General features: G+C 41.3%; 2 protein-coding genes across 6 annotated transcripts in view; one reads left to right on the top strand and one right to left on the bottom strand.

Moving 5' to 3' along the window:
* Positions 1-9923: 9923 nt before the first annotated feature.
* Positions 9924-47854, bottom strand: UBE3D (ubiquitin protein ligase E3D). Its single transcript, XM_024193204.3, has 9 exons — positions 47705-47854; positions 45963-46159; positions 44498-44588; positions 34723-34954; positions 30183-30252; positions 22680-22749; positions 21415-21523; positions 11734-11903; positions 9924-10335 (listed from the first exon to the last, which is right to left on the bottom strand). The coding sequence occupies exons 1-9, from the start codon at positions 47764-47766 to the stop codon at positions 10326-10328; spliced, it is 1011 nt and encodes a 336-aa protein (XP_024048972.2). The 5' UTR covers positions 47767-47854; the 3' UTR covers positions 9924-10325.
* Positions 47855-52539: 4685 nt separating this feature from the next.
* The window catches only part of DOP1A (DOP1 leucine zipper like protein A), a 101500-nt gene continuing 83877 nt past the window's right edge, over positions 52540-70162 (top strand). For 4 of the 5 annotated variants that reach the window (XM_026654453.2, XM_026654449.2, XM_026654457.1 and 1 more), the window contains exon 1: positions 52589-52615. The gene's annotated coding sequence lies outside the window, so the exon portion shown is untranslated. Of the gene's footprint in view, positions 52616-70162 lie in introns of all 5 variants that reach the window. The other variant, XM_026654451.2, reaches the window with a different exon arrangement.

Below are 70162 nucleotides of genomic sequence, written 5' to 3'. Positions count from 1 at the left end.
AAAAACAGACTCCAACGAGAGACTGCTGAGCTGGAATTGATATGCAAACTAGATACAATCAATTTAGGATTGAATAAGGACTGGGAATGGCTGACCCATTACAAACATTGAATCTATCTCCCCTTGTAAGTATTCTCACACTTCTTATCAAACTGTCTGTACTGGGCTATCTTGATTATCACTTCAAAAGTTTTTTTTCCTCTTACTTAATTGGCCTCTCAGAGTTGGTAAGACAACTCCCACCTGTTCATGCTCTCTGTATGTGTGTATATATATCTCCTCAATATATGTTTCACTCTATATGCATCCAATGAAGTGGGCTGTAGCCCACGAAAGCTTATGCTCTAATAAATTTGTTAGTCTCTAAGGTGCCACAAGTACTCCTGTTCATTTTTCACTCTGAGTCTTTAGTATGATGTTGCAACTGCTTTAGACAATAGATTTTAAATTAACTTCCTAGCAGTGACCAATGGTTATCTAGTTTTTTCTTCACTGTCTTTTCCATCCTACTTTATACTTTCTCCTATCCCAAATTCTGATGTTAATGAAAAAAAAGTCATTACAGTACTAAACTTAGTGACATAAAGGGCGATCAAACTGTGCTTATTTAAATTAAGATGTTTCATTTAGAATACAATAATCTCTAAACTATATGTATTAGTAAGGAAGAATGATAAGGGATATTATAAAGAAGAATGAATTGCATTTTTGTTCTGCCATACATAGGGAGATAAAATCTTGCTTTGATAGGAAATCTTGATAGCATATCTTTTTTCTAGTAAGATTAGCATATAATAAATGATTCAGCAAGGTAGCAGTCACATTATTATTTTTAGAATAATAATTAAAATGTATATAGCCTTTTATATGTTCAAAGTCCAGTCCAAACAGTTAGTCACAGTATCTAGTGAGAGGAGTAACAATGTACTGTATTAACATCCCCTATTATACAGATTTGGATATAGGCATACAGAGGTAAAATTTTCAAGAACATCTAAGTGACTTAGGAGTCTAAGTCCTATTTTCAAAATAGCCTAGGAACTTAGGAGTCTAAGTCCCATTGACTTTCAATGAGTTTAAATGCTTACGTCACTTTTGAAAACAGGACTTAGGGCTGGTCCACACTAACCCCCCAGTTCGAACTAAGATACGCAACTTCAGCTACGTGAATAATGTAGCTGAAGTCGAAGTATCTTAGTTTGAACTACAACGTACTTACCGCGGGTCCACACGCGGCAGGTAGGCTCCCCCGTTGACTCCGCGTACTCCTCTCGCGGAGCAGGAGTACCGGTGTCGACGGCGAGCACTTCTGGGATCGATTTATCACGTCTAGACAAGACGCGATAAATCGATCCCAGAAGATCGATTGCTTACCGCCGAACCCGGAGGTAAGTGTAGACATACCCTTAGCTGCCTTTGAAAATCTCACCCTAAGAGACTGTCCTAATGCCACACAGCAAAACAGTACCAGAGCTGACATTACAATATGAGTTCCTAGCTCCTAGCCTAGTAATCACCAGCCACACTCCCTCTCTAAGGGGCTGGTCTACACTAATGCTTAAGTCAACCTAAGTTACGTTACTTCAGTTATGTAAGTAAGTTAAGTAATTGAAGTCGACGTAACTTAGGTTGAGTTGCAGCAGTGTCTACACCGTGCTGTTGACAGGAGATACTCTCCTGCCAACTTACTTTCCACCTCTTGGGTAGATGAAGTACAGATGTCGACGGGAGAGCACTCAGCCATCAATTTAGCTTGTCTTCACCAGACCTGCTAAATCGACACCACTGCATCGATCACAGCAGTGCCAATTTAGCCGGAAGTATAGACAAGCCCAGACCTGACACAGTGGACATGGAAATGCCACTCACTACAAATGGTCCTCAAGGTTTTATCCCAACAGTCTTCTTCCCTTTCATTTGTGATACTAACATTACTGAACCTAGTTAAAATTTGACAGAAAGAAATCAAAGCAACAAAATAATAATACCTAGCTTTTCTACAGCACTTTTCATCTGAAGATCTCAAAGCGCTTTACAAGGAAGTCAGTAAAAAGATAGTTATCCTAATTTCAAGGGTGGAAATGCACTCTGTAACTAATGTCTGGTTCCAAAAAGAAAAAAGAATGAAGATCCTTGCTCAATTGTCAGTCTACCTCATTTTCTGCAAGTAGAGCTCTGAAGGAATGCAGATGGACATTCTACTCCTGGTGCTCAAAAGGAAAAGCTCATGCAATATTATAGAATTTAAATAACAGGACTCAAATTGAATTAGAATTCACTTTAGAACCTTCAAAGAGATGAGTTACTGTACAGTGATTTCTGAAAGCTATTAGAGTAAATAAGAAAACTGCTTCAGAGATAACTATACCCCAGTTGATGAAGACTAATTGGAAGTGAAGTGAGAAAACTGAGCAAATTTCTGGTTTCTCATTATCAAGATATCCAGATGGAGGTGGCCTCAGAATAAATAAAAGAAAGAAATCAACATCCTGAAACCCAGCAGTTACAATACAAATTTTAAATTACAGCACATGAATATTGATCCAATCATAACATTGTAGTGATAGTATTCGAATTCAGGAGTTCCTGGCTTTCAGCCACAAACTCCGTCTTCTAGCTCACTCTGCTCCTCTGAAGCTAATAAAAGCACATGCATTAGTACAATTTCGGGAAGTCACAGTTAGAATCTGAAGAGAGAAACAGACAATAACGCTAAAAGAACACAATAAAAAGGCGGATACAGCATCAGTGCCAGAGCCGTAAACAATTCAAAGATATTTTAAATATATGCCGGAAACAGAAAGTAAAATTATCAACAACTTTTTGACCATGAAACTTTTTCCAGCACACATCTGTAAATGGAAAGTTGTAATTTTCTCTAACTGTACCCTTTCATTCAAAAACCATTGTCTAAGACCAGCTCATGGTCAAACTGCCATCGCTAACTTCATTTTTTCAATTTTCTTCATTTATTTTTGATAGCCCTTTAACTTCAACAGTGTTTAACATTACTACTCTCAGCAGTCAGGCAGTTTGTATAAGATGTTATTTGCCAACAACCTATTACTCCACAGGAAAACCTCTTCCATTTTCACAGCAGATATTTATGAGAAAGAGCCTTGCTGAGAGGAAGGTGAAGAACATCCACATAATAACATACCCTTCATCAATAAATACCTGAATAAGAAAGGATCAGAGTGAAGGTACAAAACATGCTTCTCCAACAAGACTCAATAGCATTTTCTAATACTCTTTTCGTAGGTGGTAGGAAGAAATGATGGCACATCTTTCCTGTGTAAGTAATTTCAACAGACTTATTATCTGTGTAACAGTAGCTCATATAGGCCCCAGTAAAGACAGTCAGTGCTCAGAAGAGCTCACAATCTGAATAGATAAGACAGAAAGGAAGTCTCTATGCTGATTTTACAGGTGGAGGACTGAGACACAAAGATTAAGTGGTTTGGCCAGAGACATGAACTGCATCCCAGTCCAGTACCTTAACAAGATCTTTCTTCTCTCTTACTCGTCTTCCTCTGCTTCTTTTTCTTAAGACAAAGGAGGCTTTTAGTGAATCCTTTCACATAATGAATTAGTTAATGAATGTTTTTCTTTCCTCCCTACCAACCATTAGAGATACAATATACTATTATTCTGGTTAACTTTCATTAGCAAAGTACATGCAATGAAAATTAAAATTAATTTAATTTTCGGCAACTGTTCTACTGTTAACTTACAGGGATTTATTCTCCCATTGATACACAAGAGATTTCCTTGCCTAACTGCTACTAATGATGGAAGAATATTCCCTGAAAAATGTAACATGGGATTTAGATACTTGACAGTATTGTCTGCAAAAAAAATGCACCATTAGATGAATGTGTTGAAAAAGACACAATAAAAGTATTACAATACCCACTGGTATTTGGGCATCTAACTGTGTCTTTGGAACAAGTACTGTTCTAGAAGACCAGTAAGTTCTTGGACTGGATTAGCGAATTAATTATTTGAAACCCTAAATTCAAATCCAGAGTATTAAATAATAATACAAACTTGACAAAGCTCTTCAGGGCAGGAGTTATGTCTTCCGATGTGTTCGTACAGTACCATGTAGCGGGGCGGAACCCGCTCCAGCTCGGAAAGGGTTAAAAGCCAGCCCTTGGAGAGGGCTGGGGCTGAAAGCAGCTGAGGGAGGCTAATTGGGTAGGCAGCCGCAGGTGTGGCCACACCCAATTAGGGTCCAGCTGGCCCTGATAAAAGGACTGGGAACTAGGCAGGGGGAGTCTCACTCCACTGGTGGCGTGGGAAGGACCTGGCTACTGGCGGGAATCCCAAACTGAGCAGTGTTGGGCAAGGACAGGCAGAGCTGGGGCACTCTGGCCAGGCAAGTCCCCAGGCTGAGGCCAAGCTAAAAGGGCCTGTGGGGGTACTGAGGCTGCAGCAGTGCAGCCAGGCCAGGAAGAGGCAGCAGGTCCAAACCCCTTTGCCAATGATGAGTGGCCATTTCAGACTACAGTTTGCCCCTGAGAAAAGGGGCTAGATGAAGACTGGCAGTTGGTCACTGAGGCAAGGTGGGCTTTGGGGAATTGGGGTTCCCCAGGGAGGGGAGGACCCCTGATTGTGGGTACTGCCGGGGGCAGTGCCTGGGCGAAGGGGCACCGCAGGCCTGGAGGGATGTGGGGCCTGAACTAAAGTGTGGTGGAGAAGAGAAAGAAGCAGGAGGCAGCAAGGCAGCAAGCTGGAAGAGCTAATTCCCAGACCAACCAGCAGGAGGCGCTGCAGCGGTGAGTGCTCCGCCTTGCTACATACCAATACAAGGAGACCTCATCCCTATCAGCACTACAAATTAGAAGGAAAATATTACGTTTTCTGTTGCCACACTGTTTTTCCCTTTCTCTTTAATTGTCTGCCTAGGGTACATTGAAAAGCATTCTAAACCAGCACAGAAACAAGCTCCTTGAGAGAAGGCAGACCAGAGCATAGGTGCTGGAACTAACGGGTCTGGGGGGTGCAGCCACCCCCCTGGCTTGACGTGGTTTCCATTACATACAGGGTTTACAATTTGGTTCAATGGCTCTCAGCACCCCCGCTATAAAAATTGTTTCAGCACCTCTGGACCAGAGCAATTATTTTGGCTTCTAAACTTTAATAGGAAGAGCTATGAGGTTACAAATCAACAAGGAGCAAAATTCAGTTCAATTCCATCCCTGAGGGCTTATGTGCTGTAATCACACCGCTCACCTCCAGAGGGCCACCTAACATCCAGGTTTGGCGTTGCCAGGGTTCTCTCAGTCTAGCACCCCCCTTAGTTGATTCTGGTGCTACAACAGTCTGCTGTCTGTGGCCTAGCCCTCCAACCATGCCACTGCTCAGTCCATTCCCGTTCCTGCAGGTTACCCAAAAAGTCCAAAAAATAGTAAACAAGATCTAATGGCCTTCAATTCCAGCTTCTATCAGGTCTTTGCTTCTTTTATTCTTGACATCCACGATTCCCCTCTTGGTCCGGGGAAGAGCTAGGGGAATCCAGTGTTCTTAGGCTGGAACAGAGAGCAGGCTTGTTTAGGTGGCTAAGGACCGTTTCTTCAGCTCCACTGTTTTTCCTGGGTTGCTCCTACTTTTACCTGGCTCATCAGCAACGTCACAAGATCTGCAGTTTCTGTGGTCTTCACCTTGACTTTGTGGTTCATTGTGGCTTCTCCTGAGGCCAGGTATGGAAGTGTTTCCTAAAAGCCAGTCTCAGGTTCTTCTCTGCAGCAGCAGGATTGTAATTGCTACCAGTTTTCTCTGCCCTTTGCCTTAAGATAGTCAGTCTCTCTCTCCTCTCAACAGGAGTTCCCCCTTGCCCCTCTTTCTGGGACTGGGGTTGTGGCTTGGGCCTCTTTGCCTTAAGCCTGGTCTACACTTAAAAATTAGATCCATCTAGCTACGTCGCTCAAGGTTGTAAAAAATCTTGCACCCTGAGCACCATACTTAGGTCAACTTAAGCCCCACGGTAGATGTGGATAGGTCAACGGTAACATTCTTCTGTCATCCTAGCTATTGCCTCTTGGAGTGACATTAACTGCAGCAATGGAAAACCCCTTTCCGTTGATGTACAAAGTGTCTACACTATTGCGCTAGAGCTGCAGCAATATAGCTGTGCCACTTTAACAGGTGTAGTGTAGACCTGGCCTTAGAATAATCTGTCTTTCCATTCTTCAAGCAGGAGTTTCCCCTCAGTCCTCTTTCTGGAGCTGGAGTTTGTCTCTCAGGCCAACTGCCTTAGGTTAATCAGCTGCAAGACTTTTGCCCTCTTCCTTCAGCTAAACACCCTTCCCATCTAGCCTTCCAATCTCAAAGGTTCATCAGGCCAGCCTTCTCCTGTCAATGTCTGCCCTGCTATGAGGGAGGAGGTAGCTTTATGCTGTTCCACTTTCTCCCAACTCCTTCCCAATTCGTAGGGTGAGAGGGGAGGCTTGCCCCATCCTCTGTGCAAGGTTCCTGACACTGGGCCCTTAAACATACATGAACAAGCACTATTCAGTCCTAAAGCTGCTTCCTCACTATCCCTATCTCCCTTAGGTCTCTCTACATCTTCCTATAGGATCTTTCAAACCCTCCGACAGCCATGACAGGTGGTGGGATGGGCAGACAACTAGGCACTATTGCTGTGGATGGCAGACTACCCCATCACACATGTATAAATGTTTTTGCTTAGGATTTCTGTATAAGGTAACTGGAAAGCATGTAGTGAATGGAACGGATAAGCATACATCTATAAAGTCACTCAAACTAGTGAAAAGTGGAGGGGTGCTTTGTTTTTTATTTTGTTATTTTTCTTGCAAAGTATCCTGTACGGATTTCAATGGGATTATAATTGGGCTACAAGATTGCCTCATACAAAACAGCCCAAGAACTAAAATGGTGATTACCTTTTAAGGAAAGAAAAACATTTCTAGGCTCTGTATTTTAGTTAAAACTAAAAAGAATCCTCTTATGAAGGCACTACGCCGGCAAGCGAGCCTTTTTTCCCCTCACTTTTTTATTTTATATATAAAGTAGGCAGCCCTCCCAACCACCAGCAAATCTCACTCACTCAACAATCCCCCTCCATTATGTATTCCATATTATTTATTTTCAGACTATAGCCTCAATGGCTACTTTAATCGGATCAGCAGAAACCAAAAACAATGCTGAGCAAATAAAAATATACTGCTGTTTAACTCATACATCCCAATGCTGTTCATCTCCGTATTCATTGAGTTCTCCCGCGGTATACTCTTTCTAGTCAACGTTTTAAGAAATAAACCATAAGTGAACCACTAATGTCTAATTTAGATGAGTTTGTGCACTGTGCTTAAACACAAAAGCTGTAGATCTGACAAAGTGGGCATTCACCCACGAAAGCTTATGCTCCAATACGTCTGTTAGTCTATAAGGTGCCACAGGACTCTTTGTAGCTTTTTACATGAGTAGAAAAGTAAGAGAAGATTGTCTTCCCCCCACCGTTCATTTTATTTTCCAAGAAGATTTGTGCCAAACTCTTTTTAAAAGCAAAAAACCAAAACAAATGTTATGCAAAGGAGTTTGAGTACAACGTGTTCAGGGGACATTTTTCTTCATCTTATCTGCAAATCACTGAAGAAAACATTTGGGGATGACTGATTCCCGAGTACATAGCAGTCCACAAATGCATAGAATAAGTCCTACAGCCAATTACCAGGACACATATAGCATTGTAAAAGCAGGTAACTAAGTGCAAATTATTATTAACCTGCCAGTAAAATACTAGTCAACTTAGAACAAAACCACAGGTCTCCAGACACAATTGAATGACTGGGAGTACTAATATTATAACAAGTACCTCTTATGTAGTGCTTGTCATCAGTAGATGTCAAAGCACTAGCTAAGTCATTGCAGTTTGTTTCTCATATTTATATATAGCCAGTTTTCATGCCTATCCTGGAAGCTCCAAGTAGGGAGATGTAGCAAAAAATGACTGGATAGGGAACGTGTCAAAGTGCCCCTAAAAGGCTCAGACAGCACCACATTCTAACAGCTGAGCAGGGGGTAGTCCCTAAGCCACACGTTCCAAGCTTCAGAACTAGAGTTAATTCATAACGGATGTGTAATTCACTGCTCTGGAGAACACTCTGGGATACAACATACATGAAAAGGGCTACAGCATACAAGAACAATCCTGGTCTACATCATGCAACAGGCCTTTTGCACCAGTGAGAGATGTTAAGTATGAGACTGAAACAAAGAGTATTTCATAATTCCTGGTTTATGGACTTAGGAAAACAGACATGTTTTTCTTTTGTCTGTTTAAAAATATTTTAATTGGAGCAGTTAGCACAAAAGATGGCATAAGCAGAGGGAATCTGAAGTCTTCAGTCAAGAAAAAGACAAGCAATAAGGTCATAGTAATATCCACTGAAAATCTGAATAAGGAGAGATGTTGAGAAGGTAGTTAAGTTTGTACGTTTTGTTTTTCTGCATGGTTTCCTGAAGGGCAATTAGTCACATGCTCAGATAAGCCAAGTTCTTCTGATTTCAACTCATGCTAAGAGGAGGAAAATGATAGTAAAAAGGTAACATTCCTAAGTATTGAGCAGCTCAAAAAATAAAATAAAATAAAATAAAATACAGGGAGATCTTCAGACACCAGACCCATAAATGGACTGTGCTATTTAAAGTTACTGATAACACACATATTTAAAAAAATAACTAAAGCAAATGTCCTAATAGGGAAGATAAATTGGAACAATTGTTACTGTTGTCACCCCTCATCTTCTTTCTGCTCTTGATGTTTCTGCGAGCTGAGTCAGAGTGTGCTTTCCAAGATCTCAGTCATGACTATCTGGCAGCCACTGAAGGTAAAACAAAAACCCTATGGCAGCAGGTCTCAGAGCCAGGGAAAACTGATTTTGGTCCACACTGTGGGACCAAAAATAGAAGTGTAGACGTTTGGGCTTGGGCTGGAGCCTGGGCTCTGAGACGCTCACTGCGTTTCAGCACTCCAGCTTGAGCCTGAATGTCTACACTGCTATTTTTAGCCCTGCAATGCAAGCCCGCATCAGTTGACCCTGGCTCTCAAACTTGCTGCCACAAGTGGTTGTGTTTTATTCTGTTTTGCTGTGTAGATGTACCCTGAATAACCCCAAAGATAAATTCTAATTAATCTTTGGAAATAGACTTCCTACACCCAATCCACTAGAGAAAGAGAGACACCTACTCCTGGCAGTAAGGCCTCAAATAAAGTTCTGTGATGGATCCTTTGACAGAAAAGAACCTCCCTCTTTTCTAAATTGACATTTTTTTTTGCCTCTGCATCCCTAAATGAAGTGCATTCTTGTTTTTGTAAACAATCCACAATAGGATTTGGATATCAATGTATCCAAACTGCAAGTGATTAAGTATATATGGCTGTTATCTATGCATTATGCCAAGGTAGACAGAATTCAGAATAAAAAATTAAAACCTGCTGAAAATGCAAATATTTACTACTTCAAGTTTTCAAGTCGTTGATATACAATTTCTTCTGTTTTGAGAAATTGCACTGATTCCAGCAGTATTCCTCATTTGAAGTTTAAGCAGTATACATGAGACTACTATAATAGAGATTTAGAGCCACTAAATAACCTCTATATCACACACAGCAATATGTTTTCCAATACCTTCTGCATTAATAATTTTAATTATCACATCACTCTGTAGGAAAAAGATCTCTCCTCCACAAATAGGCACTGCTCACAGTATCTGAGCATTCTATGAATTAGACAGAAGAGTATGTTCAAAATATTCAGTATTTGAATTGTTTTTATGTATATTGGGGATGCAGTCACTATACAATCAGTGGAAACACCATGATAGATATCACAAATTCTCACAAGTTTTTGAGAGGTTCATATTTTTCTTTTATAAAATAGGATCACAAGATATGATATTTTCTGGTAAGTTTTATAATACCTATTTAATCCAACACTTTTTTTCTCAAGAGTTTAAGGGGAAAAAAACAAACCCAAACCACTATTCATATATGCTTTCTGCTCTACCGTAATAGAGCTAATAGATGAAATACAAATTACCCAACGAATACTATATCGTCAGCTGTGCAAACACTGAAGTAATTGGTAAATGTAATATTCTAGCAACTTTATCCACCACTAGTTACAAGCTTAAATATAAAATGCTATTAAATGCGTGATTGCAACTTTAACTAAATATTACACTGGCAGTGTTTTTCTTCCATAATTGACACTTCAGAGCCTGCAGAAGTCAAATGTTTTCTTTATGAAAACTCTAGTAGACTTGGACATATTCAAGAAAAACCAAGTGTACAGCATTCAGTTGGAACTTAAAAAAAAAAAAAGAATCTTACCATTAGATTCAAAGCAAGTTACAATTACACACACACACACACACACACACACACACACACACACACACACACACAGAGAGAACCTGTAAAATCATATTTGAAAAGCACTTAATTGTAAAACTCTTTCACATTACTAAATAATCTACTACTAATTTACTATTTAGCAAGAATATGAAGTGGTATCTTTACACATTTATATTTTTACATATGAACTATGAAAAATAGAGCGTATTATACTTTGTCAAGGCAAAACAATTAGCTACCTGTTTTGTAATACTAATGTAGCTCAATTAATAATGCAATTCTGGCCCCTACATTTTCAAAGTGGGGTGCAGGAATTTAGCCACCAGATTCTCATTGGCTTAACACAGGGGTGGGGAACCTACAGACTGTGGGCCAGATCCGGCCCGCTCCTTCATTTCATCCAGCCCGCAGCAAGTCTCCGCGCTGCCGGGCCTCAGTGCTCCCCCTGGCAGGGCTGGAGCCGCAAGCGCCAGCTCGCCCGACTGCGGGGCGAAGCTAGGGTTGCCAGGCTGTAAAAAGTCCAGTTGGCTCTGCGCAGCTCCCCGGAAGTGACCGGTATGTCCAGCCCCTAGGCGCAGGGGTGATCAGGGAAGCTCTGCGCGCTGCCCCCGCCCCCAGCACCGGCTACGCAGCTCCCATTGGCTGGGAACCATGGCCAATAGGAGCTGTGGGGGCGGCACCTGTGGGCGCTGGCAGTGCATACTGCGCAGAGCCACGTGGCCCCCCTCCACTTTGGGGCCAGACATGGCGGCCACTTCTGGGAGCAGCGTGGAGCCAGGGCAGGCAGGGAGTCTGCCTTAGCCCCGCTGCGCCGCTGACCAGGATCCACCTGAGGTAAGCGCCGCCCAGCTGGAGCCCGCACCCCGAACCCCCTGCCCCAGGTCAGAACCCCCTCTCGCACTCTAATTCCCTCCCAGACCCCGCACTCCCACGTGCACCCCAACCTCCTGCCCCAGCCCTGAGCCTGCTTCCGCACTCCAAACCCCTTGGCTCAAGCCCAGAGCCCCCTCCTACACCCCGAGCCCACACCCCCAGCTGGAGCCCTCACCCCCTTCCCATGCCCCAACCCCCTGCACCAGCCCAGAGCCCCCTCCCATGCCCTGAACCCCTCATTTCTAATCCCACCCCAGAGCCTAGGGGAAGCCCCAAGCCTCCTCCTCCCTCCCCACTGCGGGGCTGTGTGTGGCCAGCGACTGATTTTTTCTGTGGGTCAGTAGCCCCTGATAGAAAAAAGGTTCCCCACCCCTGGTCTAAAGTATACCTAGAAGGCTCATTAGAGAAACACTGTTGTAATGGACTGTGAACCCAAACAAAGAACGGCACTTAATAAAAGAAGAGCTGATACTTACTCCTTATTCCTGTTTTTAATGCAGGGATGATAAAGAACTTTGACTGCATTCCATGTGCCTGAAGACCTGGAATCAGGCCTCAAATTATCTTCAAACAAGGTAAAAACACTGCTGGATGCTGAATTTCCCATAGATTCCACCAATAAAGTGTCAGAATTTAAAAGCCACATCTGTGGATAGAGAATAGTTTATTTATAGAATACACCAGCAGCTTGAACTTGTTCTGTTACTCCGGATTTAAACCTGACCTGCTATGAGTAGGTGACATTAGGCCACATAAATCATGAAGCTTGATGTTTACTAGAGTATGACAATTTAAAAGTAGATTCTAACAAATCTTTAATGGATGTGAACTAACATTTTATGTTAAATAATCTTAAGTGTTCAAAGTGCTGTAAACTCCAGTGGAGATAAATCAAGGGTTCTATAAATGATGCAGAATTTCTTGTGATCCGTGTTAGGAGCAACAGAACTGTGAATCTGCATTTCCTTTGTGGTAGTAGCATGTTCCCTCTGCTAGAAAAAGAAGAAACAGACAAAAACTATTGTTCCAGTAGCTAATAGATGATTTTTCTAATTTTATATTTCAGTGATGTATCAAGCAAATTGTGTTGAAACAGTCAAGAACTGAAGACAGGATGGCAGTTGAGAGATTTCCCACTGGAAAAGCCAAGAAACAAGAGAAAGAGAGAGTATTTAAAAAAGATTGGATAGAGCTAAAACAAACAGAGAGGGAATGGGTAGCACATTAGAGTTTACTAAAGATGAGACAGGCCCAATTACCAAGAGCGGCAAAGGCTCTTGATACTAGTCAGCTCTGTGTTCTTGGGGAACCAGGGGCAGTATCCAGCCTGACTCATGAAAGACACCCCCACCCCCCTTCCTTCCCCAGCCTCTGCTTAAACCAAAACCCATCAGAGGAAAAAATTTGCAGAGAGCAGTGAAGGGCGTTGGGAGACACACTTAGACCCCTCCTGACAAGGGTGACAAGATTAAGACATCTCCATTTGCATACAGAATGAAGAACAGAGACAACTCCCCCAGCCTCATCTGCATGAAAGATGGGACAGGGAGACATCTCAATTTGTATACAGAATGGAGAACAGAGAACTACACTGAACTCTGGGACCAGAAAAAGCAGGGAAGCACTGCATCATGGGAATCTCTGCTCCAGATGTTAATAAACCTACGCCTGCCCACATGCTGCTCAGCAGTTATCAGACCAATTATAGTAATGAATCCTTGATTGATATCCAAAATACTGAAGCAGCCCAGTTGCATTGTGAGCTCCCTGGAAGAAAACACCACTCATAGCCAAGAGTGATCAGCTCCTATTGTCTAGCCTAAAGAAAACCCTTGAGTCATCAGTTTACCTATAAACAAATCTAGTGTTCTCCCTTGAACCATTGTATTTTCTCTACAAAAATCCCTACTCACTCTCCAGTGTTCTGATGCTTAGATCCAAACTATGCATCAGTTCCACTGGGACTCCATCTTCTCCTGACTGACTGTGCTGGGGGCTCTGCCTGTCTCCAGCCCTCAGGACCCTGAGCTACCAACATCACCTGAGAACCCCGACCAGTTCAAGCCTCATGGAGTGGGTGAGATCCCCCTTCTTTCTCTTTCTCTGTTTTCCTTTCTACCTTAGGTATTAACCTTTAATAATGTAGGTTATGTTGGTTTAGGCTCTCCTTGTGTAGTTATCACTACTATTCAATAAATAACTTTTATGGTTAAGCTGGTTGCTTCTCTCTCTCTTGCTGAACTTTACTCTTTTGTGTTTTTAGCTTCCCCCATTCACTCTACAGCAACTCTTCTTTTACCTAAGCTAAAGATCCCTGCAGCATCCAAAATACTGTGGGGTTTGCTCATCAAGTAGGTTACTGCCAGGACAATTGTGATGTGAGAGTGGGGATAGGGACGTGCTGAATCTGGGACGCATAAGGATAACAGTTTGAAAGTGCTGCTTGACCCAGTCCATGGAGCCCAGGGGCATATAAGGAGAGGCAGCTTGAAAGTGCTGCTTCATCCAGCCCAGTGAGTCCAGAGACATATAATGGGTCAGCTTGACAGTGCTGATTGACCCAGTCCGTTCAGACAGGCTCTGTTAATGTATGTGTAGGTGTTCATCTGGTTCTGGGGCTGGAGAAACCCAGTCCTAGGGAACCTAGGTCCTGCAGGATAGCTCCATTGGGAGAGGACTTGCAGAAGGGGGAAGTAGAGCTCCATATGAAAACACAAGTGACAGAAGCAGTACATTGATAGAATTACAGAACTCTCCCCTCCCCCCAGAAGAGTAACCCGAATAAATGAGCATACCCCAAAGTAACGGGCAAATCTGGTAACACTCTAGCCAACACTTATTTGGAAAATAAAACTAATAAAAAGATCTGATAATGGGAATTAGGTTTCTCCATACTAATTGCTGGCACAAAAGTGCTGGAAATCTATATTAAAGGAAAGTTTTGAGAAATCTCAATTCTTTTCACTCTATTATTATTACCCCAAGGCCCCAAACAAGATAAGGCACTGTTGTGCTAGGAACAGTACAAAAACCATTCAGGTCCCTCCCCTTTTCATTTATTCACTTGGCCATGGCAGTAGAGACATGAGTTGCCAAAATGAAATTAACTTTCACAAGTGAGCTAAAAGAATTTTTTCACTCTCTTTGAGTATATTATTTCAGTTTGCTTTGTATGTCGCTCATTAAACATATTACTTTGTACTGTCCTCCAAGGAATTCCAATTGTTTTTCCCCAAAGACCTAGTTGCTCTTTGAACTGGCAGTCAAGTTTAATAGGATTCTTTTCTTAGCTGCTTTTAACATTCACGTTGATGTATCTTTGGACTCTTATACACAGTATCTAATGCACTTATAGAAGTAGGAATTAAGTGCTGCTATTGGTTAGTAGTTCGTGCTAGCCTTTCGCTTCTGGAGACCTGGGTGACCTTAAGTTAAGACAACAAGTTAAATTAAGTTGGGTGATAGACTTACTGCAGCCCCTGCTAACAGGTTTGTTCACATCAGATAACACTTACTATTTGATATAACTGAGCACAACTATTGCAGTTTGTCAGAGGCCCAGTATTAGAAAACTGTAGCAAGGCTTTTGCAAAGAAGGAATGAGACACACTCTCAAAGATGTCTGGGAGGAGACAGGGAAAGACACTAGCTAATTGTACTAAGCCTAGCTCTAGGATGTGGACAAATAGAAGAGAATCCAGAGAAGAGCAACAAAAAATGACTAAAGGTCTAGAAAACATGACCCATGAGGGAAGATTGAAAAAATTGGGTTTGTTTAGTCTGGAAAAGAGAAGACTGAGAGGGGACATGATAACAGTTTTCAAGTACATAAAAGGTTGTTACAAGGAGGAGGAAGAAAAATTGCTTTTCTTAACTTCTGAGGATAGGACAAGAAGCAATGGGCTTAAATTGCAGCAAGGGAGATTTAGGTTGGACGTTAGGAAAAACTTTCTAACTGTCAAGGTGGTTAAGCACTGGAATAAATTGCCTAGGCAGGTTGTGGAATCTCCATCTTTGGAGATTTTTAAGAGCAGGTTAGACAAACACCTATTAGGGATGGTCTAGATAATACTTAGTCCTGCTATGAGTAAAGGGGACTGGACTAGATGACCTCTCGAGGTCCCTTCCAGTCCTATGATTCAATGATAATACAAGTCCCTTACTCGCAAACACTCACCACATATGTTCTCCCTTCCCCTTTCAGAGTACTTCTAGAATCTTCAGAAAATTACACCTGGGGGAATTCTGTGCCACTGCGCAAGCACAGAATTAATGTCTCCCGCAGATTTTTTTTCTCCGCAGAAAATACATTCTACCAGAGAGGTGCTGCAGTTACACCTTTTGCCCATCAGGGGCTGTTGTGGCACCAGAACAGAGAGCAGCAGGCTCACTGGCAGTAGCAGCCAGCAGCTGGCTGCGTTCCTCACAGTGGCCGGGGATGGGGAGGGGGGTACAGACAGGGCTGCTGGGGGGGTCACATAGATTGGGGTTCAGAAGGGCTAGTGGGGGGGACAGACTGGGGGAGGGGCTGAATGGGAATAGGGGGGCAGGGCCACATGGGGACAGGGTGGCTGAACGGGGGTCCAGGGATACATGGGGACGGGAGCAGATGTTTCTGACTGAATGGGAGAGGCTAGGGGTCAGCGAGGGTCTGCCTGGGGAAGGATCCCCAACAATTCCTCTCCCCCAAAATAACCTGTTCCATACTTCTCTCACCCACACCAACAACCCTCCAGGTTTACTCCCAGGCTCCTTCCCAGCATTTACTTCCCTCTCCCTCAGCTCCTCAATTACCTCTGATTCCCCCACGCCTTTGCACTGCTTCTGAGGGGTGCGGGAAATAAGTTTTGTTAAGTTCTGTATTAATATGCCTAGCAAGAAATCTGTCAAAAAATATTTCCTGAAACTTTGTTGTTATCTGTATTGTTACAGACATACTTGCTGACAGGCATTTTGAAATAAATTACCAAAATAATTGAAACTGGCATGATTATATTGTGTTATTTTGACAAATAAAATATGCAGAATTTTGCAAAATGTTAAAAGATTGTGCACAGGTTTTTTAATTTTTTGGCACAGAATTACCCCAGGAGTAGAAAGCGAATAGCATCCTTCACTCTAATCTAGAGGATATACCGTCAACATATGTCTACTCCTTTCACAGTTTCTTTTGCACCCTATTTTAAAGATTATTAATCAGTTTCACTTGGCAGCTGGATCCAGCTGAAAAGTGCTTCTGTTTACACATTATAATACTGTGGGACAAAAGCCACAGATTACTACCACTTTGTCAAAGCATGTCTTATGTTAGCAAAGATCAAACAGATTTGTATTGATGTTTGAATATGCATTATATAGCAGAAATCTGAGTCTGTTGGAGGAAAGGCACTATTTCTGCATCTTCTAAGCTGTCAGTTTCTGACTTGTTTCTAACTTGTTTATTTTCTTTCAGCATTTTCCTTTTCCCCAGCATTAATTATTTTATTTCTGACCTGGTTGTTGACCTATACGAACAGTCCCAAATTCAGTTTCTGTGTTCTGATTCTAAGCATTTATGCATGTTACTTCTGGCTAGTATGTTTGTATATTTTGATCTGAGCTGTCAGCTATTTTATGGATACTACATAGATTTTTCTCTTCCCCGTGCAGTGTCTGGATTCCCAAATTTCCTTGAATTTAACCATTGGTAAGAAAAAAAAACTGCTACAGCAATACTTAAAAATAAAGTATATTTAGAATTTATCAACAGTGTCCATTTGACAGCCCTGGAAAGCGACATACTCTGTACTAACAGAACAGTTACAGCTTGCGTAATGAAAACCTAAGAAAAAACAGTGCTAGCTTCCCCATATAGTCCTGCTACTATGCCACAAGCATGACACAGAGGGAACATCATTCGGGTCGGTAAGGTAAGTCAACTTCGGTACCCATTCAGTCTCACTACTCGGCTCAAAATGACAGCAAGGATGCAAATTAGAGCCAATTATGATGGTGATTTGTATAACAGAGACATTTATCCTGTAGGAATTGGATTGACTCACTTCACATAGACCGATGGACTTAGATATGAAAGAAATAGGTGCCTCAGAAATATGTAACATAAAGAGAAGTGCTACAAGAACTTTCAGTGACTCTTAGACTGTGACAAGCTATATAGAATATGTGAGACACTTTATGATATTGATACCAATATTGTAAAATTGTAATGAGTCTTACCAGATATGTAAGGCCCTGCCAAATTCACACTCCATTTGGTCAATTTCATGGTCTTAGGATTTTAAAACTTATAAATTTCATGATTTCAGCTATTTAAATCTGAAATTTCATGGTGGTGTAATTGTAGGGATCTTGACCCAAAAAGGAGTTGGGGGGGGGGGGGTCGCAAGGCTATTGTAGTGGGGATTGCGGTACTGCTACTCTTACTTCTATGCTGATGCTGGTGGCAGCACTGCCTTCAGATTTGGGCAGCTGGAGAGCCGCGGCTGCTGGCCAGGAGCCCAGCTCTGAAGGCAGAGCTACCGCCAGCAGCAGTGCAGAAGTAAGCATGGTATGGTATTGCCACCCTTAGTTCTGTGCTGCTGCCTGCAGAGCTGGACCCTCAGTCAGCAGACACCACTCTCTGGCCGTCCAGGTCGAAAGGCAGCAGCGCAGAAGTAAGGGAGGCACGATATGGTATTGCCACCCTTACTTCTGCGCTGCTGCTGGAGGCGCTGCCTTCAGAGCTGGGCATCTGACCAACAGCTGCCACTCTCCACCCACCCAGCTCTGAAGGCAGCACAGAAGTAAGGGTGGCAATACCCCCCCACCCCCGCAACTCCCTACTGGGTCAGGACCCCCAATTTGAGAAACGCTGGCGTCCCCCGTGAAATCTGTATAGTATAGGGTAAAAGCACACAAAAGACCAGATTTCATGGGAGGAGACCAGATTTCACGGTCCGTGATGCATTTTTCACAGCCGTGAATTTGGTAGAGCCCTACAGATATGCCATGTAAGGTTTCAGTGGAAAAGTTATAACTCGCTAAATATGATAATCACATTTATATGTAAGTATCATCCTTGTATTGTGAGTTATAAATATGTATGGTATATTTGCATTTCAAACTTGTGCTGTGCTTCTGGGTGACACCTCTCCCAAGACAGATCGGCATCAGCACTATCCAGCCTACTTGATCGTCTATCAAAGGCAATCAGATATACAATGAACCCATTGAGAGAAGGCAGGGGTTACACCTACGAGTCAGCAGGACATGTAGGGACATGCTGGTGGACAGGGGACTCTGCTTTTCCATGCCCACGTGTGCTGTATGTTTGTGTTTGGGGCAAAGGAAGTACAAGCCACATAGCAAAGGATATAAAAAGGCAGATGCATCTTCTCCATTTTGTTTTCAATCCTGCTTCCTACCTCTGGAATAACTTTTCTATAAACTGAAGCTCTGAACAAAGGACTGAATGGCCCATCCAAGTTGTGCATGTGTTCCAGAGGGACTTTCCAGCCAGCAAACTCACCAATACTAAGAACTTGAGATCTGGACTTTGAAGTCTTATGTATGTATCTGACCATTTTGTTTTTTTGTTATCCCAAAATGTATTCATAACCTTCACTCGTGTGTGATATTTATTTGCCAATTCAGTCAAAGACAGTGAAACTTTAAATGCTTGGGGGCTCCACTATCACTGCTTTAAAGTCAAAGTGTCTCACCTTGCTGAGCTAGCGTTTTATGCTTAGTTAGAATCTGTCTATGTTAACTGCTGTAATGATGTTAATTGGCAATTTGTTTTTATTTGTAACTAACTTGCAATGCAGCACACATACTGACACCGTATAAATAGCCTTCTGTGCACAAAATTCTTTTGTGCAAAGAAACTGCAAAAATCTGTTGGACCTCTACTAGTGATTAAAGCCCACCCACCCTCCAAAGATTGAGCACTTGAAGTTGAGATATCTCACATCAGGCAAACCTTAAATGTTCAATATTTTCTTGGTGTAGACAGCTGTGTGGCATATCTATGGTACTCTTCCTAAAAATAAATCTTTTTTAAAGAAAGGTTTCTGCATTTAAAAGTAATTGTGTCAATTAATGGGGAAAATATTGTTACCCAGTGATTTCTTGTCTAGGACTGAACTCTTCCCCAGTGTGAAGCACTGGCCCCCTTCCTGCAAATACTAGAGACAGTTCAGACTTCTCCACAAGGCTCCAAAGTCTGACTATGCATCTTGCATGAGAGGAATGCTTATAAAACTATATTGAAACATTTAATTCTTATTGCTCAATAAATGTAAATTCGGAATAGCAATGTGTTATTCAGTTGTGTTCATTAGGTAAATGGACCTTGGTTGGGTGTAGTAGAAAAAGAGGCTGGTCCTAGGAAGACAATTAGGTAAACAAGTATCCTTTGGATCCTCAGCTTATCCACAATCCAAGATATTTGGGACACAGTGAGCAAGAAGCGAAAATCAGTAGGGAAGGAGAGAGAAGCAGAACAGAACCTGTTTGGCTAAAGGCACAATGTCATGGGTCCAAAAAGCTTAGATCTCTAATACTATGACAAATTAAAGTTGGTAATGAAGATATGCCTGGTTAGCCTGAACATACCAGAAGGATCTGATTCAGTGTATAAGTATCTACATGGGAAACAAATATTTAATAACAGGCTCTTCAATCTAGCAGAGAAAGATATAATAAGATCCAATGTCTGGAAGTTGAAGCTAGACAAATTCAGACTGGAAATAAGATGTGAATTTTTAACAGTGAGAGTAATTAACCATTTGAACAATATACCAACAGTCGTGGTGGATTCTCCATCAATGACCATTTTTAAATCAAGATTGAATGTTTTTCTAAAAGATCTACTCTAGGAATAATTTTGGGGAAGTTCTATGGCCTGCATCATTCAGGAGGTCAGACTGGTCAAGCCCATTGGTCCCTTCTGGTCTTGTAATCTATGATCCACGTATTCCACAAGGCTGGCACAAAATCAGCAGGGGCAAGGAGTTGAGTTCCTCGTACTCTATTATCCAAACATTTCTGAAATACAAGGATGCATCCCTGAGGGAGCCCAGATCCTCTTTTTCTGAAAAAGAAGGTAAAGGAAAGAATGCCATACTTCTTGCCAATGTACCATCAGTCATTTAAGGACATGGGAGAGGACCCTGGACTTTCTGCCTTTTGAAGTGGTTTTAGGGCAATTTTTGGGCTTAGCCCTGGAAAATCCCCAATTGGTGAAGTTGGTTTGGCCCAAGTTGAGTCCCAAGTGTTGAAGAGAACTGAACAGCTCTTGTAAAGGTGTCACCAGAGAAGTCTTGATTAGTGTTGGAGGATACAGAGATCCCAAAGCACTACCTATTTCCCTGAGAAGCTGAGGGTCAGCTGTGGCAGACCTCCCCACCTGTGGCTTTTAAGAGGGCCTCCTCACAATGGGAGCACCTCCTGGCTTTCTGTCTTCTATTAACGTGGCCTGCTGCACCATAACGGGGATAGGGAGAGTGGAGGTAAGATGCTCAGCAGCTGGTTCTGTTCAGGGGTCATAGCCCCATAAATTTGGGCCCCCATGGGGAAAAGAAATGTAAGGAAATGATTCTGGCAGTGCTAGTTGAAGTTAAGAGTTAAAAGATAGGACGGTAGTGGATAAGGCAGAACACTGAATTGCTACTCTGTTTGCTCTTCCAGAGACAGAATTAATTGGGATGAGGACAGAAGGGATGTGCCCACACCCCAGAGGCTCCTGGACAAGTCTGAGCTATTTCAAACATTTCCAGGAAGAGGGGTGCAGCCCAAGTGTATCAGATATAAGGCTCCACAATATTTTTTATTTCCTCAGTCATAAAAATATTATAAACAGACAAGACTACATACTTCTATGTAAACAGCACAGCTGTGTACAGTACTTTGGACTAACTGCTTGAGATTTCAATGAGCTTTTAGTCTAAAAAATTCAAGTGGGTTCTTAATTTCCATTGCTGAATGCCCCAAACTAAAAAGAAAAAACTGAAAGAGACTCAAAGGCAGGCAGGCACACCAACTGATACATTTGAATGATCAACTCCTTTTTCTCATTTCCCTTACACACATAAGCAAACACATAATAACCAATGAATAAATGTCAGGAGTTCACACTCATGAATATATTTCTATACAATTATAAGAAAATGCCTTACCAAGATGTAGACTTTTCCATCATGCCCTTGTATTCTGAATCTAAATGTGCTTCTGGCAGAGGACAGTTCCACGAGACACTGAGCTATAATGTTCTGTACAAACTGAGACCTGTTTTAAAATAAATCAGTCTTCACAGAATATTTTCATAGTAACTATATTTTACAAAACTTAGCCATTGATACCCAGTGAGCCCTAAGAAAACTTTAAATATATGGTGAAGGGTTAAAATTCATGTGCATTTTATATAACAACCTGGTACATGGATTGTGCCAGCTATTTTCCAGACCCAAAGTCCAGAGTTTGGTCAAGAGACCAGAGGTCTAGCAAATAGTGATTAGCTAAGAGAAAGCAGAATAAACAAGATAACATTGCCTTTTTTAAGATATGCTTGGTCAGTAGAAATGCCAGATGTTGAAGCAATAACTGAATAATTATGTTTCAAATTGAACAAAGAATCCCTGTTCCTATTGTATTAGTTTCTTCTGTAGGGAGACGTTCTTTCCACAGATTCAACCTTAAGTTTATGAAAGGTTGGCACATCAGTATAAGATATGGCATCCTCCCACCTGCCTTAAAACACAAAGGAGACAATCTTTATTGCCATATACTTTCACTGTTTCTTTGTTTTAACCCCTAGGAATGTACCTGTTGGACAATCAAAGGAGTTGCTTCATTCCTATGAACCCCAAATCAAAATTCAACATCTATATATTTTATACTAATAACATTTTATCAAAGTATTAATTAAATGTTAACTTGCTAACTTAAGACCATGGGCAGAGACATTATGTAACCTGTTAACCATTGGCTAATGTGCTATCTTGTCTTGCTGAAAAACCCTAATTGCTTGTAATTAGCAATTATATGAAAGCATTGCATAAATTTAGCAAAGTAACAAAGATTGCATATTTAGTCACCAAAAGTCAAACAATGTAAAAAACTTAAGGTTCCAACTACAAAGTTAATTTGACTTTCCGTAATGCCATCTGTACTATATGGTACGCGGTTTACAACAAACGGTAATATATAAAGCTATGCATTCAATTAGAAAAGAGATCACAAGACACAGCAGGTATACTATATGGCTCAGTTAAGAATGCTTTTGCATTTCCTAACTCTGTTATTTTAACAGTGCAGACTTAATACTTTATTAGCATAATATTTAATTAAATACCAAAAAAGTAACTATCCAAAAAGATTAATCTTTACCACTCAACAACATTGTTCCAATAACCAAACTGAGCACATTATCTGATTTCTATACCTTGGTATCATGTCAAAATTTGTTCCAGATTGCTGAATAATCATCTCAGTGACGTAATATTTTGTAGTCCCTAAAAATCAGACAAAAGGAAATTTTTACAACTCAATAAAACAGTACACTTATTTTCTACAGTAATATAATGCATCATCACATTTACTAAACTCCTAGATCAGCATCCAATTAAATGGTGGAAGAGATGTCCGAATTGTTGTTTTGACATGTAGGAGGAGGAGCTGGGTAACTGGTAAAGAAATCAGACATGGCCAAAAGGAAATATCGCTTTAGCTCTTTTTGGAGCTAATCACAAGATCAATATTTTGCCATCTGTATCATTCCCTATTTAACATCAAGCACAACCATTTCCCCCTGGATCCCATATAAATCCAGAGTGGGCAGGAGCCAAAACCCCTGTAGTGACCATTTTAAAAACATGTTATATATTTAAATGCTTGCTGATACCAATTAAAAACTCCTGTCCATTATTTATTATTGCTGTGCCAACCTTGAACAAGAAATGGAAAACACTTAATGGACTAAAATCAGTGTAACTTATGTCAGTACTTCAGTATCCTCTACCAGCCAATGATTCCCCAGTGAATAACAAACACACGGCTCTAACAAGAGTAAACTAAGGGGACTAATTTTCTTCTTTCTTCAAAGAGTGGAAACAATACTTCTCTGTAACAAAGTTAGGTTAACTCAGGACACTGGCCCTCTCTGTATTGATACGTACAGGACCCACACTTCAAGTGCAGACATTTAAAAAAAAAAGTCAGAAGAGGAATTTCTTCAGCTTTGCAGACATAGCTGCTTCCATCCAGGTTATCTTTTTCTTTTAAAATATTTTTGTAGGTATAAAAGAAAAAATATTTTATTTATGAACACAGATTGTATTTTACAAGCTATTTATAGGTTGCTAGATAAGTGCATTTATTAAGTACCTACTTCCATAAACATAAACAAAGACAATATAATGTTTTAAGTGGGGAGATAGAAAAAAGAATAGAAAAAGAAAAACCTTCCCCGCCCCCCCCCCACAGTTGCATCATACAGTGGAGTCGCATCTTACACGGGGGTTAGGTTCTAAAATCAGCGCGTAAGGCGAAAAATCGCATATAGTCAAAATTACCCTTGAAAATCCCATAAATCGTCCATAAAGTATAGTATATGGTTTTGAGTATACAACCCTGTATAGTAATATGTATAAATGTATAATGTATACAGTAATGTACAGTATATAATAAAGAGTACATATGCAAAATATAATTTTACAGTACTGTATTTTTAATTACAGGGGGTAATTACAGGGGGTCGTCAGGGCTTGATGTCGATCCAGGAGACAGAGGTGACAGAAAGCTTGGGTGACGGACAGCGAGTCGTAGACGAAGTGGTTGGCTCTGGTTCAGCTCAAGAAGTTGATTGCGTAGGCTTATTTGCTGCTGGTTGTTTTTCCTTGAAAAACATGGTGATTAGCAACTGTTGCTGTTGTCTCTTGAGCTGCTCAAACATTTCTTGATACGGTCTCAAATCGTCCGTAATACTACGTATGATTTTGAGGCTTCGTTCCATAGAGGGATCGTATTCAGAAATTAAATCATTCAAGTGTTTCGCTGCTTGGTACACTTCAGCAAATTTATGAAGATTCCAACTTGCTGGCTCTTCCTGTTCATCGTCATCATCTTCGTCTTCTGTAGACAATTTTATCAGTTCCTCTAACTCTTCGTTAGTCAGTGTTTCTCTATGGCTCTCAATTAATTCTTCAATTTCTTTCTCAAGGATGTCGACGAAGCCATCACCACCCACTTGCCTGGCCACCTGAACAATGCGTTTCACTTCTTTGTCAATGGTCGGGAAACCCTTAAAATCATTCACACATTCTTTCCATAGGTTTGGCCAACATGCATTGACTGTTTCAGGCTTGATTGCATCCATTGCCTGTTTAATATAAGTGATGCAATCGGCAATGTTGAAGGACTTCCAACACTCCATCACATTAAGATTGGGATCAGCATCCATAGCGCTACGTATCCATGAGAACATAAGCCTCATGTATGTGGCCTTGAAATAGCGAATCATGCCTTGGTCGAGAGGTTGGAGGATGGAGATGGTATTGGGGGGGGAGAAAGACGACTTCAACGTTGTTATGTGCAAACCGGAGTGCTGCAGTGTGGCCAGGAGCATTGTCTACGATCAGCAACACTTTAAAGCCGAGTCCTTTCTCTTCGAGGTACTGCTTGACCTCCGGAATGAAACACTTGTGGAACCAATCCAGAAATAATGCTGCCGTCACCCAAGCCTTTTTATTTGATTGCCAGAACACAGGCAGGAGATTTTTGTTCTTGCCTTTTAGGGCACGGGGATTTGCAGCCCAGTAGAGCAAGCCCGGCTTTATTAAATGCCCAGCCACATTTCCACAAAACAACACAGTGACACGGTCTTTAGCTGCTTTGACGCCAGGGGCTTGTCCTTCTGATTTCAAAATGTAAGTGCGGTTGGGCATTTTTTTCCAGAGCAGCCGAGTCTCGTCAGCATTAAAAACTTATTCCAGAAGATAGCCCTTTTCTTCTATGATTTTCTTTAATTGTTCGGGGTAGGCTTTTGCTGCCTCTTCATTGGCAGATGCAGCTTCATCAGTAGTCTGCACGTTTTTCAGGTTGAAGCGGTTCCTAAAACTGTTAAGCCAACCTTGGCTGGCTTTGAATTCCTTCTCATCAGAAGCTGTCCCTCTTCGGCAGGAGGTTTGAACAGCATGTAGAGGCTAAGAGCCTTTTCTCACAACATGTTGCCATCGATAGGCACACGTTTACGGTTCAGGTCTTCCAGCCATAAGTTTAATGCCTTTTTAGTCGTCACTAAAGTCTTATCACATACCTGGCTCGTCACCTTAGCAGTTATTGGAGCACTTGATGCCACGGCTTGACGAATTTCTCTCTCTCGAATCTTGATGGCACAGATGCTAGATTCGTTGCGGCCATATTTACGCGCCACGTTGGAGACCGACATACCGCCTCTCAATAAGTCCAACACAGCCAGTTTTTCCTCCAGCGTTGGAACAGATCGCTGTTTCTTCGGCTGAGCACCAGATGAAGTAGTTGGCTTGCGTTTAGGGGCCATGTTCTATGAAAAATACGTATCTTTAACCACTAGAATCACACTCAGCGCAGCGAGATGCTCACACTATGAGAGGCACGCGGGAACTGAGACCGACTGAGGGAACAGCAGATTCATGTCTCCCATCTCACGCTCACTCCGGGGCATACGCTCATTGAGTGGAATGCTGGGTGGAATCGCCCGCACTATTTACAGGTATCTTGTTGTTTTTCTTTTTTTTGCCGAGCGTGTATAGTTGAATTCGCGTAAGTTAAATGCGCGTATGATGCGACTCACCTGTATACACTTTTGTACACAAGCAGCTAATACAATATGGCTAGTTCCAGGTACAAAAACAAGTACAAACAACTGTAGCACTGCTATACATCTGTGAGCAGATATTGCAAATCTGGGGTTTCTTGCAGGTAGATGCATGGATATCCGGGGCAGAGTCATTCTGCATGAGTATCAGTATCCCAGTTCAGTGCCTTTATTTGTCCTTGAATGCTAGGAACTAAAATATAAAGACTTCAGCCTGGTTTTAGGACATTGGAATTTGAGCAGAAGTTTTGTTTCTTCTATTGTCTGGCGCAACAAATCACAATTTTGGGATTCTCTTTCATGAGAAGTAATCTAGTAATACACTTCCTTGTGGCTATTAATAATCTGAATTAGCATCATTCTTTGTTATGAAGGTTTGAGGAGAGTCCCTTAGAACCTTTTGCTTATACCAAAGTGTGTTTCAAAAGTTCCATGTAAGCTTTTATGCTAGTGGGACTAGACTATTTGGGTATGCGGGCAGTCCCAGAAAGTGTGCGCGCGCGCCTGGTGAATCATTTGCTCATATCCTTTTTAGCAGAAGTTGTGGCTGAATAAATTCATTTTGTTGGCGAATACAGAGATGTAGAAGTAGTACATAACTTGTCTATTTCAGCATCTTTCAGCACTGTTTAGAGTTTGGCGATTAGCACTGTAGATCTGACCATCTGAGCCTATACAGTGTATCTTTAAAGTTAGACACTGGTAGCTGTATGTCTGCTCAGGCAGCTGGTGTGGAGACAGTAGTAAAGAGAGATAAAAATTCATATTTCTAAAATCAGATTTTTGGAATTTGTATGGTTGTGCTGTTTGTTCAAACGATTTCAGGGCTGAGAATTACGTGAGTTGATCTAAGGGAGTCACTTTATTCTCTAGCCACCAAGTGATTTTTTCATAGAAAAGGTAAAGGGCAAAGTCTGGGCTTTTTGGCATATATATTAGATGAGCCCCTCCCAATCATTTCCCCATGCATGGAAGCACAAGTGCCAGAGCAGTAGAACTCCATGATGCACTAGTTAGGTTAAAAATTCCTGTGCAAGCTCTTCAGATCATAGCTAGCCCTTTTCTGCAGCAGAAATACATGAGGCCCATTGGGTCAGAGCCTCTGTCTGTCTGCATCTGTCATCTCTTGTCTCAGTCTGAAGCCCTTTGGGGTATGGACCATCATTTGTTCTGTGTTTGTACAGCACCTAACACAGTGGGGACCTGGTTCACTACTAGGCTTATACCACTATGAACAACAAACAACACTTATTTATGGCTCTGTTCCCTGCATTCCCCCCCGACTGCAGCCTCAGACATGGGGAGGCTTTCTCTGAGCCAGCAATGAGCACTCAGCTTCCTTGTGGGCTTAAGAAGGGCATGGTTGCTGATTGGATAGACAGAAGGATTCAACATAAGCCTATCGGCTCCTGCAAACACATGGGGAGCACTTATAAACCCTTGCCCTTGCTCTGGGGCACCATTCTGCTCTAAGAAGAAAAACTTCCCCTTCCCTGACCTGGGATTAAAGCAGGACCAGGAATTTTCTCTCACTGTCAGACTGGCCTGGACAGTGTGGGTTTTTTCACCTTCCTCTTAGGAGCCCCAGGATCTAGAAGGTAGGTGAGGTTGTAAAATTCATTTTGTCACAACTTGGCAGGTGTCCAGTACAGGTACTCAGTCAATAGGGTGTCTAGTTCCCTGATAAACCAGAACTGGAAGCAGATTAGAAGGCATCTCCTAAAGAAGGCGGGTAACAGGGCTGGGGCTTCCAATGTCTTGCACAGTGAGGAGACAACCACCTCTTCCCCAACCCTTTACCTCTTGTACAAGGGGAGGGCAGTGGGGTCCGATTGTGCTAGGACTCGTTTAACAGGGTGAAGGGCTGACGGTAGTCCTCTAGGAGGTGGAATGGAGGAGTGAGGGCGCTGAAGCAGCTCTTCACCAGGATTACAAAGGATGGATGATCTTCACTGGATGAGTTATTGCCAAATAGTTCCCAGATGTGTTACTTAATAAAAGTTGTGGCCCAGTTAAACCACATTCCTAGTTAAACCACATTCTAGTCTTTCTTTCAGTGTTGACTGGGACAATGCATTTGCAATCCAATTAACTGAGACTTAAAATAGTTTTGTACCAATGTTGTTATCCATGTTGTCATGGGTGCCAATCAAATGACAGTATGACCTAAAATAGAGCCTCATCACAGAACTAGTTTGATGCAGTAGCACATTAAGCATAGATAGGCTCTGTATTTGAGACCTGCTTATTCTACATTTAATGCAGCACTGACATTTCTCTCCTTTTTATATTTGTCAGTTCCATCATAGGAAACAAAAAGCTTAGTGAAAATAATAAATAACCAGTCTGCCAAACACTCCTCAGGACACCAGGAGATTGGCCCAACAATGTAGAAAGTAAAATCTTAAAGCAAATGTCAGGCACAAAAACTGAAAACAGAGGAAAATTTTATTTTACATTTACCAAGGTAGTTGTCCCCGAATTTTTACTAATGGTGAGAGAAATTTGATTTCTCAGAGGGCAATTAAAGCTGCAACGCATTTAGGACAATTATATTTTACAAGGTATAATACAGCGTGTAGATTGAAGTAGTTTAAACTTCTAGTTAAAACTAGTGCTCCTGCACTGAAAGTGACCAGTGGGCAGTAATGCCCTCACTCCTCAGAGTGCCGCATTGTAAAGGTTTAATTAATATACTGAAAGTAGGAAAAAATTAAAATTAAAAAAGAAATAATAGGTAAGGATTAAAAACCAAAGTAACAAAAATAGTGGCAGTTAACGTAACAAAAATCAGAACTAACAAATGTCTAGGTAACTCATATTATATATATATATATATATATATATATATATAAAAAATTAACATTTATATTTTTTTAATGGAACTAACAGCCTTCACCCTGACCACACTGCTTATATGACAAGTCCTTTTCTCCCACCCTTTTATCTGTCTTTGTCTTTACAGATTTTTAAGCTCTTTGGGACGGGGGGACCTTATCTTCCTATAGATCTGTACAGCATCGTGCACATTTTATATCCTTTATATAATATAAATAAATAATACATACCACTCCCAGGCAATAAATCGCAACTCAAATATTTATATATAATATTACAGATCTATAGATATACATAACAGTATTAACACAGTCTGGACACATATTATGAACTCCTATTTTACAATATGTTTTTGCAAACATGCATATAAATTACTCCTCTGTACAAATATTACTAACAAATATTGTCTACAAGACTATTAATTTGAACATTTAGTCCAGAACATTTTAAATACACTAAGATAAAACACCACAGTACTTCAATGTTAATTTCTTATAGATTGATTAATTAAGGTGACTAACAAATTTCAAATGAATCAACTTCACACAGTTTTTGCCAACTTTTGAGCTATGAGACTTTATAGCCTTTTCTACTGTATTAGTTATAGTTGATAGGAAGTAAATTTTTGTTCAAAGAAATTAACATTTGCACATGATCTATAAAAAGTTTATTCTACCTTATTTTGTTTAGAGGGACTATACGAAAGACAAACTGCATACTTGAGCTTATATTAGTTATGTAGTTCAGACCTAATCTATATACTAAACAAAATTTACTAAAGTACACAAAGTATGCATTCCACGATTAATTGCAAATGTGTCCATGATATTCTAGGTAGATATCTTTTAAAAGCTAAATCTAAATGCTTGTGTTCATATTTAAATCTCTAACCATTATTTCAGCTCAGAGTTGTTCATATCACAACTCCGGGTCTATGCTACAAATCCACTTTATAACAGAGCAAGCGGCATGGTTCAAACATATAAAAAGGAACATTCATTTTGCTAAGTGTTAAAATACAGAGAACAATATGGCCAGATGCACTACATAAACAAGGATCAAAATAAATTACTGGGGCCAATAACCTCATAGTTTTGACAGTGGAAACAATCTCACCCTTTCAGAAGTGAAAGAGAAGAACCCACAGGAATCAACTCAGCATCCTATTGATAAATTATTTTTCTCCAGAACTTTTAACCTCTAGTGTTTAGTGAGTGAGCCAACCAAGTATGGTTTTGTTTGTGTAATCCATACCTGATGATACTGTCTCTCCCAGCATTGCCTTGCAGCGCTTACAAATTACTCTAGCATTTTCCTTTGATTTCTGTAGGACAAGAGAAATGTCATTTAAATGTCATTCAACTCTTCTGAAAAAGAATGTATAATTTTAACATACTCTCCAGAGTGCATAGTGAACTTTATACTTCACTTCTCAGAATGTTTATGTACATAGAGATGTGTCTTGGCTATTTCATTCACTGCAGCCTTCTAAACTTTCTGAGTTACTTAGAAGTTGTGTGTTTGATTTAAATCTTACAGTACACTGATGACACTATACAAATTAAACCCAGAGTTCATATTTAAATTGAATATTGTTTAAACGATATAACTGAGCTCAACACTTACCTTCATTCATATTATTTCATTAGCAAGATTTTTGCATCTAGTATCTACACAATCAGCATTATACCTGTTCATTTGGGGTATATGTGAAGCAAATATGTTTCACATGGGCATTTGTATAGGCTTAGTAAAGTTTGAAAAAGAAAACTTTCAACTTGAAAAATCATATTGAAGCCTGACTAACTTGTACCTACACAGAAAAGTAACACCTACGATTATTATAAATAAAACAAGTTAGTGGGGGGGAAAAAAACTGTTTTTTCCATTTATTGTATGGTCACCAATAAAAGATGGTCATCATTTTCCATTGTTTCCAACTGTAATGAAGCCACCCTTTCACTAAAGCCAGCGTACCTCTCAACTTTAAAACCTTCATGTGTGATACAAGCCACCAAAACGTATGACAAATGACCAAATGTAATTTGTGTGTTTCTGCCTACTGTACCATAAATGACAGATCATCTTTTCTCATAATAGGACATTTTTTAAAGAATGTTTCCTCATTGTATGATGTAAAGGTATGACCTTAGATTGTATTATAATTACATCTAGAAACAAAGAATGTAGGCAATACGTATAAGATTAGGGACTGTATTCTAGAATGCAGTGACTTCAAAAAAAGGACTTAATGGTAACGATAGATTACCTTGGGAGCTCATGTTGTTTATGCTGTAGCTAAGATCATGAACATAATCCTTCCATGTATAAGCAGAGAAATATTGAGTACGAGTAGAGAAGTGGTATTATCTCTGTATACAGCATTAGTGAGACAGTTACTGGAATACTGTGTTGAGTTCTGGAGTCCATACTTCAAAAAAAAAAGGACGTTGAAAAATTGGAAAGGCTTCCAAAAAAAAAAGCTACAAGAAAAAAAAAAAAAAAAAAAAAAAAAAAAGCTACAAGAATGATTCATAGTCTGGAAAACATCTCTTATGAAGCTCAATCTACTTTGATTAAGAGATGACTTGATCACTGTCTTCAAGTACCTACATGGGGAAGAGATTTCTGACAGTAGCTCTTTAACTAGCAGAAAAAGACATAACAAAATCCCAAGGTTGAAAGCTGAAGCTAGATAAATTCAAGCTAGGAATAAAGTACAAATTTTTTTAAGGGTGAGTGTAATTAACCATTGGAACAACTCACATAGAAAATCCACCCTGTGTCTGTCACATGAAGACTTTAAATCAAGAATGGATATTTATCTAAAAAATATGCTATAGCTCAAGTTATGGGTTTGATGCCAGAATTACTGGGTGAGATTCTTTAGCTTGTGTTGTGCAGGAGATCAGACTAGATAATTATAGTGGTCCATTCTGGTCTTAAAAATGTATCAATTTGGGAATATTAGAGAGGTGGGTTCTACTCCTAGCTCTGCTAAAAGGAACCTTATGCAATCCCTCAGGTAATTTATTAGTGAAATGGGATTGTCCTGAGTCCAAAGGTAGGACTGCACAGAAATATAAACAGTGTGTGGTATAGATGAGATCTGAATTCATGATCTCCTGGCTCCCAGCTCTGTGTATCTTCCCACAGACTAAACAATATTTGGACAGAGATGGGAACCTGATTCAGCTCAAACGCTGTACATTTGAGAATTCTACTTGCCAGGTGAAGGTGAGGCTGCCCCTAGTAAGAATGCTCTTGTTTCTAATGCGACTGAATCACCGCTGCCCTCAGGGAAGACGTCTACTTCCTATTTCCTATGATTAGGAAACTGAGGAGACAGTCTATCCTGCAAACTTCAACTGAGGCAGGAAACACCGACCAAGATTCTAGTGGGAACACAAGGGTAGTAATTCTCTAGCCTCTGCTGACTTTTTACAGCCTTAACAGGATAAATTACATGAGAAATGTGGATCTCATTGTACTGGAGTTGGAGCCAATAAAGACAGATGCACAGTTCGTCCCCTTTCCCAACTCCTGCCCCTTACTCTCCCCCAAAAGTTGTAGAGTAGAACTAACTTTCTTTCTTTTCTTCTTCCTGACAGGGAGTAAGGAGACTGGGTTTCTTAACACCCAATAAATGAAGGCAGGTTGGGGAGCTATAAGCACAGTATTCCTCAGATAACTACTATTTGAGTGCTTTTTCTGCTAAAAGTTACATGCAGTGGCTGAGAATTGTGCAGTATGGTACCTAAAAACACTGAGAACTCAGTGGTATCACTGCTTGAAGAAAAAGGATGATACTTTTAGCCAGACTAATTAAATCAATATATCTATGTGACAACTTGCAGCTGCTGGCAATCTGCAGATGGAGGCGGATCCTCTCCTAATATTTTTTGTGTGTGTTTCTATTTCTAAGGATCCTTGATATTGTCTTAGGGAAAATATTTTCCCCAAGAGATACTATTAGGATGCTGTGTGACCATGTGACATTTAAAATCCGTGTTACATCATTAGACTAAAATGTGAGCAATATGTTTTCCATGGCAGAACATTGTCTTGGTCCCACAGGAGGCTGCAGAGGATTGTTTAAGTATCTCTGCTATATTCCTACTACTGTTTTGGTCATGGGCAAACACTCTCCAATAACTGTTATGCAATTAAAAAGGAACTTTCATACTAGTGCAGACTGCATGAATATACTATAAAATGAGAACATTTGTGCCAACAGCAATCTGTGTTGTCTGTAACTTTCTATAAGTTTCTCCAGATTATGGAAGAATTTTGTATTTCAATATGAATTTTTCCCTGATTAGTCCAGTTTCTGCTTGATCTTAAAGTTGTGCTCATTTGATTGGTAACTGACTGATGCTAGAAATTAGAATTTCAGTGCAAGTGCGATACAAGGGTTTTCAAACAACCAAGTAAGAAATCTTGATATCAAGGCAATTTTTAGGAAGTGAATATGGAGATTCATCACATTCAAAAAAATCTTTGGGTGCCTCTTCACTGAAGACTTGTCTCATTTCTAATGGAGCTGGTCGGACTACACTGGTCTAAATAGCAGTAGTGCGGTGCATCTAAATGAGCCATTTTGTTTCAGGTGCAGCTGCCCAATGTCTACACCTGCAAGTGCTTCAGCTGCACCCCTCACCTGGCTACCCTCTCTCACAGTCCCCCTTGCATTCCTGTGAAAGCAGTTGCTTGTGGGAGATTTGAAAGTCCAAAGGATGTGGGAGAAGGGGCTTGTACTGCCCTAACTCTCTTGGAATCACAACTATTTCAGCAATATTTTCTAAATATAGAGCCATGCTGAACAGACTGAGCTTACTCTTTGTTCAGAGAGAGAAATTTCAGCTAATGAATCACCTAGCATCTCAAGAAACCCAGAAGAGGGCATGGAAGGTGTTCATTCAACCATGGGAAGAGGCAGAGACTGAGACCAGCAGTGCATGGAATTCATACTGCGACTTACTGAGCGGCTCAGCCTGTTTAATCCTAGCCTAACAAGCCCAGTAAGTTACTTGAAGGCAGTATTTGCAAGGCAAGTGCAGCTTTTGCATCAGAACCACGACAAAGTGGTGGGACAAAGATATTCCCAAAACATGGGTCCATCTTTGCATCTCTAACCCTCGCCCCCTTGCATTGTGGGAACATAAATAAATATTATATCTGGACCCAAACCACATCCTGATTTTGACAAGTTCTTGTATAGCCAAACTGTTTTGTTCATATTTACTTCTTAGTGTCCAGCAAAGTTTCAGCAAATGTAGTTACCCTTCGATTCCACCCATTCTTAGCTTTTGGGTTTTATTTTGCTATTCTTTGATTGACATCTTCCTATCACATCACAGGTACAGTTTTAATTAACTACCCATCTGATTATACAAAGCCTGTAGCAACAGACCACTGTTTCCATTTCAGTCTAATCAACGGTGATCCAAAGATTTTGCTTCTTCACTGTCTGACGATATGAAATCCCATTTGCTTTACTCGGTCTTCTTTGCAAGTACTAGGTTCTCTGAACAGTATTTTTACAATGATTCCAAGTGTATTTCAAGGAAGAGGTTTCTGAATCATTTCTTGTGTACCTAGGTGATATTAAGATTAGGAGCAATTGCTGTGAAAATGCTAGAATTTAGTCTGGTTCCTAGACAACAGATGTCAACAACTCTACAAGCCCCGAATTTCATAAAGATCTTTCACAGAAGTGTCCACTCCCCAAAATAAAATTAAAAAAATAATTAAAAAGTCACACTTTGAGATTTATTAAAACAAAATACTTTACCAAGGTAGGGCCCCTCTCAGAAGCAGAATGTTCAGTCTCTGAATGGACTATTTCAGTTCCAGGCACATGTGACTCACTTCCTGAATTCACCAGAAAGTAAGTGTGTCCAAGAAAACAGTCGTTATTCTGAGGGTGAAGAGCACTGTTGGCAAAGGGATTGGGGTGGCAGCACCACTCCTCAACCAAAGCACTCCAGTTTTCACTTGGTAGGGGAAGAACTCGGAGAAACGTCCTAATAGAGGAAAGAAAACAAGATATTTCAATCTATTACAAGCATTTCTAAGGCACCTGTCATCAATGGGTCTGAACACACTGCAAAAAAACAAGCAAACATGAGATTCCCCCAAAAAGAAAGAGCTGGCCTTCCCTCCTCCTGTAAAAGGTACATACTTATAGATGTTGAAGCCCATTGGATGAATTCTGAGAAGGCAATGGCAGCAACTCATGACAAGATTATTTGGGAAATGGCTGCATAAACAGGTGAATCTTACATCATGCCCAACAGGTGGAAAGACTCAGGCTCAGCCTGATCTCCAGCAATTATACTACAGAAATTGGCATTGACAACTAGTGAAGTGAACAATGAGATAAAAATAAAATACATCAAGTTATAGTCATGAAAAACATAATAATGAGCATTTTAAAAAATTCTCTTTAAAGTTCTCATCTCTCTCTTTTACATCAGACGTCCATGCAACATCAATACAGGTCTCTCTGCAGTATACACTCACCAAGGTCAGTTATGCATTCTGAAGGCCTTCCATGCTCACAGGGAGGCAATCAGACTTTGAAGCAAAACAAAGCAAACAAAATAAAAAATGCTATAGTGCTTTTACTTGCACTGGATAATGCAACCTGAAGTTAGACTCAAATTTAATTTACAAAAGTCACACATGCCTCAAAACACCTTATTATATTTCATGATGCCTCAAAGCCAGAATACACACACAAAGCTATACAAGAACAATTCCATTTGTCTGAAACACCTACACACTATTTTCTTGCATACAGTTTCTGTTTGAACATCTGGCCTATGAAAAGCAAAAGTTAAATTCTATTTTTTTTAAACAGTAACTCTTCTCTTATTCCTCCTCAGTGCATGTTTTTATGCCTACTTTAATAAAAAGTCAAATATTTGAAATACAGTAGTTACTCCTTAAACCAATATAATCCAAACATACATACAGAAAAATGTTTCATAACATCTTTTTGTTTTTAAATGGTCATATTACCCACAACCTCCTAAGCCTGACTACAATTCCCCAGATATGTTCCTCTAGTCCCACAGATGTGTTGTTTTTCTTAAGTGCACAGAGCTCTCAGTCTCACTCATTTACAGTGAAGCAAATTCTACACTTTTGCCCAAATGCTGGACAATGGCTAGATGCACAGTCACTTCCACACATCCCATGTCATTCTCTAGGCTGTTTGTTGCAAGATTTTGAGGCCATTCTTTGAGCTTCCTTGTGTGTTTTCCTCTCATGCCTATCTTTCTCTTTCTGCTGCCTTCTATGTACAGTTTCTTGTCTCCTTACTTAAAGCCTGCATTTGCAATTTTGCCTGCTTTACCACTTTGCAAATGTATATGTTTTTTTCTAAAGTTAGCTCACAATCTCTGAGCAAACGCTCACATATTTTCCCATCGCTGCAGTCCACCACCACCATGTCTCCCATCAGGAGGTCTCTTAAGAGGCCAATACTTTCCTGGGTACCTTCTGTATTCTTGTGCAGAAGTGAAATATTTCATAGGTTTCCTTCTTTCTAGATAACAAAATAGATTTCAGATTGTATTAGCACCTTATCAAAATCAATACTGTCTGCAGATGAGTTGAAATATATTAAAAAAATCTATTTAAAGGACACCCCAACATTCACCACTGTCATGTAATTAGGATGTCTTATACAAATTATGCCTTGTGAGGTGTCATTCTAAAAGTCTTGATCTGCCAGACAGTAATACCTCATTGGATTGTATGTGCTATTGTTGTATCTGAAGTAATACATAACACATATGTAGTGTTGCTGAAACATGTCTTGAGGTGTCCACAGGCATGTCCACAGGCAGCCTTTTGGGTACGAGAGTAAAAAGGCCAAACAATGTTAATGGCTCATTGAGGAAATGCACACAAGCACAAGGATTACCCCAGGAACTGTGTACAATAGAAACCTCTCAGAGATAGCACTACACAATGGGAACTATTTGACCCAGGTCACAGCAAAAGAGCTTTCCAGCAAGTGGGGAGAAGATATAAAAGGGGGGAAATGACATTATGAGGGGACCTCACTCTCCCTGCAACAACACACCTAAGGAACAAAGACTGAACTGTGGGACGTCATGGTCCCAGGCTAGAAGGATTTTTAGCCTATGTATGAAAACCTGGGAAAGCCAAGGCAACTTGTGCCTTAAGAATCTGCCAGCCTGTTTATCACTCAGGGTGACAATTTGGTAATTTATATCCTACATATCTAGTGTGTTAAGCTCAGTTTGCACTTTTTGTTTATTTACTAAGGTAATCTGCTTTGTTCTGTTTCCTATCCCTTATTATCACTTAAAATTTTCCTTTTGTAGTTAATAAATGTATTTCTTGTTTATACCAAAACCCAGTTTGTGCAACTCATAACTCGGGGGGGGGCAGAAGCTGTGCATATCTCCCTCCACATTGAAGGGGGGGTGATTTTTATGAGCTTGCGCTGTGCAGATCTCTCTATACAGCGCAAGACAATATTATTATGGGTTTACATATCAAAGGAGGTGAGCACATGAGTGCTGGGCAATCCCTTAGCTGAGACCTCCCACAGAGAACTGATCGCAGGCTCTATGTGATTCTACAGCTAGGTGTGTCCCTACCTGTGTGTATGCTGGAAAGGGGCTTGAGAACCTGTCACATCAACACAGATTAAGGGAAACACAGGCTGCTGGGACAGGTGGGCTCAGTGGGACCCCAGCACGTCTTGTGGCACCCCGAAAGGGGGGTTCCAACCCCTCACACAGCTATCCTTACAAATTCTGTAGTGTAGCTATGACAAGGCTTGGCAAGCCAGTCAATTGACCACCTATTATTTGACCATAGTCAAAAACTGTCAAATGTTCCAGCATGAACGCCTTGATGCACAAAGCGGCCTACTTTATTGATTGCATCATACTTCCATTCTTTCATTTTTTAGAACTTCATTTTATTGTGTTTGGCATTTTTCTGAGTTAAAATAACTTTAAGTAACTTTTTTTTTAATTAGGCATAAGTACCTTTCTAAGACTAAGCCTACTGGAGACCATCAAGTCTTACTGTTTTATTACTGTTCTAATAAATTAGTGCTTTAAAATATTTGATCATTTTTGACATTATCTCATAATATTCAACCAATATTTGTTCCATCAACTAACCAGTTATTTTGGGGCTTGTCAAATGCCTTATCCAATCTTCCTTACTGCTCTCAAATCCATCCACTCCTATTACTACATGGTGTTCTTTGCTTTACAGCAACTAGAGTTGTATTTAACAATTATATTTGTTTTCTTCAAGCATTATGTAACATAAACCAACAAAGCCTGCTGTAAACTGGCACCTGTCAATGTCTGATCTGCACCTGCAGCCCAGAGCCCCCACCTTGCCTTGCCAGACAGAGACCTTTAGTCTCCACCAAGTACCCCACACAGCCTTACATAACAATAGCAGCTGCAGCATTGCCACAGCTTGCCTCATATGGGGGGCTGCAGAGCCCTCCTAAACAGACCATCTACCCCCTTGGCTTGGCCATCCTATGCAGAAATACAGCTTTTCTATTACATTTTGGGCCTTGTACATCTGTCAGTGGGAAGCCAGGATCTGGGCCCTTATCTGTCTCTAGAACTGGATAAATGACATCAAATTAATGCAGCACTAGTTCAGTTTTAGAAGAGTTTGAATTGTATTGAGCAATGATTCACTCAAGCTGATCTAATACAACAACATGGGCTTATTAGGGGTCCAGTCCCTCAATGGGACCCCACGCTATTGTAAGGCTCTACCCACACAGGGTCCTATATTGGAAGAAGACTCTGTTTCAGATTTTCTTCTCTCTTTTAATTTATATAATACCCCAAAACTGCAGTCCAACATTAACATTATTTTTAGAAAGTATACATTAAAATCCTCTCTATTGAAAATCTATTTGCATTATAAAATTTAAAAATAAAATTGTATGACTTGATGTAGATTACCCCGCCCCAAAACCTTCATTGAATTTAGAATAATATACCTTTCTTTAAAAAGCAACAGAGGGTCCTGTGGCACCTTTAAGACTAACAGAAGTATTGGAGCATAAGCTTTTGTGGGTGAATGCCCACTTCATCCGACGCAACAACACAGGAAGAAGAACTCCACATGGACTCCTCCTGAGGGTCGAAATGACAGTCTGGACCTATACATAGAATGCTTCCGCCGACGTGCACAGGCAGAAATTGTGGAAAAACAACATCGCTTGCCTCATAACCTAAGTCGTGCAGAATGCAATGCCATCCACAGCCTCAGAAACCACCCTGACATTATCAAAGAGGCTGATAAAGAAGGTGCTGTTGTCATCATGAACAGGTCTGACTACCAGAAGGAGGCTGCCAGACAACTCTCCAATACCAAATTCTACAGGCCACTTTCCTCAGATCCCACTGAGGAATACACTAAGAAACTGCACCATCTACTCAGGACACTCCCTACACTAACACAGGAACAAATCAACATACCATTAGAACCCCGACCGGGGTTATTCTATCTACTACCCAAGATCCACAAACCTGGAAATCCTGGACGCCCCATCATCTCTGGCATTGGCACTCTCACTGAAGGACTGTCTGGATATGTGGACTCCCTACTCAGACCCTACGTCACCAGCACTCCCAGCTATCTCCGTGACACCACTGATTTCCTGAGAAAACTACAATGCATTGGTGACCTCCCAGAAAACACCATCCTAGCCACCATGGATGTAGAGGCTCTCTACACAAACATCCCACACACAGATGGAATACAAGCTGTCAGGAACAGTATCCCTGATGATGCCACAGCACAACTGGTTGCTGAGCTCTGTGACTTTATCCTCACGCACAATTATTTCAAATTTGGTGACAATATATACCTCCAGACCAGTGGCACCGCCATGGGCACCCGCATGGCCCCACAACATTTTTATGGCTGACCCGGAACAACGCTTCCTCAGCTCTCGTCCACTCACGCCCCTTCTCTACCTACACTACATTGATGACATCTTCATCATCTGGACCCATGGGAAGGAGACCCTGGAAGAATTCCACCATGATTTCAACAGCTTCCACCCCACCATCAACATCAGACCAATCTACATGGGAGGTCCACTTCCTAGACACCACAGTACAAATAAGCGATGGCCACGTTAACACCACCCTATACCGAAAACCCACCGACCGCTACGCCTACCTTCATGCCTCCAGCTTTCACCCCGGACACACCACACGATCCATCGTCTACAGCCAAGCGCTGAGGTACAACCGCATCTGCTCCAACCCCTCAGACAGAGACCAACACCTACAAGATCTTCACCAAGCATTCTCAAAACTACGATACCCACACAAGGAAATAAAGAAACAAATCAACAGAGCCAGACGTGTACCCAGAAGCCTCCTGCTACAAGACAGGCCCAAAAAAGAAACCAACAGAACCCCACTGGCCATCACCTACAGTCCTCAGCTTAAACCTCTCCAACGCATCATCAGTGATCTACAACCCATCCTGGACAATGATCCCTCACTTTCACAGACCTTGGGAGGCAGGCCAGTCCTCGCCCACAGACAACCCGCCAACCTTAAGCATATTGTCACCAGCAACCACGCACTGCACCATAACAACTCTAACTCAGGAACCAACCCATGCAACAAACCTCAATGCCAACTCTGCCCACATATCTACACCAGCAACACCATCACAGGACCTAACCAGATCAGCTACAACATCACCGGCTCATTCACCTGCACGTCCACCAATGTTATATATATATACCATCATGTGCCAGCAATGCCCCTCTGCTATGTACATTGGCCAAACTGGACAGTCACTACGCAAGAGGATAAATGGACACAAGTCAGATATCAGGAATGGCAATATACAAAAACCTGTAGAACACTTCAACCTCCCTGGCCACACAATAGCAGATGTAAAGGTAGCCATCTTACAGCAAAAAAACTTCAGGACCAGACTCCAAAGAGAAACTGCTGAGCTCCAGTTCATTTGCAAATTTGACACCATCAGATCAGGATTAAACAAAGACTGTGAATGGCTATCCAACTACAGAAGCAGTTTCTCCTCCCTTAGTGTTCACACCTCAACTACTAGCAGAGCACCTCACCCTCCCTGATTGAACTAACCTCGTTATCTCCATACTGATTTATACCTGCCTCTGGAAATTTCCATTACTTGCGTCTGATGAAGTGGGCATTCACCCACGAAAGCTTATGCTCCAATACTTCTGTTAGTCTTAAAGGTGCCACAGGACCCTCTGTTGCTTTTTACAGATTCAGACTAACACGGCTACCCCTCTGATACTTGATACCTTTCTTTAACATAAATTAAGTAGTCAGATGTTTGCTCTACACATAAAACTTGGGAATTCAGTCATAACAGTAAATGTAATGCAATAATTAAAAAACACTCTATTCTGCATTTGATTTTTCAATGCACATATAAAGCACTTGTGTAGCAAAAATAATTTTTTGGCCTAATGGAAAGGGCAATCTCCTTAAAAGATAAATTCATGAAAATTAATTTAAGTTACATTCTGCTCTACTCTCTGAAAGCTACTGAATGACAGAAGCAAAGCCCTGAAAGGCGTACTTTTTGTCTATAACCTCCTCTTCTACAGTATAATCAGTAGGAAAGAAAAAAGCATCCTGAAATCTCTGCAGCTTTCAGGCCATGGAAAATCTGACAACCTTCCCTACATTGGGTAGTATGGAAGGGGCAGAGGGCATGATTCTGGATCTCTGGAGAGCCATGAGACTCGTGGAAAGAATCAGGCTCTAACCCAGTGGATCTCTGATCATCTGCAAGGAAAACCTGCCCTCCACACATCTCTGCAACCTTCTTCCCCTCCCACCCCCCCCAACATCTATGTTATCACAAGCTATCTGTCATACGCTACCCCTCTCTCTGGTGATGCCAAAGCCAGAGGGAACTAATGTTGTTTCTAACAGCATTAACTACAATACTGACTTCAGCTTGGAAATGAGGCAGTGTGGGAAACGAGAACACAAGATACAGTGGCAGCTACCCTGCTCCATCCTGTCATACCTTCCAGATCTCTGTAGCCAAACCAAGCACCAGAGGCTTCCTGAAAGGAGAAAAGCATGGTGGAGAGCCATTGCCACGCCCCACACACTTCAGCCTTTTATTCCAATTTGATCTTCTGTGTGCTCAGGCGTGGAGAAGAGTGCAGTATCCATTCATATAGTAAATAAATTAAAATTTGAAACAATGTTTATTTGGGGATGGAAATGCCTCTGATAGCATTCAACTGAAAATATCACAAATACTACTGACAAGAACTTAACAAGTTCTGGTCATTCTTTAAATATATAAAAATAAAACACAAATTAGCTGCTAAAACACTTCATAAGGAACAGCCATGGAATCATCATTTGGTTACACTCGAGTAAGTCATAAATCAGTACAGCTGATGGCAATATAATAGAAACGGATTACATTTGAATTGCCAATTTGAATATTAGGAGTGACACAGATCCTAAGAGATAGCAAGTACGTCTGTTAGAATGTGCACATGTTCAGCTGAAGCTGTCAAATTGCTCATCACGACAGCTAGACAACTCTGCACTAAAATTCACGGTCAATCTGCAGACTTTGTAAGAGAGAGAGATAAGGCAGACACACAAAGTTCAGGTACAGCTTACACACTTCTGAAGGTTCAGGGCTGCTCAAATCTGGGAAGCCGATTTGGCCCATTTAGCAGTAGGAGTCCAATAAAAAGTTCAGCTCGAGATATTAACTTTCCCAAGTTTGGAGGAGTTCGGATCTAGGATTTTGAAATCTTGGGAACAGGGGGAATGGGAGAGAGTGTCCTAACAGCTACAGATGTTACTGGGCACAGGCCCCATCCTCCACGTGCCAAGCTTCTTCAAGTCCTGTAGTAGAGAGTGCTCAGCACATGGGGTTCCACAGAAGCACACTAACCACTACAGAAAATCTCTTCAGAAAAATTGTATTATACTTCTTTATTATGACTCTATAACTTTCAGGGCAAAGGGCTAATTTTACCCTTTCCCTGGGAGACAAAAGGTAGCTTTCCACCAACACCTACTCTGGTTGGTCACACTATAAGTACAACTTGTTGACAAGGGAGAATTTATAGGACAGAATGAGCAGAATCAAACAGGATTCCCGAAATGCAGAAGGATACAAAAACATGTATACATTTATATTTAAAAAGTGCTCCTAAAGCTATAATTAATTAATAATCATTAACATTTCTTAAACAAACAATCTCTTTGACTTAAACGTTCCCTGCAGTATTTGCAATACAACATACTGAAGTGCTTTGTTAGTGTAGGACAACCAGAAAAGGAAACTGACTAATAAATACACTTACCTCTTATCTATGGATGAAAAGCCCTATACCTCAAAACACAGAAGAGAATAAGACTCATCATCCTCATTCCACAGATGGGGAGTCTGAGGCAGACAGACAGACGAAATGACTTGTCTGCTACAGTGCAGAGCCAGGAAAGGAACCCAGATCTCCTAAATTCCTGTCCAGTGCCCTAACCACTGAAACACATTGTCTCCCCTAGTCTCTTGTTATTTTCCACTTTGAGTGACATTCCAAAAGTAAACAAATAGCGTAAATGATGAAAGATTTGTTTCAGATAATTTCACTTTTAACAATCTCTGGTGTACATGAGTAACAGGTGAGGAGGCTTTTAAAAATATGACTTTTAACCTGTCCATCTTAGAGCATGAGTAACACGAATAGCAACCACTCCTAACAGAATATTAGGAAACAATAGGAAAGGGATAGATAATAAGACAGAAAATATCATATTGCCTCTATATAAATCCATGGTACGCTCACATCTTGCATACTGCGCAGATGTGGTTGCCTCGTCTCAAAAAAAAAGATATATAGGAACTGGAAAATGTACAGAAAAGGACAACAAAAATTATTAGGGGTATGGAACAGCTTCCATATGAGGAGAGATTAATAAGACTGGGACTTTTCAGCTTGGAAAAGAGACAACTAAAGGGGGATATGATAGAGGTCTATAAAATCTTGACTGGTGTGGAGAAAGTAAATAAGGAAGTACTATTTACTCCTTCTCATAACACAAGAACTAGAGGTCACCAAATGAAATTAATCAGCAGCAGATTTAAAACAAACAAATGGAAGTATTTCTTCACACAACGCACAGTCAACCTGTGGAACTCCTTGCCAGAGGATGTTGTGAAGGCCAAAACTATAACAGGGTTCAAAAAAGAACTAGATAAATTCATGGAGACTAGGTCCATCAATGCCTATTAGCCAGGATGGGCAGGAATGGTGTCCCTAGCCTCTGTTTGCCAGAAGCTGGGAATGGGTGACAGGAGATGGACCACTTGATGATTACCTGTTCTGTTCATTCCCTCTGAAGCACTTGGCACTGGCCACTGTCGGAAGACAGGATACTGGGCTTGCTGGACCTTTGGTCTGACCCAGTATGGCCGTTTTTATGTTCTTATGTTATGCAGCATTTATTAATATAAAACATAAAACTATTTCTTACCGTTCTTTTATTATGATTTCACCACAAGATTGACAGTAAAAGGTGCAACTCTTCTTTGCCTTCAGACTTTCACTCAAAGTTGAAATTAATTCTACAGATATTAAAGAGGACATAATAAACATCAAGTTCCTGTTGAATCTACATAAATTTGCACATAAAAAACTTGGGTATCCACTCATTAGCTCCAGAAAGCTGAGATTCTAACTACTACAAGCAAGAAGAAAAATATTGACATTCCACACACCAAATTCTTTGTACACTTCAAAATTCTGCCTGCTTACAAGAAGAGAACAGGCAAGCAGAGCTGAAGGAAGACCCATATTCACAGCATCTAGCATTTACTGTAATGAATACACGCTGTATTTGAATGGTCATTTTTAACAGTTTTACAAGCTTCATGTTGGAGAGGCTGAAGTTGTGTCAGGGTCAAGAGGATCCTTGTAAAGTTACATTTAGATCAAATTAAATCTTAACCCTGTTAATGTAAGCTCTACTGATCTCTGGCTTTGCTGTGTGATGGTGCCTCCCTTAACTTACCACACTAGATATTTGGGGGGGGGGGAGAGGGGGAGGAGCAATAGTCTAAACTGTCAACCAAGTACAGGTATATAACATAGCAACAAAACATGCTCTCTCTCAAAAAATGACAGTTTCCAATATAGCAATACCCTCTGCTGGCCAGCAAAGAGAAAACACTACAACTAAAGCCAGTTCAGACAGCATATTTCCCCAGTTATAACAGAGAACTAAAAATAATCAATAAATATGACTGAATCAAAACAAAGCTACAAGTGTACCATTGTGGACAGATTAATTTGAACTGCAGAAGTAGCCAGCATATGCCACATTTTCAAAACTGGAGCCCTAAGTTGCCATAGTGAAAAATTAGGGCTGTCAATTAATTGCAGTTAACTCACATGATTAACTCAAAAAAATTAATCGCTATTAAAAAAATTTATCGCGATTAATTGCACTGTTAAACAACAGAATACCAACTGAAATGTATTAAATATTTTGGGATGTTTTCTACATTTTCATATATATTGATTTCAGTTAAAACACAGAATACAATGTGTACAGTGCTCGCTTTATATTTTAATTACAAATATTTGAAAAATACTATTTCTTTTGTTTTTTACAGTGCAAATATTTGTAATCAAAAATATAAAGCGAGCACTGTACACTTTGTATTCTGTGTTGTAATTGAAATCAATATATTTGAAAATGTAGAAAACATCCCAAAATATTTAAATACATAGTATTCTATTATTGTTTAATCGCTTGACAGCCCTAGTTATTTTCTCACCTTGTTTTTCTCTATGTTCGAAATAACTTGTAAAAAGTCTCAGATTATCCATAAACAAAAATTATATTTTCTAAACAATGGCCTTGCTTTTCTTCTTCTCAAGGAATTTGGTATACAGTGTCTAAATCAAAGGAAAACAAAATAATTGGTCACCCTTACTTGTATTTGAATCTGCTTGAACTTGCAGCCTCACATGTAAACCATCTCCAACTATATACTGTAGTCCTCGACAGGAAGAAGGAACAATCCTGACCTCTGCAGGAAAGCTGATCATCTTGCAGGCTTGACAACTTTTTATTTCTAATGATCCTGGAGCCACTGTAATATCCACTGGCAAATTTCCTGCTTTTGGCTCACTAGAGATTTAAAATACACATAAATTTTTATATCAGAAAGAAAGCTTTACAATGAGGGTTTAGTCATACATAATGTTGACTTGTTTAAACAAACAAATTTTCTCAAAGTTGAAATGCTTCTGACTTTTATTTATTTAAATTTTGTGGCTGTGGATGATGCAATTTTTTGTTGAGTCCAACATTAAGAAATGTATATGGATTAAAACCAAAAATTAATGCATACTTTTCTACAATCCACAAATATTTGTCTCCAAATTAGTACACACAAGATTTATTTATTGGGAAATAAGATGGCAATGTAACTGTTTTTCTTTAACCTAAAACCGTGAAACAAAAATGTGACGGGAAAAATAGTTTCAACTGTCAAAAATCCCAGCCACGTATCAAAATTACACAAAAATGAGAGACAGTACGATGTTTACATGTTTAAAAGATCATGTGGGAGGGGTCACAATAATTATAAATAAAATGTTCAGTCTTTCTCCCATTTAAATCACCAGCAAAATTCCCATCAAATTGCATGTGGATAGAACTGGGTCCAAGGTATCTGAACCTGAATTCCTTGCACTCATAATTCCCACTGAACCCTCAGAGTAGATTAAAACTAGAAGAGGAAATATCAGTTCCTAATGTTAATAGTTGCCTGTTCCCAGACCACACTATGAGGGAGGCAGAAAAACAGACCTTTGTTAATTAGAAGAAACCAACACATTTAAATGTGGAAACAGTATTTTGCAGAAATCACAGAGGAAAAAGTCACTTTTAATACTTTCTGTATGGGTTTGATGTGCCTTTGAAATTCACTGGGCCAACTGTTTCCAAGATTCATAGTAAGTAGTATGATATTCGTTTTCATCCACATTTTTCACTTTTTATTACATATGGAATGCATTTTGCTGATTTCTGCAGTCAAGATATTGAACTTCACAAATCATGTACAGTGCCCACATAATAGATTTTGACGCATTTGCAAATGTTATTGTTGAAAGTTACTTATGTATTTGTTGAGGGAGGGGAAGCCGGGCAAACAGGTTTATTTGCGCAATTAAGTTTGGAATTCAAAGAATATATGAAACAGAATCAGATAAATACCTCAGTAAATAGAGGAACATCATCTAAATGCTTTTCGGTTGATATATAATGATTTTTAAGATTAGAAATTACATTAAGAGTAAAATTAGAAACTAAGACTACTTGGGGAGATTACGCGGTGCTGGGATAGCGACTACACGCACAAGGGGAATGCTGAAGGACTGTGCTTAGGTAACCACCAGTCAAGCAACACAAGGAGCCTTGGGTACATCAAAATGCCAACAGAACAGTAAAAGGGGGGGGGGGCACGTTCTTGTCACCCAAGTGGTTGCACCTGAATGACCCCAGAACTCCAGCCGCCACAAGAGCCAGGCTTGCAGATGCGCTGTCCCCACCGTGCCTCCAAAAGACCCGTGAGCAGGAGCTCCTGAGCAGGCACGGCTAGGCAGCAAGGTAAGGGGCTCGGCCCCGCGCAGGGAGAGGGAAGCGGACACAGCCGCTCCTCAGCAATACCGGATAATCAGCAGCCCGCTCTGCATCCTCCGCCTGATCTCCAGGAAAACTGACTCCTCCATGTGCGCGCCGCCCGAAGCTCTCTGCCCGGGCGCCTGATGTTACGGGGCTATGGAACGCCCAGGCTACTCCCGGTCAAGCTGCCCGCCGGTGAACCCACGTGGAGAGGGGACTGTCTGAACCCAGCCCAGGAAGCTTTTTCAGCGAAGAAGGAACAAGAGCAGAGCATGCTTGTGCCGCCCTCCCTGCCGCCCCAACAGCGCCCTCTGGAACTGCAGTGCCCGCCCTGCACACCGCACAGAGATAAGAGCCTCCCACAAAGCGGACTTCGCTTCTGGGGAGTGCCACGCTATCCCATCCTAGTAACTAGGGTGACCAGATGTCCCGATTTTATAGGGACAATCCCAATTTTTGTGTCTTTTTCTTATATAGGCTCCTATTAATCCCCTCACCCCTGACCCAATTTTTCACATTTGCTGTCTGGTCACCCTACCAGTAACAGAGAGAGCTGATCTTGCTCCCAGTAGCCAGCTTTGAGCTCTGCCAGTTACCCACCTCCTGCAAGACCAGAACATATTCACTGCTGGGCTAAGAAGTGCTTCTTCACCTGAGTATCCCCAATGACCCTGCTCAGGAAAGAAGGGGTTGCAGGAGTTAAACTTGTGTTTATAATGCCCCATGTAATTTTACAGCGCTGGAGAAATGTTTTATAATAACAATTAAATCCCAATTTGTTTTTAAGGTCATTGGAGGGAAAAGGAAGGGAAGTTTCTTCTTTGCCTAAACAGTGTAGCCCACTCATTATTTTATGCAAATCTTGCATATGTGGTGTTTTTCTTAAAGTTCTGTCTCCTATTACTCCATTTTTTTCTCTTTTCTATATCTAGAAGCCTGCCTGTGGGCTGAGTCCTGCTCCCTGTGAAGTCGATGGGCTTAGTATTGGGCCCTATGTTTTAACTTCCTCTAGTTTGTTTGTCTTCCCTCCCCCCAGAAGCTACTTTTATTTCTTTTTACATTTATTTTCTTTAAAATACTCTTTTTAAAAATCCTCTTTCCTTTTGTGATTTTACTTTCTTCTCCAATATTCATCTTCAGTGTTCTCTCTTTCTCTCCACCTTCTCTCTTTCAATCCAGCAAATAAATGAACATAAATATCATTACATATGTATGTAGTTCCACTGAATTGAATGGGACTACTCACACGTGTAAAGTTATTCACATGCATAAGTACTTGCAGGATCAAAGCAATAGTCCTCACTCTGCTCCATTTCAATCCCAGCAATAATTTTATAGAGACTGAGACTAATTCTAACCTCCTCTATATCACAGGCCGTTACATTTCACCCCAGTATGCATGCATTGAGCCCAATAACTCGTTAAATAGCTTATGTTTGGCTAAAGCATATCTTCCAGAAATGCATCTAGTCTCAATTTAAAGACCACATGAGATGGAGAATCCACCTCTTCCCATGGTCATTTGTTCCAATTGTTAATCGCTCTCACTGATAAAAATGTGTGCCTTCTTTCTAATTTGATTTTTTTCTGGCTTCAGCTTCACGACATTAGTTCTTGTTAGCCTTTCTCTGCTAAATTAAGGAGCCCTTTTATCTGACATTGTTTCCCGATGAAGACACTTCTACACCGTAATTATGTCTCAGTCTTCTTTTTGATAAACTAAACATACTGAGCTCTTTAAGCCTCTCGTGGTAAGGCATTTTCTATAGTCCTCAAATTATCTTTGTGGCTCTCTTCTACACCCTCTCCAAGTTTTCAACATCCTATTTAAAATGTAGATGCCAGAAACGGACACAGTATTCCAGTATTTGTTTCACCCATGCCATATACATATGCCTGTGTTGCTCTCCAAAATGGATGAATGATAAAAAGGGTGAGTAGGTCAAAGTGAATTTAACTTCAAATGCAGGTGAGTTGACAGCTAGTAAGAATATAATTTGTAAAACAGAATATTGGGAAATAAGATGGCAATGTAACTGTTTTTCTTTAACCTAAAACCATGAAACAAAATTGGGGCTCTGTTTTATTTTCTCAGAGGATAATGGGTAATCCAAAAGGGAAATCAGAATCTTCACCACTCTCAGCTCTATTTTTTTAATGACTTGCCAAGAGCAATGTCTGACAAGTACAAAACCTGATTTGTTCATGTCACATCACCTGTATAAATGTTTTGTATAATGCAACATTAGTGCAACGATTCTGTTCCATCTATGAGTGAATGGAGTACAGTTCACATTTGTCAATGGTGGTAATTTGTGGAAATGATAGACCAAGAAATATAATTTTTATTTCAGAAATGCCTATATGGTAATTTTATGTGTTATTTATTTCACATATGGAATTAGGACTACACATTATCACATCTGCAATGGGTCCATTAAAAGGCCCACTCCTGAAGCCCAAATACAAATCCATAAAGCACAACCACAGACATCCACACCTGTCCATATACCCATATACATAAATCTCTAGAAACTGACTCCCATGCACAGATACACACATGTATTCATGTTACACAACTAACATGCACTAACACATATATTTCCACATTATTTATTGTTACAATTGTTGTTTACTGCCTATAGGCCCCAACTAAGATTAGGGCCCCACTGTGGTAGGTGCTGGACATTCACACAAAAAGAGAGAGTCAGCAACAAGGAATTTATAATTAAGGCTGTGAGACTGTCATGGCGGTCACGGAAGTCACGCATTCCATGACTTTCTGTGACCTCTGTGACTTCTTCAGTGACCAGCAGCAGCAGCAGTTTGGGTGTTTGGGAGGGGGCTCAGGGCTAGGGGAGGGCTTACCTCAGGGTGGGGGACTCCCCAGCTCCCACTGGCATGGCCCTGCAGCTTCTCCTAGGTGGAGAGGCCAGGGGGCTCTGCGCGCTGCCCTCACCCGCAGGCTCCGCCCCTGCAACTCCCATTGGCTGCAGTTTCCAGCCAATGGGAGGTTCGCAGCTGGCGCTTGTGGCGGGAGCAGCGTGCAGAGCCCCCTGACCCTTCTTCCACCTCAGAGCTGCAGGGACACGTGGAGCCGGATAGGGAGCCCCTGCCAGGCCCACCAACCCTCCCACCCCAGCACCAGTGGGAGTCCTGGGCCGCACGCTGCTGCCAACCTGTTTCCCCCAGCACCAGCACCTGGACCACATCCCCCAGAGCACCTGCGGCTCCCCGCCCAAGTTTTAGTTAGGGGTATATAGTAAAAGTCATGGACAGGTCACGGGCTGTGAATTTTTGTTTACTGCCTGTGACCTGTCCATGACTTTTACTAAAAATACCCATGACTAAAATGTTGCCTTATTTATAATGTTACTCCTGGGGGAATTCTGCACCAAAATATTAAAAAAATCTGTGCACAATATTTTAAAATTCTGCATATTTTATTTGGGCACCACCCAGCCCAGATACCCACACCCCTTTCCCCCCCAGAGCAGAGCCATGGGGCAGCCCCTGGCCCAGACACCACCATCCTCCTCTTCCCCACAAAGTCCAGCCATGGGGACCCCCCCAGACACCAGCTGCCCCCCCCCCGAGGCCAGTCGCGGGGCAGCCCCAGAGCCCAGCCGCGGGGCAGCCCCCATACACCAGCCTCCCCCTTCCCCCACGCAAGCCCAGCCATGGTGTAGTCCCCAGCCCAGACACCAGCACTCCCAGAGCCTTTACTCCCCCCAGCTTCTTTACTGTCACACCCGGGTACATGGCGTGCTGAGGCCCTGCCCTTCCTCACCCTTTGCCAGAGCTGGCTGGGTCTCCCAGGCCCTCTCCCATCCCAGGAGAGTGAGGGTCAATGAATGTGACTGGGCACTCCGCTCACTGTAAGATGGACTCTGCAGAGTCCAGCGGCCTCTAGTGGCAGCCAGAAATTCTGCTGGGGAAACAAGGAATTCTGCAAAACTCTGCATTCTGCAGTGGCGCAGAATTCTCTCAGGAGTAATTTAATGTAGCTAGAAAAAGGTGGGGAGAAATGCATGATACATTGGCTCTTCTGCAATTACTACTCAAGGACATTTACTTTGTAAGAAACAATACTTTTTTTAGAGTTCTCTTCTCTTTTAAAAACATGTTATGAAATGAACACACACATTTTATGTCATCAATTTTTTCTGTGCACAAGCCAACAAAAGGATTAAAAGTCAAAGAGTTAGGCTGCAAATTTTATTTACACAGGTATACACACATGCGGCAATACATGCACCTTCCTACACAAAGACACACAGTCTCTTACCCACCTACACACAAATACATACACTGCATGCATGCACACACTTGCCTACATAGAGACATTTTTTCATACACTGTCTTACACACAAGCCGTGGACAACAGACCTCCCCTACACGGACACACAAACTGATTAACATTACACAATAGAACACATACACACACTTCCCTTGTACAGGCACACATTGTGCATACACACACTTCCCTACAGTCATGCATACACGGAATGCATGCAACCCCTACTCCAGGGGTTCTCGAACTGGGGGTCTGGACCCCTCAGGGGGTCGTGAGGTTATTATGTGGGCGGGTCGCTAGCTGTCAGCTTCAACCCCAAACACCGCTTTGCCTCCAGCATTTATAATGGTGTTAAATATATAAAAAAGTGTTTTTAATTCATAAGGGGGGGTCGCACCAGAGGCTTGCTGTGTGAAACGGGTCACCAATACAAAAGTTTGAGAATCACTGCGAAGAGACGCGCTCTCTCACACATGCACCCACGCTTCAGGCAGCAGGGGCAGAGCCCTGCGCTGCCTCAGGACCGGCAGGGGGCGCTGTGGCGCAGGCAGCCTGATGGGGGGAGAGGAGGAAACGGGAAGCCGCGCTGCATGCTGGGAGCTGTCAGTGGCTGCTCCGGTGCTTTCCGCTGTCGGACTCTTCCGGCTCTTGTCGCCCAGGTAACCAGCCCCCTGTCCCGGCCGCGTTACCGGGTTCGGGCACCGCGCGCTGCTCCCCCTCCCTCTCCCCGGCTTGTGCCGGGCCGGGGGCGCGGATCAGCTGGAGGCCGCAGCGGCCCTTTATCCCTCCCGGCCCTGCCTCTGCGAGCGGAGAGGGCGCTGGGGACGTGCGCGGCGCGGCCGGGCCCGGCCCGCCAGACGGGGGGGGCTCTCCGGACACGGGGCTGGGGCCCCTCTACTCCCCCTCGCGCCACAGCCTGACACCCCTCTCCCGTTCGGGGTGTCCCCCTCCCCCGGCTCCACACCCTGGGTATTTCATCCTTCCTCCCCGTCCCCTCTGCACCCCCCTGCCCTGGGTGTCCGCCTCCGTCCGCTCCACACCCTGACCTTCCCCGACCTGGGTGCCCCCCTCCCCTTCCGACCTGGGTGCCCTTCTGCCAGTGCCACGGGTGCCCCCTCCTCCCACACCACACCCTGACCCACCCTGGGTGTCCCACTGAGTTTCCTCTCCCTTTCTCCTCCACCTTCTCCCCTCCCGCCTTCCCCCCGTGCCATACCCTGAGACCCCCCCCCATGTCCTCCTCCCTGCACACTACACCCTAACTCTCGTGCCAGCCCCCTCCACCGCTCTTCCCCTGTCTTGTGTGTCCCCTCTGAGGAGGTCCCCCTGAACCTTCACTACTGCCGTGGGTGTCGTCCCCTGCCTGCTTCCCCCCCGCCCCGTGTGTAAAAAGGGGAAGGAAAGAAATCAAAAATAATGCAATAATCTGTGGAAGGGCTCCCTGTTCCCCGGTGGTCTGTGATTTGCTTTTCAATTTTTTTCTCTTGGTGGTGCAATTCAAGGCAGTGTTTTTAATTTGTAAAGCCATGTACGTTTTGTGAATTATCTATCTTTCTCTCTTCTCCTGCCCCCTTTGCGCTACTGCAATTGCTGAGATCAGCTAAACTTATGCTGTTAGTCCCTATCTTTGCCCCTGCAGAATGTCTTGAGGTTAGGATGCCCAACGGAGAAACACTTGTGCTGCAAGAGCTGGAATCTATTAACCTTCAGGTCATAGTGCAAAGCACATTTTTTGGGGTCAAATACCTGCATGCTTGTGGATATTAGTTGTCAAAGTTTTTCCTATGATGTTTGGAGCAGTACAGGGTTTTGTGGCTGGGTGTGCTTTTACTGCAGGCTGTTTAAATCTAAGATTTGCACCTGGATGCTAAAGTGGGAGATGCTCCAAAAAACACCAAATTCATTTATTATAAACTTTAAATTTTAAACTTTGTTCTTAAAGAAACAGTATTTGTATAAAAACAACAAGGAGTCTGGTGGCACCTTAAAGACTAACAGATTTATATGGGCATAAGCTTTTGTGGGTAAAAACCTCACTTCTTCAGATGCAGTATTTGTATAGTAATATATCACTTGTTTTGTATTAATGTTGCAGTGGTGCCTAAAACATTCCAAAAACATAGGGGGGAGGGATAGCTCAGTGGTTTGAGCATTGGCCTGTTAAACGCAGGGTTGTGAGTTCAGTCCTTGAGGGGACCACTTAAGGATCTGGGGCAAAATCAGTACTTGGTCCTGCTAGTGAAGGCAGGGGGCTGGACTCAATGACCTTTCGAGGTCCCTTCCAGTTCTTGGAGATAGGATATCTCCATTAATAAAAAAATAAATAAAACATGCTGTACGTATACTTAAGAAGAGCTGTGAAGAGTTTACAATCTGAGGGACCTTACCTTTATTGTAATCATGACATTTGTCAAACTCACTCTGTCGTCTTTCATTAATTATCACAAACCTTAAACTTTGCACTTCTCCATCTTTTTATGTGAACATGATGGCTTACGCTGACAATGGTAATTGCTGCTTAGAGCAATACTTGCATTCTAATTCTGAATGTATAATGAGACAAAAGAATGTATGAGATAGAAGGCAGCCATTTAAACAGCAATATTTTCAAATTCCTGTCATGGGACAATAAGTAGCTCCTCCCCCAGGAGTCTCTGGCATCCAATGGCCGCTGGGGGAGAGAGGTGCTGATTGGCCAGCGTTCCTCAGTTCCTTGGATTTAACTCAACGAAAGGGTCATGTGGAGCTTCTTACAGCTCCGTTTGAGCAGTTCACCCCACTCACCTGAATTAGGAATGGGAACCCAGCCTAACAGATGCTATGGATCTAGCTGTTTGCCTGTTTAGAGGATGTAGAAGAAATTTTTTTCTCCAATGGGCCAACTAGTAGAGGACCAGGGAGATTATTTTGTTTTGCCTTCCTTGCAGCACCATCAAGCCACAGTGGATTAAGTAGGAATGTGCTTAGTACCTAATTGAGGTACTGGGGTGGAGTTGCTTATTCATCGCAACATTTGACCGGTTTCCAGTGCAGTTAAGTGAATTAAAATGAAAGTAAAAGATTTGGGATTTTGGTGATGGGCCTTGGGCTCATGTGATAGGGTGAGACCTTGTGGCTCTCATGGGCCAAGGTCCCCACCCTGCTGCACCCTCTGTCCTCCTCAAGGGAGGGGAGCAGTCCTAGGACTCTGAGAGAGCTGAGTCTACGCCAGGTTATGGGTTATATGGCAAGGAGCCCTGTAACCCGGGAGCTAGTGATGGATTATACAGTAAGGAGCCCTGTAACCTCAACACTGGAACCAATTAAATCCCCGGTATAGGAGAGTATGGGTGATGGGTTAAAGTTTAATAAAAGTTGCAGCCTGCTGCTTAATTCCATGTGTCTGTCCTCATTTTGCTGCTGCATCCACATCAGTAGGTAATATCCTTTTTTTGCAAACTGAAGCTACATCTACAGTACCAGTGCTACAGCTGCACCTTATGCTGCTGTAGACTAGATGCTTCCTACATGAACTGAGTTTTTTTTTTTCCCCATTGATGTAGTTATTTCACTGTTCTGAGAGGCAATAGCTAGCTGGACTGAAGAATTCTTCTATGGACCTAGTTGTATCTATAGTGGGGGTTAGGTTGATCTAACAATAGTGGTCACGGCATGAAATTTTTCACAGCCTTGAGCAGTGTAGCTAGGTTGATCTAATTTTTAAGTAGATCAGGTCTTAGGAAAAAAATATACCAGTTGAGATACAAAAATATTTAATAGTCTTAAAAATATGCAGTCTTTAAAATGGTATCTCCTTTACTTAAGCCAACTCTGATGTATCAGAGTTTATGGTTGTGTGTGCTTGATTCATTTTACTGTAAATGGGAGTTGACATTCCATGAATTCAGGGAACCTGGAAATGAGAGGTGGGGAGGAAGGTTTATAATCCTAACGTGGTGCCTTGTTTGTCGTGGTTATTGGTGGCATTCAACACGTTGTTAAAATGAAATGCCAGTGAATGTTTATATCATGCAAAACTGCATCTATCCTACCTCTTTCCTTTGCCCTGTCATGCTAGAAATTATTTTGTGATGGTACATTGTAATGAATGATCACAGTAACACCTTATGTAAATTAACTCAAGCTTACTTTGTTTGGGTCTGCTTCTGCCTAGCCACTGAAAGTTTGTTCACTGAGTAGTCTTCTGCCAATTTCACTCTAATGGAGCAGCATAGATTTTAGATATGCAGTGACCAGAAAAGACCCAAAAAGGGCATAGGAAGAATGCAGACTAATTCCAGAAAAGGTTTGAGGAAGGGGGTGGTGGTGGTAAAGAAGAGACAGCCCCAGAAATAACCAGATGTGAGGAGTAGAGCATGGAGGGTGACAATAGAATTGAATTGCTTAATATTAAAGTGGAGACTTTGAGTTTCTTTTGTCTATCAGATTAGCAGATGAACACAACTAAAAAATCTCTTCTAGTTTTTTTTTTTTTATTTTCTCCATTTCAAAGTTTATGGGAGGAAAAGGAAATGATGTTAGATCAAATGTATTACCAATCTCCGAAAACCAAAAATGCAAATAAAGCACTGAACCATTCAAAAAATGAGTTTGACTACCACCATAGTGCTATTTTAATTTTTCTGTTTTAAACAGTTTAACTGTTGATTCTTTCTCTCAATATTATGACCACCAGACCTCCACAGTATGCTTATCTGTTACAGAGATTTTAGAACAAGTGGCAGAACTGTCTATTGACTTGTGAAGGATCTCAATAGATTTCCCGCCAGAAAGTTCTGCTCCTTTAGAAAGGGAACAAATGTTGAAAATATACATGCTCTATTTAGCAGTCTTTACTAACTAATTGTATAGTCCCTGATGCATGAAAGCATTTAAGCAAGTGCTTGACTAAGCATATGAGTAATCGCATTATGTCAATAGGACTACGCATGTGCTTAAGTGCTTTGATGGATTGAGGTCATAGTATCACATGTAAAAGAGTAGTGAATTTAACCTGAGTTAGTTTTAGTCTCCTTTCTTTTTGGATTCAGTTTTGAAGGGGGATAAAAAAGTGGAATATTTGTTTGCCTAAATTCTAGTCATAGAAGAGGTCAGATAAAGATTTACACTCTAATTAATAATCCCTTTATAAACCATGAATAGGATATATGAAATGAAGTGCTCTGCAAAACAGTCATAATCTCAAAAATGTTTAGGAACATGTCATATGTGATATAATTTCTTAATAAAAGTAAATAGGTTGGTAATATTTTGGCGCAACAAGATACATAACATGGAATGTCGGACAAGGGCGTTAGTCCATGGACATGTTTGGAGGTTCCAAGAACACACACAGGTTTTTCTTTTGTTTTGTTTTTTAACTACTAAGATAAAATAAGGCTAAGAGGTATGACTTCTGGCAAAATGTGTCAATCAATGTGGGGAACAAATACACTTGCCCTAAACAAGTGGAAAAAAGACTTCTGCCTCACTAAGCTTCATAGATTTTTTTTTCTGTGATGAATCCAATGATTTGCATAAATTGCATATATAGAGAAAATGACTGAATGCCAGCTACTTAGATGGGGAAGAAGTGATACGGCTACTTCGAATGCAAACCTAAAAGTGATGAGGATTAAAATCTTTACATTGTATTGGTTCCCAGTATGACTTTATAATCTAGGTTTAAGATATGATAATATTTGTATTTTCTTAAACAAAATCAGTAAAACACGTACAACTTTTGGAATTTTCCCCAAAATATTGGTGTAGTATCCTAATGACAGTAAAATTGGAGGAGAGAATATTTCAGCTTTGTTTCCTTGCCACCTTCTTTGAGGTACAGTATTTAGATATTCAATAGGTAAAGGTGAAGTGAATTTGTTCCAGTTCAGTAGTTTGATAAAAATGTTTTTTCAATCTGGAAAGAGATATCAGGCCCATTTGATGAAAGGTTAATCTCACATCTACTCAAAGATGCATATTATGAAAATTCACTGACAAAACTTTGTTAATACAGAGTTACGGTTGCCTGGTGGCGTGTCGTGTTCTTCAGAACATCATTTGCAAAACGTAACCCTTTGAAAACCAGGAAATAGAGTTAAGGAACAGAATAGCTGTTCTGTAATAAATAAGTACTATATGTATGTATCTATATGATCCATTTCTGAGTAGCATCTGCTCTTACTTTATTCCAAGATCAGATTGTTAAACAGTGGTTCAGTATAGAATGTTAGTGGGTGGTTGAAAAAGATCCCCATCCATACACCTAAGTCAAAATGTTTCAGCTTCACAGAATAAGGTATAGATCAGTTGTTAGCTGCTGCTCTGTCAACCAAGGACCAGTGCAAGTGATGTGTTATTTGCATTAACATAGCTTGAGGAATTTCTGGGTATGTAAGTAATGTTTAGTATCAGAGGGGTAGCCGTGTTAGTCTGAATCTGTAAAAAGCAACAGAGGGTCCTGTGTTCTTCCAGAAGTGTTGAAGTGATCACTACTGATAACTTTGGGAAGGGAGACAGGGATAGTTAATATTAGAATTTGTCAGTGGAATTGTTAGGACAGCAGTCTGGAGATTTAATTAGGAGGATGTGGAGGATTATATTTAAGGAAACAGTGGAAAATGACTTTACAAATGCAATATGTGTCAAAGAAGAAAATTAAACAATATTAGTAATTTAAATTGTAGAAAGAACGATGATAATAGTTCTGTGAGTTGGCATGTAGAGAAACTTTGGAAAAAAAGAGAGACCTGCTAAACCTGTCAAAATAGATGGGTCATATGTTGATTCTTCTTCCTCATATGTATTATTCAATGAGAAGGAAAAAAAATCCAATTCTGAATCTCATAGTTTGAATATTGATACTCCGGAGCCATCTGTTTCAAACAAAATATTAATACACAATGGTCAAGAGGGGGAAAAAAGAAAAAAAAATTAAAAAAGCATGGAGTAGAAAAGGAAGACAGATTCAAGCAAATATTTCCCATTTGGCTGTAGATTGTCCTTATTAAAAGCAAATGGGAATTTATAAATAAGGTCAGAAGAATAAACAGGCATCTTATGATATTTGCATAGAGTAAAATCCGAGATGTTAAATTTGAGAATTTGTTGATTTGGCTTTTTGTATCTAAAATAGATGTTGCCATTTCTGCATTGGCAAAAAATACAGTAAACTTCGCAAAGGAATAATTTGTTACTATAGAAAAGACAGAAAGGAAAATACTCTCTCAGGGAAAAAAGTATGAAAGATCTTTAAGTGCTGGTTGTCAGATCCAGTGAAGATGACTATTAAAATTCCTGAGCAGACCAGAACAAACTAATCAACAGATAACCTTCCTCAATATGACATGATGGCTGTCGAAAGGAAACCTATTGGACTCAAGGAAAAATTACTATCCTTAAAGCAAACGCTTTAGTGTAGATAATATTCTAACATTGGTGTAGTGAAAGAAGAATTAACCCTAGAAGAGGTCATGCTATTCATTTATTGGACTTTCTTTGAGTGTGCATGTCTTCAAGTCTTAGTGATAATGTGATAAAAGTTCAAGTGACAGTATTGGGTTATCATTAACACAGATACAAAGTTAGCTTGTTTTATTGATGACCTTTCAGGGTCCCTTCCAGTTCTATGAGATAGCTATTCATTTTTTCATTTCCTAATTTATTTTTTTAGAAGTGGTAAATGTGATAAAAATTGTATGATTTGGATTCTGTGTCAGATTATTTTTAATACTAAAATTATTATTTCTGTTACAGTAATGCTTAGAGGCCTCAGCTGAGATCAGGCTCCCTTTTTCCTAAGCACTATTACATACAATAAGAGACAGTACTGACCCTGAGGAGCTTTTCCTCTAAGTAGAAAAGACAGAGGGTGGGAGAAAGGAACTATTGTTATCCTCATTTTAGAGATGGGGAACTGGAATCAGGTTTTCAATTGGAAGACTAATGTTTTCATTTTATTTTTTTATTTAATAAAGTGTGTAATACTGTTTAATACAGTTTTTAATATTATGCAGAACTGTTTTTAAAAAAGGGGATGGGGAGGTTAAATATCACCTGAGTGTCACAAATCTTTTTCTTCTCTTTAAGAAGATGACTCCTGGAGACTTCTGGATTTCCCACTTGTAGTGAGAAGTCTGTGGACACTTATTTTGTCAAAGGCAGTGGGAAATGTACTTTGTGTGTTTTTTTTTTTTAATGTAAAAATAATTAAATCTCTGAGTTTGCTTTATTTTAATCATAAAAATGTGTTGTGAAGCTAGAAGTACAGTAGGGAAGTTAATTGCTGAAAGTATTTGAAATATTTATCCTATTTATCCTCACCTGAGCTGCCTTAGACTGCTCAATTAGGTATTGTTTAGTTAGTTAGTTATTAGCCTCAGTGAACTCTTATCTGTTACTGCCTGGACTCTGGACCTTATAAAATAGGGGTGGTTGGGAGGAAGGGACATTCTTTTACAGCTTGTATATTACAATGTATCTAATTTCCTTTAGTCTTCATTATTTTGGAATGGTCTCTGGAGTACATCCACAGCTTGGATGGGTCATTCAGTCGTTGTTCAGAGCTTCAGTTTGTAGCAAAATTCCTTCAGAGGTAAGAAGCAGGATTGAAGACAAAGTGGAGGTGTTTCTAGGGACTTTTATAGCTTTTGCTATGTGGAGGGCATTCCATTGTCTTTACTGTGGAAAATCACAGCAACAAGATGGAGTTTGGAGTTACACGGGCAAGTCACATGTCCATGCATTTCGCCTAGTCTCAGCAGGAAATTCCATTAAGTGTAGATGGGCGTCTCCCATGGTCTATTGTCAGTTAAATGTTCTTTTGATGGGCCACTCAATTTGAATAGACCCTCCAAGATGTGCTGGCTAATTACTTCGTGGGCATTACCCCAGGAGCAAACATTTGAAATCCAGGTATAGAGCCAATACTTATAACTTTTAAAATGATATATGCATACAGATAGCATAATCATAACCTTTTCATAGATACCTCACTCGACAACCTTTGTACAATATTTGCTGCAAATATATAACAGTGGTTGCAACAATGATCCATATCGTCATATTCTAATCAGATAATGTCACAGGGTGTCAACAAGCATGTGGACCAGGGGCATCCAGTGGACATAGTGTACTTACATTTTCAGAAAGCCTTTGACAAGGTCCCTCACCAAAGGCTATTACGCAAAATAAGCTGTCATGGGATAAGAGGGAAGATTTCTCTCATGGATCAGTAACTGGTTAAAAGATAGGAAACAAAGTAGGAATAAGTAGTCAGTTTTCAGAATGGAGAGAGGTAAATAGTGGTGTCCCCCGGGGGTCTGAACTGGGACCAGTACTGTCCAACATATTCATAAATGATCTGGAAAAGGGTAAACAGTGAGGTGGCAAAATTTGCAGATGATACAAAACTACTCAAGATAGTGAAGTCCAAAGCAAACTGCAAAAAGTTAAAGGGGATCTCACAAAACTGAGGGATTGGGCAACAAAATGGCAGATTAATTCAATGTTGATAAATGCAAAGTAAGGCACATTGGAAAACATAATCCCAACCATACATATAAAACAATGGGGTCTAAATTAGCTACTAACACTCAAGAAAGAGATCTTGGAGTCATTGTGGATAGTTCTCTGAAAACATCCACTCAATGTGTAGTGGCAGTCAAAAAAGCTAACAAAATGTTGGGAGTCATTAAGAAAGGGATAGATAATAAGACAGAAAATATCATGTTGCCTCTATATAAATCCATGGTACACCCACATCTTGAATACTGTTTGCAGATGTGATCACTCCATCTCAAAAAAGATATATTGGAATTGGAAAAGGTTCAGAAAAGGGCAACAACAATGATTAGGGGTATGGAACAGCTTCCTTATGAGGAGAGATTAAAAAGACTGGGACTTTTCAGCTTGGAAAAGAAACGACTAAGAGAAATATGATAGAGGTCTATAAAATCATGACTGGTGTGGAGAAAGTTATTTACTCCTTCTCATAACACAAGAACTAGGGGCCAGCAAATGAAATTAATAGGTAGCAGGTTTAAAACAAACAAAAGGAAGTATTTCTTCACACAGTGCACAGTCAACCTGTGGAACTCCTTGCCAGAAGTTGTTGTGAAGGCCAAAACTATAATAGGGTTCAAAAAAGAACTAGATAAATTCATGGAGACTAGGTCCATCAATGGCTATTAGCCAGCATGGACAGGGATGGTGTCCTTAGCCTGTTTGCCAGAAGCTGGGAATGGGTGACAGAGATGGATCAGTTGATGATTTTCTGCTCTATTCATTCCCTCTGAAGCACCTGGCATTGGCCACTGTTGGAAGACAGGATACTGGGATAGATGGATCTTTGGTTTGACCCAGTATGGCCGTTCTTATGTTCTCCCTCAGCAGACCAAGCAGAAATCTGGCGGAACACGTGACCCTACATGCCCCCCATGCATCGTCTATGGGGTTAATGAGTTACAGATTGTTGTAATAGGCCAGAGATAGAGTATCTTTATTAAAACCATGATTTTTAGTGTCTAGCAAGGTTATGAACTTAAAAGTATTGTGCAGGTTTCTTTTGAGGATGGGAACTAGTAGGTCAGATCTAGAGCGATCCCTCTTGAAAGTTTGTGTCTCTCAAGTTGGTCCAATAAAAAGTATTACTTTGTCCACCTTATCTCTCTCACTTAAAATATGGGATTCTGCCCTAGCTAAACTTCAGAATGTTCTTCAGGGGTAGTCCTAAGTAAAACACATTGCAGTAATAGAACATGGATGTGAAGCAACCTATTGTGAGGACTGTATCAGAAAGGAAAGAGAGCAACCCAACCTCTTGGTCAGCCAAAGACAAAGAAATACTTTAGTTGCCACTGATACCTAAGAATCTAGGCACATTCAGAAGTTTAATAACACTGGTATTGCAAAACACTTTCACAAACTTTTGTCATAAACCCTCAATAAAAGGAGAATGCACAACTCTGGCTAGCTCCTCTGGTTCCTTCTACCAGTTAGCATCACATAAGGATTAAACTTAAGATACACACCTGGATGAAAGCTACCTATATTGGATAACACACTGATAAAGAGGCGACTATTAACTCTAGGCTTTCTTGAAAAGTCATAGAGCTGATTATCAATTTATTGACATTTTTGGCTGTGGCCAAAATCACCTCAGTATTTCCCTGTAAAGGCGTGGGAAGTTCCTGCATGCCCTCCTGTGGCCAGTTGTGGCACTGCAGGGGAGCCTCACCTTATTTTCCCCAATTAGGCATCGCCAAAATCACGTTAGCAGAGCTGGGAAAGGAGAATCCAGTACATAACAACACAATAGCATGTCTTCTTTAATAAGGTTTCAGGACAGGAGCAATTACAACAAAGGGTACGTCTACACTTACCGGAGGGTCCGGCGGCAGGCAATCGATGTTCTGGGATCGATCCCGGAAGTGCTCGCCGTCGACGCCGGTACTCCAGCTCGGCGAGAGGAGTATGCGGCATCGACAGGGGAGCCTCCCTGCCGCGTCTGGACCCGCGGTAAGTTCGGACTAAGGTACTTCGAATTCAGCTACGTTATTAACGTAGCTGAATTTGCGTACCTTAGTCCGAAGTGGGGGTTTAGTGGGGACCAGGCCAAACAGTATGTAATGTTCTCACCTCAGAACCCTGGTTCAAAGCTTCCAAACTTAGTCATCAAACAAAGTGTCTGAGTCTGGTTAGACTAGTCTCCTGGATGCTGGGAGAGAGAACCCTCTCCCTTGTCCAGATTCCTGTTTAAATAGCCCATCCTAAGGTTGGGCAGGCCTCGTTGATTACATACTAGGCTGTCCTGGCTATAGGCTCCAGCCTGTCCCTTAAAGTGAGATACAAATTTTATTAAGATGATGTTTAAATAAATAAAAAAAAATGGTACAGAGTTTAAGCGTAGAAGTTTCTGGTTATCAGAGAATAATGTACAGATTATCAAGGGGTGCGAAGTTTGGTTTAAGATTGGCTGGCGGAAGTACACTCCTTCACACTCCTAGGGAAGCTAACGTACACATTAAACAGAAGAAGTGATAAAAATTGATGATTCTCAGGGCACCCACGACTGAGTCACCTTGTTACCCCTTCTCTCAAGTGTGAGGGAATCTTGCTTGAGCTTACTTGGGTATTAGCTCCCTGACACCACCAGCTTGTTAGCCACCCAAGCACTCTCCTTTGGACTCTGTCACCACTTACTTTGCCTTGCAGGTTAACAATAGGTGCACCCCTGGTGAAACATTCCGCTGTCATGCCCAGCCTTTTATCCACTGAACACTGACAGTAATACCCTGTCCCCAAAAGAACAATATGCACACCAGTTTGTATTATTCAACCCAGAATCAGCACCTTGCTTCATATCAAAGCTCTTAGGTATATTTATAGTGAAAACCAGGATACATTTATTAGTAAAAATTCAAGATTAAAGTGATAGTGAGTAAGGGTATTAGAAACAAATGGTTAGAGATAAAACAGAATTGTAAAATGCTGTCTAGAGACTAAACTTAGCCTCCTGGCTAAAGTAATTTTATCTAACCCAATGTTGTCTTCAGCTTTTCAACCAAACCTGGCTGAGATCCCATTTTCATAAATATAAGCACACTGCCTGTTTACTTCCTAGGTATAGGTTGCAGGGGTTTCTTGTTTGCCTCACAGATATACCCCCAAATCTTATTGTCTTTGTACACAGGCAGGATAACTACTGGTGGTTTATTTTTCCTGTGTGCTGCTTCCCTGTTGACTTCACTCTTCCCTGTTCACTTCTCTTACTAACTTCTGACTTTATATGTAAATGGATATCCATTGTTTGATCTTACAATGCTTAATGTACATTTTGACAGAGAGATGTACATTTCTTACATCCTGTTTGGAGAAAAACCTGTTTTGTAACCTTCCTTGATATAGACTTCAAAATCATTTTTTCAGTATATAAACATAATTCCTTACATAGTGCTTGTACATACATTTTACAATTATATTAATGAGCAGTGTAATTCTGGCTTTGATGATGTACGTACCAGAATCAAGATATTCCTGTAACCCCCTCACCAGGTGGCATTAAGGCAGAGGTGGGTAAACTATGGCCTTCGGGACCTTCCTGCCCAGCCCCTGAGCTCCCGGCCAGGGAGGCTAGCCCCCGGCCCCTCCCCTGCTGTCCCCTCCTCCCCCGCAGCCATGCCATGCCGCCAGTGGGCGGCATGGCTGGCTCTGGCCGGGCCCCTCGGCTGCGAGCTCCTGCTGCTCTGAGCGGCATGGTAGGGGGATGGGGAGTGAGGGGGTTGGATAAGGGGTGAGGGCCCCGGCGGACAGTTAGGGTACAGGGAGCAGGGGGCAGTTGGATGGGGCAGAGGTTGGGGGGTGGTGGTCAGGGGACAGGGAACAGGGGTTGGATGGGGATGGGAGTCCTGGGGGGCCTGTCAGGGGGTCGGGGTGTGGATAGAGGACTGGGAGCAGGGGGGGTTGGTTAAGGCGTGGGGTCATGGGGGGGGCGGTCAGGGGACAAGGAGGGGGACGGGTTGGATGGGTCGGAGTTCTGAGGGGGGCAGTCAGGGGGTGGAGCGGATAGAGAGAGGGGGCCAGGTTGTTTGGGGAGGCACGGCCTTCCCTACTTGGCCCTCCATACAGTTTTGCAAGCCCAATGTGGCCCTCGGGCCAAAAAGTTTGCCCACCCCTGCATTAAGGGATTCTTGGATCACAATGGGACACCATGCAGCCCTGTGTCTGAGGGTCTTTGGGGAGGATAATTAGTGGTTCTGAAAAACAGCATGGTTCTTCTAAAACAACCATGTCTGCCCTTACCAGGTGTCACAGGAAAGTGAATACCACCTCAACAATCAGTTGTGTTAAGGTCTCCAACTTTTTTACTGGCGACCCCTTTCACATCGCAAGCCTCTTGAGTGCGACCCCCCTAATAAATTAAACACCCTTTTAATATATTTAACACCATTATAAATGCTGGAGGCAAGCGGGGTTTGGGGTGGAGGTTGACAGCTCGTGACCCCCTTGTAATGACGTTGCAAGCCCCTGAGGGGTCCCGACCCCCAGTTTGAGGACCCCTGTGTTAAGGGATGATCACTAAATAAATAACATGGACAAATAACATATTAAAAGGAGATCCACAACCAAAGTGGTTTCCTTGTCAGACTGACAAAAATCTATAGGTATCCAGAATTGGCCAGTCACTGTTTTGTTAATAACTTTCCTCAAGAATGGGATGTTGGTGACAGGGTCAAGGCTGTTAGCGTCAAGCAATGATGACTTGAACATACCCACAAACTGTGGTTTGTAGATCTATTTGGCATCTTTCGTTCCTTAAGAGGCATTAATAATCCCCAGTGATAATGTGCTTGGGGTTCTTTCTGTTGACAGTTTGCCAGCCATGAAGTGGAAGTGGGTTTGTTTAACAAGCAATTGAATAGATTTATCTAGAATCTGTGGGAGACTGGGTGAAACTTAATTCTGAAAAAACTGCATATGTGCCCCATCCTGTCAGGATGCTACACCTACAGAAAGAGACAGATTGCTCTCAGTCTAAATGATCATAACAGCAAAGTAATTTGAAAAATCTTCAAAGAGATAGCTGGCTCTGTTACTGAGTGAAGAGTGTAAGAGACAAGCAAATAAATGATTTGTTCAGTGTTGTACGTTTGTGATGGTGCAACAGGGAAACCAGATGTTTTTCCTAAGTTATTTGTGTTTGAGCAATCAAATTTAATTATATATTTGATTCAAGGAACTTTCTAAGTTAGAAGCCATGAACAAAACAAAACAAAACATGGTATGGAGGGGGTCATATTTCTGTATTAATAATGTGAATTAAACACAAACATAGTGAGAACTAAAAGACTTGGTGTATCACATTCAAAGAGATTAACTGTCTCCACACATTTTGGCTTCATTAACCACTTATAGGAGGCTAATTTTCTTAAGTAGGGAATATAAGAAAAGGAAATATAAATAAGAAATATAAGGAAGTTCTGCATGAGACATATTTGCTCCATTGTTGCATTTTAGGAGACGATACTATTATTGAGCTTTAATAATGTTGTACTGAATTATTAGAACTATACAGCTTGACAACATTTTTGTTGCATCTTTAGTTTAGTTGTAAATCAACGTAAAGAAAAAATAATTGTTAGAGTACATGATAGAAATGAAAAATAAAAAGGTTAAAAATGAGATTGTGATACAAGGCCTTCATGCTGACAAAATAGAAATGGAAGAACAAATGCATTCCTTATTTCTCACACATTAAAGTGAGACTGTAACATTACAGTAACTCCTCACTTAACGTTGTAGTTATGTTCCTGAAAAATGCGACTTTAAGTGAAACAACGTTAAGCGAATCCAATTTCTCCATAAAAATGAATGTAAATGGGGGGGTTAGGTTCCAGGGAATTTTTTTTTTGCCATACAGTACAGTACAGTACTATAGTCGGGAGGTGCCCCCACCTTACCCCACACAGGCACAGCCCACTGGCACTGGAGACAATGAGGCAGGCAAGGAGGCTGAAGGTGCTGTAGGCTAGGAGAAGCACGTTGCGCAGCAGCAGCGGCAGCTTCGCCTACTCTGCAAGCACCAGGGGTGGGGGGCTCAACCCTGGGCCCGCCCACGCCACCCCTTCCACCAAACCCCCACCCTTAACCCGCCTCTTCTTCCCCTCCCTCCCCCTTCACTCCGCACGCCGCATCCTCACTCCTCCCCCTCCCTCCCCTGCCTCCTGCCCGCAGCAATCAGCTGGCTTGCAGCGTTCAGGAGGGAGGGAGGGGGGAGGTGCGAGGACACGGCACGCAGGCTCCCCCCTCCCTCCCCTGCCTCCTGAACACCACAAGCCAGCTGATTGCCGTGGGCAGGAGGCAGGGGAGGGAGGGGGGAGGTGCGGTGCATCCTCGCTCCTCCCCCTTCCCTCCTGCCCGCGGCAATCAGCTGGCTTGCGACGTTCAGGGGGCAGGAGGGAGGGGGGAGGAGAGAGGACTCAGCGTGTAGACTCCCGCCTCCCTCCCCTGCCTCCTGCCCGTGGCAATCAGCTGGTTTGCGGCGTTCGGGAGGCAGTGGAGGGAGGGGGAGCCTGCGCGCCGAGTCCTCGCTCCTCCCCCCTCCCTCCTGAACGCCGCAAACCAGCTGATTGCTGCGGGCAGGAGGCAGGGGGAGGAGGGGGAAGGCGCTGATCCGCGGGGTCTGTTGGCGGGCAGGAGGTGCTGGGGGAAGGGGCGTAGGGGAGCTGATAGGGGGCTGCCAGCTGTGGACAAAGCAGGCAGCCAAACGACATTATAGTGAAGCATTGCACAACTTTAAATGGAGCATGTTCTGTAATTGAGCAGGGACATAAGATCGAAACAACATTAAGCGAGAGGACGTTAAGTGGGGAGTTACTGTATTTTTAATGTTATATTTTTCTCCTATTGCACATGTTGACAGATTTATTTGAAATTATACAAGTTTCTTTCAAAAAAGACAATAAACTTTAATCATGACTACTGTATGCAAGTTTATGGCAAGAGTGTGGTTACTTTTATTATAAATTAGGGTATTTTAAAAATAAATGGTACAGGGAAGCTGGGGTCTGTTATTGAAAAGACTATGAAATGAAAAAAGGCAAAACTTTCCCTTGGGGTGGTTAATTTCTGTTACTGTAATAACTTGCAGTTCTTATGTAACATGCCAGATCAAATGTCCCAGAGCTGGGACAATTCTTTCAGATCACATTATAGTTAAACCAGGCCTTCTCTTGAATTTGTATTTATGCTCAGGGTAGATGCATGGAGGAATATTGGTAAAGGTACACTGAAATCTAATCCATTCTAGATGCAGAAGACATTGTCACACTACATTTTGCTGTATTGACACTTCAAATAATAATGGTAATACTTCGCAAAATCAGTTGTACAGAAGTCACATTGGGTAAATGTTTTAATAATAACAAAACTTACTAGGTCATTAGTAGCTGGAGATATTTTTTATTCTGTTAATTTTTCAGAAGAAATAAATAAAACTCAACATTAATTCAATTAATCAAATGTATGATGGGTTGAAATAATCTCTATCTAATACAGATTATATTTGATAATCTAGTAGAGTAGTAATTTGGAATAAAATATCCCAGTGGAGGATAAATATGGAACCTTAAGGACACTTAAATTGATTTTTTCCCCATATTTTTTATTTTAAAATAATTGTGATTAAATGTAGTGCTTGTAAAAGGGACTGGATTTACAGCACTGTAGTTTCTTTATCCACAGAACATGTATAGCACATACAGTGATTAGTGAAAGTTTTCCCCACATTGACAAGGTACAGCAGGGAAGTGAGTCTCAGGCTAAATGGGAGAGGGTTAGGGAAAGTGGCTCTATTCTTGAATAGGATAAAGTAAAATATAATCTATATATCATAATTATGAAGAAACATAACAATGCACATATTAGCAATTAAATAATACTATCATTTCATTAGTGTCAAGTAGTGGGCACTTGACCAATTTCTAAACATGTAGATTATTTAATTACAGGCTACTAATTGTCATATTTGTATAGGGAAAAGAGCCAGGAAGATATACTGAACGGCTGATATTTAAATCAGGATTAAGGTCTCCAGGAAAACAGACACATTGTTCTTTAAGTAACATATAATAGTCCTGATCTTCTGTTTCTAAATAAGACTCCATATTCTGGGGCTCTCACTCTTTCACACAAACATTTGTGGGTTGGGGGACGGGAGCCTGGAAGGGAAGTCTCTCTCCCCACCAAAATATAAGTGGCTTTGTTGTACATAACGTGTAGCTGGATAAAGAAGAGATGCTGAAATATTTTTAACCTAAGAAACATTTATTCACTGAGTCAGTTCTTTCCTCCATTCCTCTGTGCTAGTGCTAAAGTCTGGAAAAATCCTGCTGCTTTTGTATGTTTATTCTTTCTTCTCTTTTACTGCTGTTAATATTTTATTTCATTTTTGGAGTTCAAACATTGACAGTCATTGTATCCCTGGGGACTTTGTTCTCTGTGTAAAATGGATCTTTTTTCGCATTTAATTCAAAGGAAAGATTGTTACTTTTATGAAATGTTGTTTAATAGAATTCAAGCCCTTAACTTCAGTGGGGAATCCCAGAATGCATCAATTGGCACTCTCATTGAGCATATTTGCTTCATTAAACATTTGTATTCTACTTTCCTCTTCTGTCCTGCCACAGAGAAAATAAAGGGCAATCATCATTATTGTTCCTTCCACC

This window comes from Terrapene carolina, unplaced genomic scaffold (assembly GCF_002925995.2).
Source record: "Terrapene carolina triunguis isolate 2854851 unplaced genomic scaffold, T_m_triunguis-2.0 Scaffold42, whole genome shotgun sequence".
Taxonomy (NCBI): domain Eukaryota; kingdom Metazoa; phylum Chordata; order Testudines; family Emydidae; genus Terrapene; species Terrapene triunguis.
The sequence above is the reverse complement of the archived record's forward strand: the minus strand, read 5'-3'. Positions and strand labels throughout refer to the sequence as shown.

Excerpts from the sequence above, each read along its gene's own strand:
- UBE3D (XM_024193204.3), bottom strand. The coding sequence starts at position 47,766 with ATGGAGGAGTCAGTTTTCCTGGAGATCAGGCGGAGGATGCAGAGCGGG. Across the intron at positions 22,750-30,182 it reads GGGAGAGACAGTATCATCAG|GGACTACAAAATATTACGTC; the intron begins GTATGGATTACA and ends TCTGATTTTTAG. Across the intron at positions 21,524-22,679 it reads AATTTTGACATGATACCAAG|GTCTCAGTTTGTACAGAACA; the intron begins GTATAGAAATCA and ends ATTTTAAAACAG.